We start from the raw sequence: 72,089 nt of genomic DNA on the forward strand, positions 1-72,089 counted from the left end.
TCATCTTTCAAAATTCCATCAATGCATAGCTTGTCATATGTTGCTCTTATTTAAAAATTTCCAATCTCTCACTACAACATTTGGGATCAAATTGTGATGGCCATTCATGACGATAATGTAATTTGTGATGATTTTCATTCTTTTTATGTAATTATTCCCAATGTCATCACAATGATAACATATGTGCCATAATTTCAATGCCTACATGAATATAAAAAAATAAAAATAAAAATAAAAATAAACCTGACGTAAATTATTGCCCATTTTTTTTGATTGTGCAGAGCTACATGTGAAAGAGGGTGGAGAGCTCTGAATGAGGGTGGTGATCTCTAAATTTTTTCATGCCCTTTTCATTGGTGTATTACATCATTGTGTATCTATGCATATCATTTTCGTACCCTTGCTCTATAATTTCTTTGTTGTGTATCTCTACATTTTATTGTCATGCCCTTTCTTTATGATTTGGCTTCTATGCCCTTGTGATCTCTACATTTCATTGTCATGCTCTTGCTCTATATTTTTTTGTCATTCCCTTGCTCTATGGTTTTGTTACATGTCATACCCTTGCTCTACAATTTCATTTTCATCTCATGCCATTGCTCTACAATTTCATTATCATGAGCTAGCTCTATGATTTTCTTCAAGGGAGCTATGTAGATGTTGCTTTCTTTTCCTTCTAAACATGTATATTTAGAGATCTTTTAAAGGTTATTATTACATCTTAGCACAACATAAAAACTCATCCAACTGCATACATATTCCTAACTCCAAATAATAAAACAATAAAACTCACTCAACCTGTGCTAAGTGACTTATTCCAAGATCCTCCACAAAAATAATGTAGATTGGGAAAATGGGTAGAGTTCACAAGAAATTTTACAAAAACATGTCATAGATATATTTTTAGAAAGAAACCAGCCATAACCTAATTAAATGGGTCTATTTTCTGATTAGTTGGGCTGATTAAAAATTCCTATAGAACTATCATCAAATTAGGTCAACACCCTTACTTGCAGACCTCTCATGTCAAGCACTTTCTATACTATTTCAACACCATGTTCTTTCTTTTGCACTAATAGTTGATTTTCTTGTAAAACATTAATTTTGTTGAACAATTATAAACTCTTAGAAAGTGCATCATTGTTTTCATGTATGTATTTATATATAATAATGAATAATAATAATGTTTTCATGTATGTCAAAATAATAACTAACATTACCACTAGATCATATAGTAATGAAGTAATCAACCCAGCTAATCAACAACTAGAACAATTTAACTGGTGTTTCCAATGTCATAGTACCTACCACAAAAATTTCATCAATTCTATCTAGTGGTTCCCATAATATTCTCTATGTTGTCAAGCTTTTTTTTCCTATCATGCAATATCTTTCTAAAGTTGCTCCTTCTACTTCTCTTTCTAAAGCCACTTCTTCTCCTTTGCTCTCCTAACTTAAATTTTGATTATCAAACTTATGAATATCTACCTCTTGTTAAGTCAACCAAATTTTGTATTATTTCAACACCATGTTCTTGCTTCTGAGCTAACAATTTTTCACATGCAGTATCTTGTAAAACATTAATTATGTTAAACAACTATAAACTCTTATAAAGTGCATTGTTGTTTTCATGTATGTATGTAAGTATGTATGTATGCACATATATGTATGTATATGTTTGCAATATGGTTAGTTAGATGTCTTGATGGTTGTCATTTATGGAAACATAGATTCTACATTTCATTTTTGCATTTAGATAAGTATTAGATAGTTTGCAACAACACAGAGTATAGATCTTAAGAGTTTTAATGATGCATAGAGAGTTAGCTTATGCACAATTGAGGAAAAATTTGTGACATTGCCATGATGAAATGTACTAGTATGCATGTGTGTATGAATAGTACAATGCAAGTTATACTAAGATTAATAGTGTGAGTATTTAACAGTGCTGAACAGAGCATGATAGTAAATAGAGTTGTACGGCTTTAGGAATTATTTTGGTTACAAAATAATTACTAAGTATGTTGAGATGACTATCTAGATATTATTCTATAAGTTATTTTATATTATGGCAAGTATTTGAAGATATGAAGGCCAACAATCCATTGTTTTATGATAGTGCAAGCTATATGTAAAGATCTTATCTTGTACAGATAATGTGGAAGTTGCATGATTAGATGTGACATGTGAACTATTGTGAGAACTATCTATGAGCCTTATGTGATGTAAAATTTGATGTAAGATTAGGGCAAGTGTGAGTTCCAATAGAAAATCAAGTATTGTATGTATACCTATCTTGTGAAGGAATTGAATTGTATCATTGCATTTTAGGGCAGTGGGCTCTTCTTGCATACATCATAATTATTCTACCACCTAATAGGGTTGTAGAAACTCTTAAGAGGGTTGACGCTTCTAACAAGACCTAGTCCTCTAACAAGAACTCCGAAAACTATATGTACTTTAGATACTCCTAATAAGGCCAATATCCTTAATAGGGTCCTATTGTTTAGTGAATCATCTAGTGGGTATCATCCCCACCAGGGTTTTCCCTTGGCTAGGGTTTCCTAGTTAAAAAAATAATGGTTTTATGAGTTCTCTATGTGCATGGTTATATTTACTATTTAGCTTTGTTAGTTTACTTTCGTATGCATGTTATCAAGTAATTAACATTATTTAGTTGTGGGAAAAAGTTTGTAATATACTAATTCACCCCCTCTTAGTATTGTCTATTTCTAATAGTATATTTATTTATTTATGTACATATATACATAGAGATCTTGTGGATTGTGGATTGTGGATTATAAACAAAAAAGAAAAGAAAATATGACATTAATCACACCCCATTTTTTTTATTGATTGTGGATATTTGTGTGTGAAAGAGGATGGAGAGCTTAGAACAAGGGTGGAGAGCTTTGAATGTTGGTGGAGATCAATGGAGATATAGGATTTTGTTTCCATTATCTTTTGATTGTTGTATTTCATTTTCATGTTATGCCCTTGTGATCTCTTTGTCCTTCCTCTATGATTTTCTTCAAGGGGATAAGAGGTAGCTATGTAGATGTTCTCTTTTTGTCCCTTCTAAACAAGTATCTCTTGTTCATATATAATAGATTTGGTTAGATTCAAGAATAACTGATTATGATGATTGTATGCATATGTGCATGTATGTATGTATGTATATCTAATCATTATGTGAACTACTTTACATGCATACATACACACTTCCATAGTACTAGTGCTAAATTATATTAATCATTCATGTCTTGAATTCACACAAGAAATTATCCTTGCATTAAATCAAAATTATTCATACCAAACTAAGTATGTAGAAATCTATACTATAGATTATATTGTCTCTTGGTGATTGAGTAAAGATCTCATGCATAATATCATCCAGGTAATGATAGGATGCATTCACATTAAGTCATAATAGGATCAAGAAAATGATCCATTTAAGTTACTTCATCATTTTTTTATTCAAAATTTTGTTTAACATAATTAGTAATACTAGAATTATATAGCTACAACTAGTACTCTTGTTTTTTTTTTTAATCATATTCATTTAAGACTGTTATTTTTCTTTAAATTGATTATATATTTTTTTATCACTAAAACACAAATATAGATCTCTGATAGTTATCTTTTTTAATTTCAAGATCTTCATATTTAACATGAAGAGTTTCCACTACAGATCAATGGAATAGCTACAATGTTGAGCCATATAGCTCATGGATTTTTCCACCAAAATATTTTTTTATTAAATTTTTGTCCTTCAAAAATATTATAGGTGAATGTTCTTCTAATTCTCCATACATTTAATAATTTGTCACTTGTCATTTGTCATTTTAGGTATTTTTCTATTCTAAAATAGAGACATATATCATAAGGATGGACATGGTAATTTTGATCATCACACTTTCAAAGTTGATTCCCTTATCAAATTAATAAAACTACTTGCAATTGACACTGTAATTTTATGCAACTTGCCATATCAACCATTCACACAACCATCTTCCTCCTACCCCACCTGTTGGAAATAATCAAGACTAACAAGGTTACTGAGAGGGGAGGGGTGAATTAGTAACTCTAAAACTTTAAATCAATTCTACATAATAACATATTACGCATTCATCCATCTAATCTACTGTATGCATGAAAAGATAAACATGTGTAACACATGAACCCACTGATTTGGTGACCCAGAAACCTTCCAATTAGAAAGTAAAATTGGGGTGGGGATGATGCCCACAAATCTTCAATACTGCAATATAAAGTTGGCCTGTTAAGGCTTACAATGATCACTTCTGATGATCTGCCCTGTTAGGAGCAAGTAGGATTGCTAGATCCACTTTGTTAGAGGATTTACAAACATACAATGAAGTATGCACTCTATTAAGAGATTTACAAAAGACTGTTAAGTCTACCCTGTTAAAGGATTTACAAGTTGATTCACCTATTAGAATGAAGCGGTGGATCTGGTTACAACTGATTGCTGATAAGATCCCTTATGCATCGATCACCTGATGTGATAGATATGACTTTTTTGTATCAATGTTGACCTTGTTGTATTCCTCTATTCTGCTAGTGATTCACTTTCCCTCTTCTCAAAATATTGCAACACACCACCAATAATGATATTCAATATCTCATCATTTCAAATGATATATACCATTCCAATATTTACACTGGCAAGGTTGGCCAAACACAAGTGATCAAAACATTACTGAGTCGGCCAAATGGTAGAAAACTCAAGTTCCTCAAACTGACTCGATGACCTTCTGATACTTGGCATCCACTACAATACATTGCATCATCATGCACTCAGTAAGAGTAGAGGCACGGTCCATACTAATCATTCTAAGTAGCTTGGAACTCAGTAACCATTGGTGACTTGGTGAATATTGTGCCACTCGGTAAAAATTGAATCCATTGATAACCTTCTTCACTTGGTAAACACTAATTCCTTCATTTACCTTGTTTACTCGATAAACACTAAGTTCTTTGTTTACCTTGATCACTTGGTAAACACTAAGTTTCTTTGTTTACCTTGATCACTTGGTAAACACTAAGTTTCTTCATTTACCTTGATCACTCGATAAACACTAAGTTTCTTCATTTACCTTGATCACTCAGTAGATAGTAATTTCAACTAATGACTCGGTGAGCATTGAGAACTTGGTAAACACTGCGAAGCTCGGTAACCACTATGAACTTGGTAAATACTGCTGAACTGCCCATATGCTTAGTTTCCAAAGGAATGCTCAGTATCAACTGTAGACTGAGTGATGAGCTCAATAAGAATTCAAAATTGAATAAGTGTTGTAACTAATGACAAATATATCATAATTCCAACAATCTCCCCCTTTGGCATTAGTGACAAAAACACTTATAAGCCAAAACTTATATACAATATCTGACATACTAACGACTAATTCTACTGAATATACATGGATTCCTTACGTATAACTCCCCCATACAATATACATAAGATATTTACATGAGTTATATGACTTTTATTTACAGTATCTCTTTGTCCCTTTTGTACATTTATCTCACCAATATCTCTTTCTCCCTCTTTTTGACAATAATGCCAAAGAATAAAATAATGTATTTACATAGAGACACCAAAATGTGAGATAAACTCATAATGTACTTGGAGAATGAGTTGCAGAGTTTTATCCCAATTTTCTTGCAGGATTTTGCATGTGGATAGAGCTACTTGAACTTCTGCAAAGAGTTCAATCACATGGTCTGTAACAAAGAAATTGTTGTCATGGATCAATGTTTTTGAATGTGCAATGTGCTTTTGCATTGTATCCATGATGGGAAGGATCATATTTTGAATATCTAACAATGTAGATCGGATCCTTGCCTCTTCTCTCAACAATTCTACCTACTTCTCTGACAAAAATTTGATCCTGAGGTGATGGGATGAGCTTGAACTGGGGTCAAGCTTCAAGTTTTGTGCGCTTGCCTTCAAATCCTCGTCTATCTTATTCAATTTCTCTCTTATCTCCTTAGTATACTCAGTAACATCACAAAGCTTAGCAAAAAGAGATGTTACATTATTAAAACAGTTTTCAATGTTGGCCAAAAATGTGGTTAATTCAACCTGTTTTATTGCTATATGCTAAGCAATGTGCTCAAGCACCTTATCATCAAACTTCTTTTCTGCCTTCTCCATCAACTTTTCTTGATCGGAGATATCCTCATTGAATTTATTGACTGCCTCTTCTAATTGTAGAAAAATGTGTTGAGAAGCATCAACATCAACACCTATAGCCTCAGTAATTATATTTTTTGCTTCATCAATAATTTTAAACTCTCTATCTCTCTCATTCCTTAGTTGTTTCTGCTTTGCCTTCAGTTCTATGCACTAACTGAGCAGTCTTAGTTCATCAACTAAAGCAATATCTGTATCTATCTTGGGAATGACAATTTTAGTATCCAAGTCTACATCCTCATCTATTGTCTTGCCTGTAAGAAAAAGTTTTAATGGAGTCTTTGGTTTTTCTATTGTTCTAACATCTTTTCCTTTGAAAACAGAGACAATGGTTGATGAGGTTGGACAGGCTATCAAAATTGGAATAGGACCAACTAAAGGAAGATTGAGAGAGGGGCTAAATGTATCCAAAATTGATATACTTCCCAAAATTGATGTGCATACCAGAATATTCAAAATTGAAGAACTCACTGGTGCAAAAATTGATGCTAATGTAGCTGAAGTTGACAAAATTGGAGAGCAAATTGGAAAACTTACTGTACATACTGTAGGAGGAATTGATACTTCTGATGTAGTGACTACTATAGTGGATGACTCAGTAACTAAAGAAGTTTCTTGCAGCTCAGTAGATGAAGTGTTTGGCACTTGCATTGGGAATACCTAGAGCTGGGAGGAGATTGGTGAAGATTGAGCAATTGATGTGGCAGTAGTGCTCACAATCTCACTAGTGGAAGCTATCTTTATGGTAACAAATTTTGGTGGAGTGTGAGGAAGAGATGCAATGACTACTACTGGAATCTTCATAGGGACATCCTCTTCTTTGTCTTCCTCATCAGCTTCTTCCTCCTTTTCTTCTTCCTCCTTCTCCTTTATCAGATCCTGAAGATCTTCATTAGTTACATCCATGGAGATGGAATCATTACCTTTCTCATCATCACTGTCATCATCCTTGATTTCAATAGGTTCATCACTTGGCTTATGCAGTTTATAAGTATCATTCCAAACATCAGTTGCATTCTTAACAACTGGTTCAATATTCTTTAATTATATGAGACATGTATTGAATCTCATATTCATTCTTCCTTTTTGATCCTTCATTGCCTTTTTTATTTCTGCATCTATCAGGCTAGGTACCAATTCTCTCAATTTTTTTTCAAAAATGTCTTTAACAATTTTCTTAGTGATCTTCCATCTTACTTTTATTTTATCAAACAATATTGCAGGAATTTGGGAGACAAATTGGTTTGGGGAGAATTTCCAAGTTCCCAACTTCTCCATTACCAGATCTTCAATTTCTTTTTGTTCAGCAGTAGTCCTGGTTTCATACTTTAATGCTTTAAAGTTACTGATTCCTACACCAATCCTGAGTTGTTTTAGCCTATCTTCAAATGTGAGAGGGGGCTTGCTAAACACAACTTCACTTTCCTTTTTGCCTATCCTCGTTCTCCTTGTGAATACTGCCTAAGGTTTGGTGATAATCACCTTACCTTTCTTCACAAGCCGTTCTTCTGTAGATTCTTCTTTTCCTTCTTCTTCTCCTCCTTCTTCTTCACCTTCTTCATCTTAACCTTTTCCTTCAGTGAGCATAAGAGGACCGGTTGTAATTTTCACTTTGGCTATTTTCCTCTTACCCTTGCTTATGGCTTGTGGTAGCTTGATTTCAATCTCAATTCTGGCCTTAGCTTCTTCATAGGTTGCAAAAATTTGTTGCCTTGGGTCTACTGGCTCATTTACCAGTGCCTCTATGATATCTCAGGCTTCATCAATATTTACCTCATAAGGAAGAGGTTTCACCCATACAACTCGGGGTCTGACTGCTTGAATGTATACCTTGTCATAGTCAACCATGAAGCATACATCATCCTTATAATCTTCAACAAGTTGGGAAGAAATTCTGAATCTATTATTCATCCTCTCTTTTAAGTCTTCAAAATAGTTATCCATTACCTTATCAAAATTTATACCCATTTTTGCAATAAACTCATTTATTTGATACAAAAATGGAATATCTTTTCTCCATACAACTATACCTTTAGAAGGGAAAAACTTTTGTACATAGAAAAATAAACAAACTAACAAAGAACCAAATTTACAAGAGTTATTTTTTGAGGTCCTTACACTGTCCATGTTCTTATTTAGTTGTTTCAACAACACATTTGCTAGGTCGAACTTCATGTTCTTCTTCACAACCTTATAGGCTAAGTCTACAGCCTCATAGGACACACTATTCAATCTTTTGGAACTATACATCTTATATGCAATTAAATGAATTCCAAATCTTAGCTCTACATCAGATATATTGTTAATTTTCAATCCTCTACCATCCCATTCAGCTAGGGTTAACTTTTGAAGTTCATCCTGACTTAGGGTTTTAGTGGTTTTGGATTTGCTCAATATTGGTAAACCTATGATCTTATGAATCATCTTCTTCATTATTAGGACAGGTTTCTCTAACCAAAATTGACCATTATGCACACGGCTTAAAATGTATCTTATCCATTTCATTTGAAAGTTCCTTGGCAAGTGCAGAATATGGGTCAAACCTTTGGTTTCCAGATGCTTGTGCTCGGGTTTGAGGGTTCCATCCACACATAACTCGGCTAGGGCATTGTCCATATCTAGTGTCCCTATCTCTTGAATAGTGCATTTGAAATGAGTATGAATGTCATTTATAAGTAGTACCTTTGGTGGAATCTATGATTGAGCTCCATGCGGGTCGAGCAATTCAGCTATGGTAGGAATGAGCTTGAAGCTGGGTTCTTTCCATTCCACTCCCTTCACAAGCATTTTAGAGCCTCTCTTTGCCTTGCGGATGCCATTGCTACTCTATGAGTGAATAATTTCATAAAACAAATTATTTTCTAGAAAATCACTTGAACTCGCTTTCGTGCTCTTGGAAATCTCTTTGCTCTAAATATTCTAAATTCACGATAAAAAATGAGATCAAATTTTGCCTTTTTGATGAAAAATATTCCATTAATGTTCATGTACGAAGGTAGCTGAGATGACCTAGGGTTTGTCAAATAGTCACTGACTTACTTGGTAAACCTTGCAACTTGGTAAACAAACAAAACTTTTCATATTCCCGACCTATCTCAGTTAAGTAGATGCACCATAGTGAACTATGTGTTATATCTGGAATACTGATTTGTCATTTGCACTCCTCCATTCTGGAATTGCTTAGGATATTGCTTGAAGATGCAGTCCCTAGTCTTCCTTGATGAGTCTAATTAGAAATGGTGGAGTCACCCACTTCTTGAGTGACATTGCCATCATTTGAACTTTCTGGCTTGTTAGATTTAGGAATCCACAGTTGTCTCATCTGTTTTTGAATGTTGTCAGCTCTGGCTTTCTTTTCATCTTCAATTCTTCCTATGTTCATGCAATTCTTGGATATATGACCTAGTTTGGTACATGTATAACATCTTATAGTAGTATCTTTCTTCCCTAGGTGATGCCTTACACAGTTTATTCCAATGTTTCCATATTCTCCACAATAGTGACATTTGCACCAAGTATTGTAGTTCCAACCAAATAATGCATTGACAATTTGTTCTTCTGGATTGAATGATTTAAATCTGCACTCAGATGCCTTGTGACCTTGTTTCTTGCATTTGTGACATTTGCCTTCAAATTTTGGTTTCTCTTTGCATTCATTGGCTTTGTGGCCATGCTGATTGCAATTGTAGCATTTACCATTGAATTTTCCTTTACCATTGCTCCAACATCTATTAGATGTATGACCTAACTTAACACAATGATTGCAAGTAGGTCTTTGATTCTTTTGGGTACCCTGTTTGGAAGATTCACCTTCTTCATTGTATCTGAGGCCTGCTTTACCCTTTTGCCTATGAAGATTCTGCTCATTTTGCTGATTCAACTTATCCATATCTGCTTAAGATTTTATCATCCTTTCATTGACTTATTTTTCAACATTTAAGTCATTTTCCAAACTTTTATTGATTTGTCTTTCAGATCTCAGATCACTTTGTAAGCTTGCATTGATTTTTCTTTCAGTGATTAAATCATTTCTCAAACTTTCATTCTCAGATCTTAGATTCATAATTTCTTCATTTGCATTAGATAGTTGACCTACAAGATTTTCATGCTGAAGGGATTGATTATTTCTTACCTCTAAGTCTTCATTTGCCTTGTTTCTCTATTCCAAAACTTCACATAGCCTGATGGATTGGATTTCTTGTTCTCTTCTAAGCTTTCTTACTTCCTGTAGAGAACCATTCTTTGTTAGGAGTTCCTTGATTGCTTCATTGCTTCATTTGAACTGCTTGATGGTAAAAGGTCTTCAATCTTTTCTTCAATATACTTATGATCATTCATTTGTCTTGCAAGTTCCTTCCTTCTTTTCAAAGATTGAGAGAGATGCTCCTTTGCTTCTTTGAGTTGAGCCATGGCTATTTCCAGATCTAGCTTTTCATTCTTAATAGATTTTTCAAGTCTGAATATCTTCATTGTCCTTGATCTTTGCTCAAGCTGTCAAACTTTATCCTGAGAACCACTAAGCTCTGATACCAATTGTTGGAAATAATCAAGACTAACAAGGTTACTAAGAGGGGAGGGGTGAATTAGTAACTCTAAAACTTTAAATCAATTCTGCGTAATAACATATTCACCATTCATCCATCTAATCTACTGTATGCATGAAAAGATAAACATTTATAACACATGAACACACTTATTTGGTGACCCAAAAACCTTCCAATTAGAAAGTAAAATTGGGGTGGGGATGATGCCCACAAAACTTCAATACTGTAGTATAAAGTTGGCTTGTTAAGGCTTACAATGATCACTTCTGATGATCTGTCCTATTAGGAGCAAGTAGGATTTCTAGATCCACCTTGTTAAAGGATTTACAAACATACAATGAAGTATGCACTCTATTAGAAGATTTGCAAAAGACTGTTAAGTCTACCTTGTTAAAGGATTTACAAGTTGATTCACCTATTAGAATGAAGCAGTGGATTTGGTTACAACTAATTGTTGATAAGATCCCTTATGCACCGATCACCTGATGTGATAGATATGACTTTTTTGTATCAATGTTGACCTTGTTGTATTCCTCTGTTCTGCTAGTTATTCACTTTCCCTATTCTCAAAATATTACAACACACCACCAACAATGATATCCAAAATTTCATCATTTCAAATGATATATACCATTCCAATATTTACACTGGCAAGGTCGGCCAAACACAAGTGATCAAAACATTATTGAGTCGACCAGATGGTAGAAAACTCAGGTTCCTCAAACTAACTTGGTGACCTTTTGATACTCGACATCCACTACAATACACTACATCATCATGCACTTGGTAAGAGTAGAGGAACAGTCCATACTAATCATTCTACATAGCTTGGAACTCGGTAATCATTGGTGACTCGATGAATATTGTGTCACTCGGTAAAAATTGAATCCATTGATAACCTTCTTCACTTGGTAAACACTGATTCCTTCATTTACCTTGTTTACTCAATAAACACTAAGTTTCTTCATTTACCTTGATCACTCGGTAAACAATAAGTTTCTTCATTTACCTTGATCACTTGGTAAACACTAAGTTTCTTCATTTACCTTGATCACTTGGTAGACACTGATTTCAACTAATGACTCAGTGAGCACTGAGAACTTGGTAAACACTGTGAAGCTCGGTAACCACTATGAACTTGGTAAATACTACTGAACTGCCCATATGCTTGATTTCTAAAGGAATGCTCAGTATCAACTATAGACTGAGTGATGAGCTCAGTAAGCATTCAGAATAGAATAAGCGTTGTAACTAATAACAAATATATCATAATTCCAACACTACCATAGCACACAACCCTTGTTTGAAGTTTATATCTTAGTCCCTCTTAGGTTTTGAACCTCATTGAACCTATTTCAAAATAGTTCCATTGGTTCAAGAAGGTTCATATGTTTGATAAGTTGAGTGTCCTACATAGTTTAGTGGGTTCAATATGCCGAAGGCTCTTGGCTTGGATTAGTGTACTAAGATTAAAAAACTCTGTAATTTAGATTGAATGGTTCATATCAATTTGTGTAGATGCTTTTAGATGTCTCCAACAACATTTAGGTGTATTTTGGTTCATAATATTCCATCAACCAAAAATCAAAATCAAAGTTCACATTTCAAAGATCAAAGGTTATGAATATGAAACTAGTAATTGAAAGTGTTGGTTCATCAATATGAATGTATAATTTGATGAAGGGTGCTCCTCTTAATACCACAAACCATAACAAAAATAAAGGAACAATAGAAAATGCAAGAACAAAATATGGACTTATTATTTTTGCCACAAATGTAGAATTATACAATTCACAAGTACAACGTGCTAACCTACATGGGTGCCTTCATTATAGTAATCTACAAGAAACCTGCAAACTATCACCCAAAGTTGTCCTAAACAATGTTTGGGGTTTTCTTAAATAGGAAATTTTATGAGAGTTCTGGTTTCTGGGTTAGATTGTGTGCAGTTTTTTAATCATCAACGTTTCGGATCATACTACATGATCCATCATCAGGATGCCAGAGAACAACGTTTTGGTTCTTCTTGTTCTCTGGCATCCTGATGATGGATCATGTAGTATGATCCGAAATGTTGATGATTAAAAAACTGCACACAATCTAACCCAGAAACCAGAACTCTTATGCATGGATTGTGGAAATCTCATTGATCTGGAGGAAATTTTATGCCACTCAGGAAGGTTCTAGATGCTCAAACTTAACACCTAGGGCTGACAGACCCTGACAGTACATATAGAGTTGGCTAAATACATTTTTGACAAATTATTTTAGAAATTTTGACAGCCCAACTTCTGAAGGCCATAACTCTCAAACCATTTTTTTGATTGGCTATTATAACCACTTTTTGGAAATGCCAACTCTTGATCTATAGGCTCAAATTTGAGAAAATGCCCTTTTGTTGAGTTTTTGGACCTCATCTGGGCACTCTAAAGCCTCCAACCATGAGCCTAAAAAAAATTTCAACTAATTTTTCCACTGAAAATCCACAATAACTTCTCTGATACTTAAGCTAGAGCAATGAGATTTTTATGGTAGGCTATTCATTCCAAAATGAACCCTCATGTAGAAAATGAGAACATTCCAAACTCGTATGAAAAACTTACTTAAAATAGCAAGTTCCCATAAATAATAACCACCCTATCTGCTAGTCCTTATTCAAATAGAAAAGACTAAAAAAAAAATATTTTTGGGTGATGCAAGATTTCTCTCACACCTAGGATGCTCCTGCAACAGACACCTAGGTAATTTGAGAAGTGACTTTGTCATGTCTCGGATGTTTAGAGGAAAACCATGATGATTAACCTCCTCCCTCGCTAGCCATAATGAATCCTCTATTGGCCTCCCTTTCCATTTGACCAAGTATTCCTCACAAGTTTTGTTCCTTGTGCTTTTTCCAACATGACTGTCTAGTATCTCTACAATCTCCTTTGTAGCTAAACTAGCTACTAGAATACTCCACTGCACTTCTCCAACTTCACCTCCATCACCTCCTTCATAATACTTTATCAAATCTGAAATGTTAAACATTGGTGAAATATTCAATTCAGTAGGCAACTCCACTTTATAAGAATTTCTAAAATCATGCCTTTTTACTACCTTGCACAGTCCAAATTTCTTCATCTTTAGCTTATTTTATGTACCCACTAGTAAATGCTCCTTTCTCAAATGAACCATGATTTTATCACCAATCTAAAATTCCTTATACCTCCTTTTCACATTTTTCTTATCTTTATACTGTGTATTCATCTTTATGATGTGCTTTTTCACCTCCTCATGGATGTTCTTCAAATGTTCAACAAACTCTTCTACTTTAGCACTACTTATCTCTCCTTTATCCAACTGCCTCAATTCAAAATTAGTTTTGGGACTACTCCCATATACAATCTAAAATGGTGATTTACCAATACTCATGTTGATAGAATTATTGTATGCAAATTCTGCCTATGGTAAAATCATATCCCATCTTTTTGGTTTATCTCCAAATAAGAATCTTAGCAATTTTCCCAAACTGTGATTCACAACTTTTGTTTGTCCATCAATTTGTGGATGATGTGATATATTGAACTTCAAATTTTTCTTCAACTTCCACAATATATTCTAGAAATACCCAAAAAATTTGGTATCTCAATCTGAAACTATAATCTTTGGTAGACCATGTAGTCTCACCACTTCTTTAAAAAATAACTCTACCACATGAACAACACCACTAGTATTCTTGCAAGGAATAAAATGTGTCATCTTTGAAAACCTATCAACCACCACTAAAATAGAATCATACCCACACTAAGTCCTCAATAATCCAAGAACAAAATCCATGCTAACATCCTCTTATGGATTTTGTAGTATAGGTAATGGCATATACAACCTTGTATTCTACTTTACTCCTTCTGCCATCTGACATATTATGCAACTCTATACTAAGGGCCCTTCCCTAGTACCTTATTATAAACCCTAAATGTTATGGATATGAATAGGATTTAGAAAGAGTAAGGACATTATATGATATTTTTTAGTTCTTGTGAAGAGGACATATATATATATATATATATATATATATGATATTTTTTAGTTCTTGTGAAGAGGACATATATATATATATATATATATATATATATATATAACTATTGGTAATTCTTACAAGGTTGGTATTGATTCATTTTTCTTAAATAATTCATTATACTAATAGATCATAAAATACCATTAATCCATTGACCTAGTTTCTAGGTTATGACACTTCAAACCTTTATTCCATATGGTCTTAACTCATCACCTTAATGCAACTAAATAGGTTATTCAACCTAGCAATAACTAAAATCTATATCCATCTCAAGAAACATCTTGTAGTTCATTATTGATAAGTAAATTATCTCTCATGACAATGAGATACTAGTAGTAATCAAACTATATTTAATTGAATCAAAGGATACTAGTTTTGATGTTTACATTTAAGAGATTTTGATCTAAGACATGTATTTGGAACTAATTTTCATGTTGGTTGATTTAATATTGTAGATTCAACATTTCATCAATATGATTGGAATTGGATTATGATTTGGCCCAAAATGTTAGTTAGATCATCTAATTAGATAGTAATATTGATATACAAATTTTGATATTTTAATGTTTTAGATGATTTATATGAAAATGATTAGAAAATAAAAATTTATTAGAAAATAAAGTTGGTTAGGAAAATTGAGTATGTTAATGTGAATTATTCAAATAGGAAATTTGTCATGCACCTATATACATGCATTTTATATAATTTTTCATTGGGCTACTAATGTTCAAGTTTAGTGTGCAAGAAATTGACCCATGGAATTTTAATTGGGGAAACAAGGTCCAAACTCATGTAAACACTTTTAGCCAAGGTGAATCTTTGGAAGATTCAAAAGCCTCGTTGTGATGTATTTTATTCATAAATGTAAGCTTGAATGTGTGTGAAAATTTTAATCTCAAAGATGCATTAGGGACATGTAATGGTGATGTGTAATGTGCTTTAATGTGTCACTTAACACTTATAGATTGTTGTGTGTTAATGACATGTCACCTAGGGTTTTGGTCACGGTAGCATTTAAACCTTAAACTAAATACCTTTTCAAAGATTAAGTAAACCCACTTGACAAGGGATAGGATGAGTCAATATCAAGGAGAATTTCAAATTCAAACTTGACAAGGATTTTAGAGGGTCAATAGCTGGTCCCAAAGTGTTTTCTTTTTTTTTTTTGTGAAAATAAGCTACCCATATGTTAGCATAACATGTTAGGGGCCTAAATTTGACCTGTTTAGTGCTTAGCTAGCCTACGAGGTCCCTTAACCAATGTATTATTCCACCAATTCAAAAATTGAGTTGTCCCATCAATTCATCCCCATTTTTCCTCTTAGTCAAAAGTAACAAATTTGGTAGGGAAAGAGTTGTAAGAGATAGTGGCTTAATGTTTTTTGTCAAAAAGAGGTCATGGGAGAGTCTTTTTAGTGAACTTTGACAAACTAGTGGGTTGTTCACCCTCTCTCTAAGTTTAGAGAAAACTAGGGTTTTGGAAGGAGAAATGATAAGGATAAGGAAACTCTTCATCAACTGTAATTTCCTTAGCTTGGACCAAGGTTGCTCCCATGCCATGATCTTCTTTTACACTTGAATAATGGTGTTGTAATCTTGGTAAACTATTGTTGGTGAAATCAGCTTTTGTATTGTGTTGAAGTGATTGTAGACTGTGTTGCATTTTTTTCTTTGGACTTCTTTTTTGTTCTTATTTTTGGAGTGTTAATTTTTAGTGGGTGTAAATGCTTCACTCACCCTTAGGAAGGAAGAGATACCTTGGGTGAAGGGGTTAGTTGGGCTCAACATTGAAGTTGAGAGATTTTCCTCTTGGAGAGGGTTGTATTGTTCATGGAGTATGGGCTCCATTAAAGCCATATGCCTGGTTTTTTATCGGAGGTATAAAAATATTTTGATAGCCTTGAAGAGGCATTTGTAATATGGGAGGCATAAGTATATTGATGTGATGAGGAGGATGTATTTGATAGCCTTGAAGAAGCATTATACAATTGTAGATGTATATGTGTATCTAGATATGGCATTCTCCTCTTTGGAGAGCCCACCTTCACCCACTAGTTCATGATTCCAAAGGTGAATCATTGTGTTAAACCTTGGAGGGATTGTAAATTTATTTTGATATTGTGGTTGCATGCATTGTGAAATGTTTGAGTGAAGCCCTGTTTTAACTTTGTTTCCCCAGCTTGGTGGGTGGCTTCTTAGAAGCCTAGGATGGGGAGTTATGTTATTTTTTGTAGGTTTCTAAGAGATGGGATATATGAAGAAATTAGGGTATCCCCATTGCATCATTAAAGAAGACAGAGATATGTTATTTTGTGATGTAGCTGAAGAAATAAATCTCACACATGCTATGTTGTAATCTATTGTGATGGAAAACTATCCATTTTTATTTTATTTAAAGTGAGAAGGATTTATATCCTATTGTATATTGTGAATGTGGAAATTGAGATTTTATGTCATTCATATAGTTGGAATTGTAATAGAAAGATTGTATCATCTTCATTGTTGTATAGGAAGGAAAGAAAGAGTTTCATGTAAGAGAATAATAATCATTTCTTAGAAGTCCATGTAAAAGTTATGTAGATAGGATATTTCTTCTTATGTAGACCTATGAATCAAACAATATATATATTTCATAGGTTCCTTATATGAGAGAAATTTTTTGTAATATTTATTTCTATTCAAATTTAAGTAATTGCATTGCAAGATTTAAAGTTAATTTATTTTGATGCAATGGCAAGAAAACTCCCTTTTCTTGTAATAGCCCTAGTTTGTAAGAGATATATTTCCCTGTGTTTCAAAATCATGAGCAATTCCATATAGGGCTTACCCTTCATTGCTAAAAAAATATTTGATCTTGTAAATATAAATGATCCTATAGTTTAGATGGACTCATAGGATAACATCAAATTTAAAAATTAGAAGGAATCAAAAAGTCAAATTAGGCCACCACCAAACTCATAATTTTGACCCCCTAGAATGAGAAGAGAGAAACAATGCATAAAACCCATAGAGAGAGAGAGAGAGAGAGAGAGAGAGAGAGAGAGAGAGAGAGAGAGAGAGAGAGAGAGAGAGAGAGAGAGAGAGAGAGAGAGAGAGAGAGAGAGAGAGAGAGAGAGAGAGTCTATACATGCATATTTTCTCTCTAAAATTTGTATGGGAGAGGGAAATAATTCCCCTCCCAAATACAGTCCAATATAATAATCCCTACCTAGGTTTACAAGAGTTTAAAATAATCACTAAGATTACTCATGGGAGCTTTCTTTAAAAAAATTTAAAAAAAAATAGGCTAAGTATTAAAGCATGACTTAAGCATCTTACAACCCACGAAGATCATCGAGATCATGTGATTTGATGTGGACCTCTTAATTATTCACAAAAAGAAAAAGAAAAAGAAAAAAATAATTAATTAATAAATTAAACACCTCATGGTACCACATTCCCTCCTTAAAATACACATAATATTTTTTGGGAAATAATATCAATCTCCCATCCTTGATTCACGTGACACATAACTAGCTAGAAAATTGGCATTGTGAGGCTATGATGGCTAACTTAGAAAGGACAAAATAAGGTGGCATGGGTAAACACAAAGAGTACCCTTTTTGACCTTTTTTTTGCCCCTCCTTTAGCACATAGTCCAAGGCTCTTACTAGGCTACCCAAGAACAAGGAAAAGCCCCCCTTTCCCCTCATCCTCACACATGATTCTAGGCATGCCATGGTGGGGGAGGAAAAGGTAGCATGTGGAAAAATAAATAAATAAAGGCATTGGGCTTAGTAATAGGTAAGTAACTATTAATTTGGGTTTAGTAATATAGTAGTTGGGTGTAAGTTTTATTAGTTAATTTTAATTAATTAAGTTAGTTAGAAGTTGGGATATAGAGTTGGCTAGTATGGGTTGGGTGTTATGTTTTGTAGGGTTAGGTAATACATAATAGAAAAGGGTTAGTAATAGGAAATTAATATGATGATATGAAATGTAAATATTATTTTATAGTAATATAATTGGATGATAGTTTAGGGATGTGGTTATAAATTATATCTATTATTTATTTAGTATATTTAATTTGTTTTCAATTAATATTTATAGTTAATGTACTTAGAGTATTTGAAAGTTATTTTAATATATATATTTATGATATATCATATTTTGTAACTAATTCATCTAATAAACTATAATCAAATACTTAGTATATATTAAATAGTCTATAATAGGATTTCTATATTTATATGCTTAGATGCTATTGAGAATTTAAGTAAATTCTCATCATTCAAAACACATTTTTTAATATGTTTTCATATTATGAACTTCACATAAAAAATTTATTGAAGGAAATCTTATGGAGCACCAAACCATATGAGATTCAATAATGTTTCTCCTTATTATTTGAATATCTATCTAGTATTTTCTCTATGTCTTTAAACCACTTTAAAGTTATTTGTCAAATTCAAGATTTTGTGTCAATAGGTCATCTATTGACTTACCTATATAGTTTGAGTAGCATTCATTAGGTCCTACATAGAATGTTGAAAGGAAGTCAAACCCTAATGGAAATAACCTCCATAACTTAGCAAGCCATAAACATGATTACCCTTATTAAATCTAAATGCAATAGTTATATCTTTTTAAGTCATCCTGATGTGCCCTAATAAGTAGAACATTGAACTAGGCTAAGGTATGAATAACCTTGGGATAACATCTATTTATGGGATGGGATCATATCAAGGTTGTGCTACTAAGCATTCTAGTGCTAGCAATATTGTAACAAGGCATGTGTTCGATTGACCACTTGATATGATGTTACCATTATGATCTAAACCTTAAAGTATTACCTTCAATTTGGATAATTAAATTAAGTGTGCTGAGATAGACCAAAACATTAAATTGATATGATCATGAGTAGGTGAATCTTGTTAGTATTCTAATCCTTAAACTCTAACCACAACTTGACTTGTGTGAAATAAAACATTCTCCCAAAAAGAATAATAATAATAAATTGAAATAAAAAAGGAAAAAAATTATAGTTGTGTTTTGCCCTATAAATTTTGGGCATGACATATAAAAAATTCTTTACATCTTGCTACAATTGTGACCAACAATAATTCTCAACAACCAAAGTAGTGGTTTTATCTCTACCAAAATGTCTAGTCAATCCTCCACTATGCTTCTCCTTGATGAGATTCTCTCTCATTGAAATTTAGGAATGCACAACAAGCTTCCTTTGAACAACATATTATCCTAGATCATGAAATCCAACCACTTTATCCTATCAAGTGTAATTGGTTATGTACAAGCCTTCTACACCTCACCAAAATTAGGATGATCTAGAAACAAAGTACTAAGTTCCTTGAACCCAATCACCTCTATCTACATTTTTGTCAGCAAAAGTTAACTTCGATTGAGAGCATCTGCAACTTTGTTACACTTCCCACTCCTATGTTTCAAAACAAACGTATAACTATGCAAAAACTCAACCCACTTCAAATGCCTTTGGTTCAATTTTCCTTGACTATTCAAATATTGCAAATCTTGATGATCTATATATTAAAAAAACTCCTTAGGAAGAAGATACTATCTTTTCTTCTTCAATGCTTGAACTATACCATAAAATTCCTGATCATAAATACAATATTTTTATTTTGCATCATTTAACTTCTTACTAAAATAAGAAATAGGTCTACCTTATTGGCTCATAACATATCTTATCACAGTGCCACTAGCATCACAATCTACTTGAAATACCTTGTTAGCTTAGTAACTTTCTGTTCCAATAGATTAAAACTCTTATGTGCTCCTATAGTCCACTTAAATTCTTTCCTATCCCTTCTCATTATTCTAGTCAAGGGTCCAAAAATACTACTAAATCCTCTTATGAACTTTCTATAAAAACTATCCATTCCATGAAAATATCTTACCTTTGCCGCACTCCTTGGAGTAGACCATTCAAGGATAGCCTTCACTTTCTCTAGGTCCATTTTTAGACCTTCTAGTGAGAATACAAACCCTAGGTACACCAACTCCTTCTTTATAAAACTACACTTCTTCAAGTTTATCAACAACTTTTCTTCCCTCAACTTATCAAACACCTTGTGAATACAGATCAAGTGCTTCTCCAATGTCTTACTAAAGATCAAAATATCATCTAGGTAAACAATGAAAAACTTGCCTAGAAACTCCTTCAGTACCTCATTCATGAGCCTCATGAAATTTCTCAATGCATTGGTTAGCTCAAAAGGCATGACTAACCACTCATACAATCCTTCTTTGGTCGTGAAAGAAGTCTTCCATTCATCACCTTCTCTAATATGAATCTGATGGTACCCACTCTTCAAATCTATCTTTTTGAAATACTCAGCTTCACTCAAACAGTCTATAATATCATCCATTCTTGGTAATGGAAATCTATACTTGATCATGATCTTGTTTACAATGTGGGAATCCATGCACATTCTCCATTCTCCATTCTTCTTTAGTTCTAATATGGCTGGTACAACACATGGACTCAAACTTTCTCAAATTAACCCCTTCTACAACAACTCATGAACTTGACTATTCGACTCTACACTTTCCATTGGTATCATTCTATGCATTACCTTATTTGGAAAACTAGCTCTTGGAACCAAATATATCTAGTGACTAATCTTCCTTATTGAGGGTAATCCATCAAGTACATTATCTGATACAATATTAGAAAACTCTCCCAACATATTTGCAACTTCTACAGGTACCTCCTCTAGTTCTTCTTTACTAGTTTTTGTAATTATAGAAAAAAAAATATGCTCACACTTCATACCTTTGAGAAACTCTTTTCCATCAACAAAACATATTCTAGCAACACTACATACCTTTTCTTCTTTCTCCTTCAACGGCTTCAACTTATGTTTCATTCCATCCTTGGTCAAAGTGTAGGCATTTTCTCACCCATCTTGTACAACATTCTTGTCAAACTGCCACAGCCTACCCAAAAACATATGACATATGTCCATAGGTATGATATCACATAGTACCTCATCGTGGCAGCTTCCAATCTTGAACTTCACTAAGCACTACTGATTAACCATGACCATGTGGTCATCTTGCACCCAAGAAATATAGTATAGACATAGATGTTTCTATCTCTTTAGATTCAACTTTAAGACCATCATTTTTGACACTAGATTTTCAATACTTCCACCATCAATGATCACATAACAACACTTATCTTCACATTCACACCTTGTGCACAACAATCTCCTTCCTTGATCAAGTTCATTTTCACCACTTAGTAGGACTCTTCTGTTAACTAGTACTTCTACTCTTTTAGCATCTTTAGAATGTGATGATCTGGCATCTTCATCAACATGTGCAGCTCTATCTAGCCTTGTGTTATTTGATCTGTCCTTCTTTGGCATTGGGTACATTCAAATGTTTTATGCCCTTCTTCTCCATAGTGAAAACATTTTCCATAAAAGCCTCCTCTTCTAGATCCTTGTCCTTTACCTCTTCCTCTCGGATCTCTATTGTTATAATCATAGAAATGATTGAAATTATTTCTCCTTTGGTTTTGACTACTACTTCAAGCTCCATCCATATTCTTCTAATCATTATTATGGGCACCATATGATCATCCACTAGATCTTCCACTGTGACCTCTTCCACTATTCTTGTTGTCAAACTTCTTGCTTAGTTTTTCCTTAACTCTTAGAGAAAACTTGTATGCCTCGTCAAACTATTTATTCAAACTAGAGTCAACTCATCTTGAATACTTGGCCTTAAACAATTAAGATAATAAGACACTTTCTCCTTATTAGCTTCTACATGGCCAATTCTAATGAGAACTTGGTAGAACTCTTTGGTAGAATCTTGAATAAATTTTCCTGCTTGCTTCATCCCTTGCATTTTCTTCAACAAATCAAGCTCATAATCCAAGGGAATGAATTGTTGCTTTAGTTTAGCTTTCATCTAATCATATCTAGTGATTTTGTCCTTTCCCTTTCTATTTCACTCTAATTGAACCTCTTGCCACTAGTTCTTTGCATATTCCTTCAGTTTTGCCTTCACAAATGTGACCCTATTAGGATCATCAATATCTTCATACTCAGAGTACTCCTCTAGTTCATTGATCCAATCAATCTTCTCCTTTGGGTTAAGATTTCCCAAAAATGTGGAAACCTCAAACTTAGGTCTTTTTCCAATCTTTGAGATGGCCCTAAAAAGCCTCTCTTCCTCTAGGTTTAGAACTACCTTTGCTTTAGTATTTTCTTCTTCTTTGTCCTCATCCTTGCTTTCATCTCATATAGGAAGATTTATTCCTCTACACATTTGTTCTTCTAATACTTGCATTTGTCTTTGGAGGGCTCACAAACCCTTAGGTGTAAGACCTATAATTCTTCTACCATGCTCTCTTTGTGGAGGAATTTTTTTTGCACTTCCATTGAAACCCTAGTACAAACTACCTCATAATTGACAATTTGTATACACATTCAGCCCAAACTATGGTCCTAGTGTGAACTACCTCACAGCCGATGATTTGTTCACACACTCAAGAACTCTAACCGTAATACCACTTGATGAAGGGTGTTCCCTTTAATACCATAAACTATAACAACAACAAAAAACAATAGATAATGTGAGAACAAATATGGACTTCTTATTTGTCCCACAAATGTAGAATTATATAATTTACAAGTACAATATGCTAACCCACATGGGTTCCTTTATTACAATAATCTGCAAGACAAGCTGCAAACTATCACCTAGAGTTGTCTTAGGAAATTTTTGAACTTTTCTTAAATAGGAAATTGTATGCCACCTAGGAAGGTTCTAGATGCTCAACCTTAATACTTAGGGCTAACTGATGTAGGAGCATCCAGAGGTATAAGGGCAATCCTGTGTCACCAAAAAAAATATACTTAGACTTAGTTTCTATTTCATGTGTTTTCATTTTTGGATACCCATTTGAGTCAAATAAAAGTTCCAATTCTCACAGTTTCACTATTAGTGTTCGTGTAAATCTTTAAAAAAATAGGAGTATGTAATTGAGCCATCATTTTGGTGAACTAGGAGGTGTAAATTGGTTAGATGAATGTAATTTTAATTTAGAGCATTCCAAAAAAAGAATCAGGTCAAAAGGCCCCACGGTTTGAAAGTTATTGCAATTTTTTCGAGTTGTGGAGACCTCCTAAGAATGCTTCAAAGTTAGGTTAGGGGCATTAAATGACCTCAAAAAGGGCCATAGATTGGGGGACGACTGAAGCTGGTCCATAAGGCTATAGAGCGCTTCAAGAGCTTTCCAAAAATGTAAACAGTTCATCAATCAAAGCTATGGTTCAAAACTTATGCCTCTCGGAAGTTCGGTTACCATTTTTGGATTCTTCTAGATTTGTGCCAACTTCTAACGCAGCTTCTAGAGCCTTCTATTTGGTTAGTGGATGCCTACTAGCACCTTCTAGAATGTATTCCTAGTCCTTAACCCTCCGGGGTCTATTTAAGGAGATTCCTGGCATTGTAAAAGGCAGTTTGAAGTGGAGTTTGAGAGGAGGTACTGAAAGGAGAAATTATCTCCACATTTATGCTATTGTAAGCCCTTAGGGCATGTTTTGAAGTTTATTTTCTCTGTACTAAATGTATTAGCTTATTTTTCAATTAATACAATTTTCTTTTTTTGTTGTATCCATTCTGTTCTTAGGTTGTGTCCGCATAAAGTGGTATCAGAGCCGATTTTCTTGAGTGTGTAGACAGAGCGCTGACTATGAGGCAGTTTGCACCAGGACTGTGTGGTTGTGGGTTTGAGTTAAGAAGATGTCTCCACAAAGAGAGCATGGTAGAAGGGCTAGAGCTATTAATCTTGATGAGGTTAGAGCCCTCCAAAGGCAAGTACAAGCATTGCAGGAGGAGCTCCGTAGAGGAGCAACTATGGCCATAGGTGATAAAAGTGAAGATGACAATGAAGAAAAAGAAATGGGACCAAAAGGGGAATTTGACGAGAAAGTTCTGAATCATGTGAGGAAAGGCTTTTTAGGGCCATTACTAAGTTTGGGAAAAGACCTACAATTGCAGTGGGTGTATTTTCAAGAAATCTGAAACCAAATGAGTTGACTGATTGGATCAATGAACTGGAAGAATACTTTGAGTATGAAGATATCAGGGACCCAGATAGGGTTAAGTTTGCAAAGGCCATGCAAAAATCTAGTGGCAAGAGGTCCAATTGGAAAGAAACAAAAGAGGAAAGGAGAAGATCACAAGGAGGGATTGCATGGTGGACAAATTAAAGAAGCAGTTCATTCCTGTGGACTATGAGCTTGATTTGTTTAAGAAGATGCAAGGGTTAAAACAAGCAAGAAGATCAATCCAAGAATATACAGAGAAATTTTATCGACTCTTGATTAGAGTGAGGCATGCAGAAGAAAATAAGGAGAAGGTTGCTCGTTATATCAGTGGGCTGCGACCTAGCATCCAGGAAGAATTAAGTCTGGTAAGAATGACTAGCATTGAAGAGGCATACTAGTTTTCCCTACGAGTTGAAGAGAATCTAAATAAAAGGTTTCAAGGAAGACAAAGAGGGTGCGGTCAAGGAGGAAGGGGAAGTGGTAGATCATCTGGAGGCCGCAATAAAACCCAAAAAAAAAATGAAGATGTGAGTACTAGTAGGAACCAAAGGAATGAGGGTTTCAATTGCTCCCATGATCAAGACTTTGGAAATTAGAGAGGAAGAGGTAGAGGACGTCGACAAGGAAGAGGAGGCTTCCGTGGTACCTATTTCCATTGTAATGAAGAAGGTCATCGTGCCTTTGAATGCCCTCAATGACAAGGAAGGACAGATATGAGAGCTGAGGGCCAAGCTAGGGTTGCTCATGTGGATGAAGATGCACAATCATCACATTCAGAGGATGCAGAAAGAGGAGAGATCTTGGTAAATGAAAGAGTCCTACTAAGTGGTGAGATTGAACTAGGACAACGGAGGAGTTTGTTCTGTACCATATGCAAGTGTGAGGATAAATGTTGTGACATGATCATTGATGGTGGTAGCACTGATAACTTGGTATCAGAAGAGATGGTCTCTAAGCTGAAGCTCAAGAGGGAGAAACATCCCCAGCCCAGTCAAATTGCTTGGGTAAAAGATGATCATAAGGTCCTAGTAAGTGAACAATGTTTAGTGAAATTCAAAATTGGGAGTTACAATGATGAAGTTCTCTATGATGTTATTTCGATGGATGTTTTCCATCTATTGTTGGGTAGACCATGGCAGTTTGATAGACATGCAGTCATGGTGCACTTACGAAAAGAAAGATTTCCAGCCGATACTTACAACAAGCTGAAAATGAAGAAATTTGGCCCCTGCAAAATTTGAAGAAACATGAATCAGGAAATGCATATGAGGTGGAGTTGCTAGATGGTATTCACATTTCTCTCATTTTCAACATTGCAGATTTAATAGAGTATCATGATGATGGTGCAGATGAGGAGCTGGTGTTAGAGCCATGTCCAATTCCTGCTTCTAAGAAGGAGGAGATACAAGATATTCTAGATCATTGTGTGGGTAGGAGTACTAGAAATAGGTAGTATGAAGAGTATTTGGTCAAATGGAAAAGATGACCGATCAAGGACTCAACTTGGATTTCAACAGCTGAGGTTTCCCATTTGGAATTTCCTCTACCCTTCATAAAGTGACAGGGTCACTTTTCAATCTACCCTGGGTGTCTGATGCAGGAGCATCTAAAGGTATAAGGGCAATCCTATGTCACCCAAAAAAATATACTTAGACTTAGTTTCTGTTTCATGTGTTTTCATTTTTGGATACCCATTTGTGTCAAATAAAGGTTCCAACTCTCACAGTTCCACTATCAGTGTTCATGTAAATCCTAAAAAAAATAGGAGTATGTAATTGAACCATCATTTTGGTGAACTAGGAGGTGTAAATTGGCTAGATGAATTTAATTGTAATTTAGAGCATTCCAAAAAAAGAATCAAGTCAAAAGGCCCCACGGTTTGAAAGTTATTGCAATTTCTTTGGGTTGTGGAGACCTCCTAAAAATGCTTCAAAGTGAAGTTATGGGCATTAAATGACTCCAAAAAGGGCCAAAAAATGGGGATGAGTTAAGCTGGTCCATAGAGCTATAGAGTGCTTTGAGAGCTTTTCAAAAATGTAAACGATTTGTCAATCGGAGCTACGGTTCAAAAGTTGTGCCTCTTGAAAATTCGGTTACCATTTCTGGATTCTTCTAGATTTGCATCAACTTCTAATGCAGCTTCTGGAGCCTTCTATTTGGTTAGTGGATGCCTACTAGCACCTTCTAGAATGTATTCTTAGTCCTTAACCCTTCGAGGTCTAGTTAAGGAGATTCCTAGCATTGTAAAAGGTAGTTCGGAGTGGAGTTTGAGAGGAGGTACTGAAAGGAGAAATTATCTCCACATTTATGCTATTGTAAGCCCTTAGAGCATGTTTTGAAGTTTATTTTCTCTGTACTAAATGTACTAGCTTATTTTTTAGTTAATAGAATTTCCTTTTTTTATTGTATCCATTATGTTCTTGGGTTGTCTCCCCATCAAGTGGTATCAGAGCCAATTTTCCTGAGTGTGTAGACAGAGCACCGACTGTGAGGCACTTTGCACCAGGATTGTGTGGTTGTGGGTTTGAGTTAAGAAGATTCCTCCATGAAGAGAGCATGGCAGAAGGGCCAGAGCTATTAATCTTGATGAGGTTAGAGCCCTCCAAAGGTAGGTACAAGCATTGCAAGAGGAGCTCCATAAAGGAGCAACTATGGTCGTAGGTGATGAAAGTGAAGATGACAACGAAGAAGAAGAAATAGGACCAGAAGGGTAATTTTATGGGGAAGTTCTAAATCATGCAGAGGAAAGGCATTTTAGGGCCATTACTAAGTTTGGGAAAAGACCTACAATTGAAGTGGGTATATTTTCAGAAAATCTGAAACAAGATGAGTTGATCGATTGGATTAATGAACTGGAAGAATACTTTGAGTATGAAGATATCAGGGACCCAGATAGGGTTAACTTTGCAAAGGCCATGCAAAAATCTAGTGGCAAGAGGTCCAATTGGAAAGAAATAGAAGAGGAAAGGAGAAGATCACAAGGTGGGATTGCATGGTGGACAAATTGAAGAAGGAGTTCATTCCTGTGGACTATGAGCTTGATTTGTTTAAGAAGAAATGGGTTAAAGAAAGCAGAAAGATCAGTCGAAGAATATATAGAGGAATTTTACCGACTCTTGATTTGTGTAGGGCATGCAGAAGAAAATAAGGGGAAGGTTTCTTGTTATATCAGTGGGTTGCGACCTAGCATCCGGGAGGAATTAAGTCTAGTAAGAATGACTAGCGTTGAAGAGGCATACTAGTTTGCCCTATGAGTTGAAAAGAAGCTGAATAAAAGGTTTGAAGGAAGATAAAGAGGGCACAGTCAAGGAGGAAGGGGAAGGAGTAGATCATCTAGAGGCCACAATGAAACCCAAAAAAAAATGAAGATGCGGGTACTAGCAGGAACCAGAGGAATGAGGGTTTCAACCACTCCCATTATCAAGACTTTGGAAATCAAAGAGGAAGAGGTAGAGGACATGGACAATGAAGAGGAGGCTTCCATGGTACCTGTTTCCATTGCAATGAAGAAGGTCATCGTACCTTTGAATGCCCTCAATGACAAGGAAGGACAGATAGGAGAGCTGAGGCCCAAGCTAGGGTTGCTCATGTGGATGAGGATGCACAATCATCACATACAGAGGATGCAAAAAGAGGAGAGACCTTGGTAAATGAAAGAGTCCTACTAAGTGGTGAGATTGAACTAGGACAACGAAGGAATTTTTTCCATACCAAATGCAAGTGTGAGGATAAATGTTGTGATGTGATCATTGATGTTGGTAGCACTGATAACTTGGTATCAGAAGAGATGGTCTCTCAGCTGAAGCTTAAGAGGGAGAAACATCCCCAGCCCTATCGAATTTCTTGGGTAAAAGATGATCATAAGGTCCTGGTAAGTGAACAATGTTTAGTGAAATTCAAAATTGGGAGTTACCATGATGAAGTTCTCTGTGATGTTATTTCAATGGATGTTTTCCATCTATTGTTGGGTAGACCATGGTAGTTTGATAGACATGCAGTACATGATGGGCATGAAAACACATACTCTCTAACAAATGATGGAGTTCATCACAAATTGAAGCCCATGAAAAAGGAAGGTGAAAAGGTATGTAGCAGTGCTAGGATTTGTCTTGTTGATAGAAGGATGTTTTTAGATGGCATGAAACATCAGCATATGTGCTATGCTTTGATTCCTAAGAAAGATAAAGAAGGTAGTAGTGAAATACCACTTGAAGTTTCAGATTTACTAGGGGAATTTGGAGATATTATCTCTGATAATGTTTCTGATAGATTAACACTAGTAAGGCAAATCAATCATTAGATAGATCTAATTCCAAGAGCTAGTTTGCCTAACAAGGCTGCTCATAGGATGAATGCTACTGAAACAGAGGAGCTAAATAGACAGGTTCAGGAGCTATTGAGAAAGGGCTTGATTCAAGAGAGCCTGAGTCTAGGTGTAGTACTTGCAGTACTCGCACCAAAGAAGGATGGAGAGTGGAGGATGTGTATAGATTCTCAAGCTATAAATAGGATAACCATCAAGTACGGGTTTCCTTTGGCAAGGATGGATGATCTTATGGACTGCTTGAGTGGAGCTCAGTACTTCACAAAGATAGATCTAAAGAGTGGCTATCACCAGATACAGATTCGAGAAGGAGATGAGTGGAAAATAGCTGTCAAGACCAACGAAGGTCTTTATGAGTGGTTATTCATGCCTTTTGGATTGACAAATGCCCCAAGCACCTTCATGCAGCTCATGAATGAGGTACTTAAGAAGTTCTTTGGAAAATTTGTTATTGTTTATTTGGATGATATTTTAATTTCAGCAAGACTTTGGAAGAACATTTATTGCATATTCGTAGTGTCCTTGAAAGGCTAAGGGAACATAAACTATTAATTAATCTCAAGAAGTGTATCTTTGCAAAAAGGGAGTTAGTCTATTTGGGGTTTGTTATATCACCTGAAGGTCTCAAAATAGATCTAGAGAAGGTAAAAGCCATCATGGAATGGCCTACTCCAAGGTCTACTAATGAGGTAAGATCATTGCATGATCTAGTTAGTTTTTATAGGAAGTTTATTAAGAATTTCAGTGGCATATGTCCACCCCTAACTGATAAAATAAGAGGGGATAGAAAAGAGTTCAAATGGACTGCAGCAACTATGAGAAGTTTTGAATTGCTAAAGAAGAAGGTGACAGAACAACCTGTGTTGGCAATTCCAGATTTTAGAAATTTTTGCTAGGTGGATTGTGATGCTAGTGGCAGCACTATTGGGGTTGTATTAAGCCAAGAAGGTAAGCCTATTGCATATTTCAGTGAAAAATTGAATGATGCAAAGAAGAAGTATTCTGTTTATGATCAAGAGTTTTATGCAATAGTTCAGGCCTTAAAGAAATGGAGGCATTATTTATTGCCAAAGGAATTTTTTTTGTATACTGATCATCAGGCATTATAGTACCTAAATAGCCAAGGTAAATTGAATCAGAGGCATATGAAGTGGGTAGAGTTCTTGCAGAGTTATACATTTGTTTTGAAGCATAGAAGTGGAAAATCTAACAGGGTTGCAGATGCACTAAGTAGGAGACAGTTGTTGCTTACAATAATGCAGGTTGAAGTAGTTGTGTTTGATGAACTCAAGAATTTGTAACCTGAGGATCATGATTTTGCTGAAGCATGGAAAGCTTGTAAAGAACTTGTTGTTGTAGATAGAACCAAGTGGTTAGACTATTTGATTCAGGATGGCATGTTGTTCAAAGGTAGTCAATTTTGCATTCCAAGGAGTTCCATGAGGGAAAATTTGATTAAGGAGAAACACAGTGGAGGGATGGCAGGACATTTTGGTCGAGATAAGACCATTGCCATTCTTAGAGAACATTATTTTTGGCCTCAAATTTCACAAGATGTGAAGAAGTTTGTACAGATTTGCCAGGTTTGTCAAGTTGTCAATGGGTTTAATCGCAATATTGCCCTATATCAGCCATTGCCTGTTCCATCAAGGCCATGGGAGGACATAAGTATGGATTTTGTTCTTGGATTGCCAAGGACACAAAAGGGTAATGACTTAGTATTCGTGGTGGTTGACAAGTTCTCTAGAATGGCACATTTCCTTCCATGCCACAAAACTCATGATGTTGTCCATATTGTAGACTTGTTTTTCAAAGATGTGGTAAGACTACATGGTCTTCCAAGGAGGATAGTTTTTGACAGAGACACTAAATTTTTGGGGTATTTCTGGAGGACATTGTGGAAGAAGTTGAGAACAGACCTAAAATTTAGTTCCATGCATCACCCATAGATTGACGGCCAAACAGAAGTGGTAAATAGAAGTCTGAGCAATTTACTAAGATGTTTAGTTGGGGATAAGCCCAAGGGATGGGATTTGATTCTACCTCAAGTAGATTTTTCTTAAAATAACTCTATAAATGGGACTACTGGAAAATCACCATTCCAAATTGTATATGGGAATAGCCAAAGGACTACATCAGAATTGAGGAAGACAAAACAAGGAGAGAGGACAAGTGTTGAAGCTGAGGAATTTGCTAAACATATCAAGCATCTACATGAGGAGGTTCAAGCACACATTACCAAGATAAATCAAGATTATAAAGCTAGGGCTGATCAAAGGAGAAGACATAAGAAATTCCAAGTAGGGGATCTAGTCATGGTGCACTTACAAAAAGAAAGATTTCCAGCTAGTACTTACAACAAGCTAAAAATGAATAAATTTGGTCCCTGCAAAATTTTGAAGAAACATGACTTAGGAAATGTATATGAGGTGGAGCTGCCAAATGGTATTCAATTTCTCCCATTTTTAACATTGCAGATTTAACAGAGTATCATGATGATGGTGTAGATGAGGAGTTGGTGTTAGAGCCATGTCCAATTCCTTCTTCTAAGAAGGAGGGGATAGAAGACATTCTAGATCATCGTGTGGGTAGGAGTACCAGAAACAGGCAGTATGAAGAGTATTTGGTCAAATGGAAAGGATGACCGATCGAGGACTCAACTTGGATTTTAGCAACTAAGGTTTTCCATTTGGGATTTCCTCTACCATTCATAAAGTGATAGGGTCACTTTTCAATCTCCCCTGAGTGTCTGATGCAGGAGCATCCAAAGGTATAAGGGCAATCCTGTCTCACCCAAAAAAATATACTTAGACTTAGTTTCTATTTCATGTATTTTCATTTTTGGATACCCATTTGGGTCAAATAAAGGTTCCAACTCTCATAGTTCCACTATCAGTGTTCATGAAAATCCCAAAAAAAATAGGAGTGTGTAATTGAGCCATCATTTTGGTGAACTAGGAGGTGTAAATTGGATAAATGAATGTAATTGATTTAGAGCATTCCAAAAAAAGAATCAGGTCAAAAGGCCCCATGGTTTGAAAGTTATTACAATTTTTTTGGGTTGTGGAGACCTCCTAAGAATGCTTCAAAGTCAGGTTAGGGGCATTAAATGACCTCAAAAAGGGCCAAAAAATGGGGGACAAGTGAAGCTGGTCCATAGGGCTACAGAGTGCTTTGAGAGCTTTATAAAAATGTAAACAATTCATCAATCGGAGCTACAGTTCAAAAGTTATGCCTCCCAGAAGTTTGGTTACCATTTTTGCATTCTTCTAGATTTGCGCCGACTTCTAACGCAGCTTCTAGAGCCTTCTATTTGGTCAATGGATGCCTACTAGCACTTTCTAGAATGTATTTCTAGTCCTTAACCCTTCAGGGTCTATTTAAGGAGATTCCTGGCATTGTAAAAGGTAGTTCAGAGTGCAGTTTGAGAGCAAGTACTGAAAGGAGAAATTATCTCCACATTTATGCTATTGTCAGCCCTTAGGGCATCTTTTGAAGTTTATTTTCTCTGTACAAAATGTACTAGCTTATTTCTCAGTTAATACAATTTCCATTTTCTGTTGTATCCATTCTATTTTTGGGTTGTGTCCCCATCAAGTGGTATCAGAGCTGGTTTTCCTAAGTGTGTAGACAGAGCGCCGACTGAGAGGCAATTTGCACCAGGACTTTATGGTTGTGGGTTTGAGTTAAGAAGATTCCTCCATGAAGAGAGCATGGCGAAAGGACTAGAGCTATTAATCCTGAAGAGGTTAGAGCCCTCCAAAAGTAGGTACAAGTATTGCAGGAGGAGCTCCGTAGAGGAGAAACTGTGGCCATAGGTGATGAAAGTGAAGATGACAACGAAGAAGAAGAAATGGGACCAAAAGGAGAATTTTATGAGGAAGTTATGAATCATGCAGAGGAAAGGCTTTTTAGGGCCATTACTAAGTTTGGGAAAAGACCTACAATTGAAGTGGGTGTATTGTCAGGAAATCTGAAACCAAATGAGTTGATCGATTGGATCAATGAACTGGAAGAATACTTTGAGTATAAAGATATCAGGGACCCAGATAGGGTTAACTTTGCAAAGGCCATGCAAAAATCTGGTGGCAAGAGGTCCAATTAGAAAGAAACAAAAGAGGAAAGGAGAATATCACAAGGTGGGATTGCATGGTGGACAAATTGAAGAATTAGTTCATTCATGTGGACTATGAGCTTGATTTTTTTAAGAAGATGCATGGGTTAAAGAAAGCAAGAAGATCAGTCCAAGAATATAGAGAGGAATTTTAATGACTCTTGATTAGAGTAGGGCATGCATAAGAAAATAAGGAGAAGGTTGCTCGTTATATCAGTGGGTTGTGACCTAGCATCCAGGAGGAATTAAGTCTAGTAAGAATGACTAGCATTGAAGAGGCATACCAGTTTGCCCTACGAGTTAAAGAGAAGCTAAATAAAAGGTTTAAAGGAAGACAAAGAGGGCACGGTCAAGGAGGAAGGGGAAGTAGTAGGTCATCGATAGGCCACAATGAAACCCAGAAGAAAAATGAAGATGTGGGTACTAGCAAGAACTAGAGGAATGAGAGTTTCAACCGCTCCCATGATCAAGACTTTGGAAATCAGAGAGGAAGAGGTAGAGGATGTGGATAAGGAAGAGGAGGCTTCTATGTTACCTATTTCCATTGCAATAAAGAAGGTCATCGTGCCTTTGAATTCCCTCAACAACAAGGAAGGATAGATAGGAGAGATGAGGACCAAGCTAGGGTTGTTCATGTGGATGAGGAGGCATAATCATCACATTTAGAGGATGCAAAAAGAGGAGAGACCTTGGTAAATGAAAGAGTCCTACTAAGTGGTGAGATTGAACCAAGACAATGGACGAGTTTGTTTTGTACCAGATGCAAGTGTGAGGATAAATGTTGTGACATGATCATTGATGGTGGTAGCACTGATAACTTGGTATTAGAAGAGATGGTCTCTAAGCTAAAGCTCAAGAAGGAGAAACATCCCAAGCCCTATTGGATTGCTTGGGTAAAAGATGATCATAAGGTCCTGGTAAGTGAAAAATGTTTAGTGAAATTCAAAATTGGGAGTTACCATGATGAAGTTCTCTGTGATGTTATTTCAATGGATGTTTGCCATCTATTGTTGGGTAGACCATGGCAGTTTGATAGACATGTAGTACATGATGGGCATGCAAACACATACTCTCTGACAAAGGATGGAGTTTTCCACAAAATGAAGCCCATGAAAAAGGAAGTTGAAAAGGTATGTAGCAGTGCTAGGATTTGTCTTGTTGATAGAAGGATGTTTTTAGATGGCATGAAACATCAGCATATGTGCTATGCTTTGATTCCTAGGAAAGATAAAGAAGGTAGTAGTGAAATACCACTTGAAGTTTCAGATTTACTATTGGAATTTGGAGATATTATCTCTGATAATGTTCCAGATGGATTAACACCAGTAAGGCAAATCAGTCATCAAATAGATCTGATTCCAGGAGCTAGTTTTCCTAACAAGGCTGCTCACAGGATGACTCGTACTGAAATAGAGGAGCTAAATAGACAGGTTCAGGAGCTGTTGAGGAAGGGCTTGATTCAAGAGAGCCTGAGTCCATGTGTAGTACCTGTAGTACTTGTAGACACCTAAATTTGATTACACTATTTTAGTAATCCTATTTAGTTATCTAAAAAGGTATTATTAATTAAATTTCTATTTAATTAATCCTTTGTCATCCCCTAGTTGATTAATTTAATTAATCATCTATAGTCCTAATTGATAAATCAAATAATCTATTATTTATCAATTAAATCCTATTCTTCTATCTAATTCCAAAAATCCCCATTTATTAAATAAATCTATTTGATAAATGAAATCCTCAAATTCAAAAACCCCTAACCTATCTCTAATCCTCCATTTAGCCTAATCCACCCCATCCACCCATACTAACCAAGCTTAGCCACTAACTCACCCACCCTCATTAATGCCACCACTTGCACATCTCTAACATCCCTAATCTAATCCTAAACCCAAGCCTAATCCACCCCCTAATGTTGTCACATTCCTTAAACAAGTTTAAGACTTTCCTAATCCAAACCAAAGTCTCCCCTCAAAAAAACCCAACCACTAAGTCATGAGTGCTCTTACAAAACATAAAGACTCTTACAAGCCCACTCATGACTCTTACACCCATCTTCCACACTCTTCCCTCTTCCACACTCATTCCTCTTACATCCCTCTTACATACTCAACCCCACTCATCATGCCCTTAACCAACCCTTAACCCTACCCTCTCACACTCATCCTCCTTGTGACAAGTGTCACCTTCCCATTGGTGCTAAACAAGCACAATCCATGTGCTCCCCTTTGAGTGCATCTTAGCCCTCCTTAAGCCTTCATCCATCCTTGCATCTAATCCCTCCATCCCTCTACCCCTTAGCCTATAAATTGAATCCCATCCCAAGCCATTTCATCAACAATCTTTGAGCTAAAGTTACCATGATATTTTGAGAACCAAAGCCATCAACCATACCCTTATAATGCCAAATTGAGAGCTCACAAAGCTACCAATTTTTCATTACCCATCTCCATTGAAGCAGCTTTTGAGCATCTTGAGCATACATCCATAGCAAAAGGACACATCTACAGAATCAAGAAAGCATGGAGTGTTTTCTCTTGTGAGGTTTGCACTTCTTGTTTGCTTTCTTTGTCTAAGCATATATGTGAATTTAGTTTTTGGTTTGTGAATTTTTACTTTATTTGTTAATGTTCTTTACACACTGATTCTGGTTCTACATTTTGGCACGCCCGGTGGGACCCCACTATGGGTCATTTAATCATCTATTTTCATCTATATGTCATTTTTCTAACCATCTAATGTTTGTTGTTGTTTGAGTGTGTTGTGAGGGTGTTTTGCTTGTTTTTGCAGGTTAAAGAATGCACTTAGGAAGAAGAAATACCATCTTAAAAAAAAAACGCATTTTTCAGCTTTTTTTGGGCGCAGTTTTGGCGTCTGCAACCTGTTCTATCTGCGAAAATCGACGTCTGCGAAAATCCGCGTCTGTGAAAATCGACATCTCTGCTTGTCACCTGTGTTCTGTGCTACAAATATGTTTTGTCCTCTTTGTATTTTGGCGTCTCTGTAGTTCAGCGTCTTCGTATTTTGACAGACTGCTTGCTTATGTTCCATTTCTGCTTTATAATTTTTGCACTTTGTAGCTAAAAAAAAAAAAAAAAAAAAGTGTATAAATCAAAATTTGACTTTTAGTGGTTCCGTAGGATTTAGACCATTTTAAGCATTTTTACACGTAGAAAAAACAACAAAAAAAGTTTTAAAAAAATTTTCCATAGTTAAGCTCTCATTTTTGAAGATTTTGGCTAACTAACTAAATTGCTTTTTTTTTGTCTCATTGCAGGTTGGAGCACATATGGAACCACTAACCATGCTTCTTGCAAGTTTTCATGTTGCTAAAAAATGAACTTGAATGTTTAACCATTTGTCTTTGAATGCATGTTGCTAAAAAAAAAATGAACTTGAATGGTTAAACACATTTTCCATTGAATGAATGTTGCTCAAAACACACTCTTGAATGTCATGGATTAAAATCAACTTTCTTTGGAATGCATGCTTAAAACAAAAAATCCAATCTTGAATGCCAAGGATCAATTAACCCTTACAATATCAAACACTTCATTTGGAGCTTCTAAAATTGAACAAAACAAATCTCTTTTTCACATGCAATCTAGGTAAAGTTTGATTTTTGGACATTTAAGAAACTTTGTTAAGTTAAAATACAAATTTACAAAAATCAATTTGAGTAGTTCCTTGGACTCACCTCTTTTCTAATCACCCATCAAATATTAACCATTGGTTGCAATCTCAGTACCATTTATGGGGATGGGTCTACTTGAAAAAGGTGTTAAATGTTCCACAATCTAACTCACTCACTTGGTCTTTGAACGTTTGCTTTAACTTTATCAAAATTCTTAAATGGCCAAAACTCTAGATTAAATCGATCACACTTCAAGTTTGGGCAGTAAATTGAACAACAACTGACGTGGAGAGTCTCCGGGCGTGCGCTTGAAATCGAATCTCACAAACTTTTGTTTTGGACTTAAAACAAACTCACACTCAATCTTGAATGCCTTAAAGAAAATTAATCGATACTTGACGTGGAGGGCCTCCAGGCGTGTGAGTTTGCTTTTGTTGACCCTAACTCTTCTTATTTTTTGCATTCTTCGATCGATTTACTTTTGTTGGCGCTTCAAGTTGGAATTGAACATTGTCTCTTAAACATGAGTGCTTGAAAAGTCTAGATTAGCACACATAAGAGTCAGTTGGTAAAAGAACAAGCGTGTTTTTTAGCCCAAGGTCATTCGAGTCTTCTCTCCCCTTGTCATCTTTCGAGGCCATCTTGGGTGCATAAGATTAGGATCCAAAACCTTGTTTCTTTTTAGGAGGCCTGCTTGGGGATTTCATCACCCCTTGGACGACCTCAACTCCAGCGCTCCGGCGGAGTGTAAGAATCAGGAGGTGAATCGAAAGACACCTCTCCTGGGATCAAGATTTTGTCATTCAACCTAAGCCTCAAGGAACTTTATACCCTTGAGAAGTGAAAGAGGAGAAGTGGGTTACCGCTCCTCTCGGCTGTGTGACATCCTTTTGGTCTCATCTACGGATTTGGGCCTCACGTACCTTGCATATATCGAGGACTCCCTAGCTAAACCAATTGTCAGCCTTGCAGAAAACCATCTAGGATGTTAATGTGTTTGGAGTGACTGATCAAAACATTTGTAGAACATCGCACTCCTTGGCGCAAGTATCACATTCTGAGAACCACAAACTTCTATCTGGGTGTTCCTATCTATTGGTTGTTTTTATTTTACTTGTTGAATGAATGTTTGCCAAACTTGGTCAATCCTAGCTTAGGGCACACTTAGCGTAGTCACTGCCTATTTTGGAAGTTGAACAAGTTGAAGCAAAACAACTGAGTTTTTTCCCAAAGCCAAGCAAATTCAGGAATTTATGTCAGAACAACCCAAACCCAAACAGAAGTTTCACAAGGTCAAACTCAAGCCATCTCTAGCATACCAAGAACTTTCAGCCAAGAGAAAAGAAATAACACCAAGCCCACGAATTTCCAAACTCCACAAAGTAGAGGACAAAGCTACCGACGAAGCATTTCAAGAGGCCTAGTTAGAGCACACCATCAAATTTAGCCAACATCCAGGAGTTAATCCTGCTTATGCCTTACCAACTAGGCATGATTTCTATGATTAGACACCCTTCTTTCTCCACATCTTCTTGGATAAGCTTCACTCTAGAGTCATCTTTGTAGAAAAGCCAGCCATCTTAGGTTATCCCCTTAAGCATTATTAGCTCATCCATCTCATTTAGAATCATACCATCTAGCCAGTAATCGAAAATCTGCACATCTAAGCTTTCAAAATTGTTGTCACCTTGCTAAAAGTTTGCCATTCCTAAAATCTTCCAAATCCACCAATCTCACCAAGGTTATCCCTTTGACAGAGCTTTGTCTAGGGTAATCTAGCTTTGTCACTTGTTATCCCTCATCACCTTGAGCTAAAGGTTGGGATCCACAAGTGGTCAATCTCATGTTCTTCCTAAAGGATCATCAATCTATCCTTAAGTTGACACAATCAGCACCAAGGTTGCACATAGGAAATCAGACCTTTTGTGCTTTGACAACATATCTTTGAAGTTAGAATCCCCAACCCAATCCTCCTTAGGTTTTGTCATATAGCTTTGCCTCAACCTAGGAAATCATTTGCATAGAAAAGCCTTCCCCCTTTTGCATCCATCAGCATTATTGCATCTCATCCCTAGGAGTATTTTTCATGCCACCCGTCACTCGCTTAGCCAAGAAGAAAGAAACAATGGAGCCCTATCATTTGGATCGAACAGCCTCACCCCCCTTGAGCACTCAGCCATCCTTCAGCCCAGAGCAAGCTATGCCATCACCTACTGACATATAAGCTTTCATGAACCAACCAAGAAATGCAGTATTGGTAAATGCCATTATAGACAAAAACAAAGAGACAATCATGGCTAATTTTTGAAGGGACAATGTAGGAACCTTTGAATTTGGAAGACCCCCTCCATTATCAGATCCATCTCACCCATTGTTTGGGCAGCTGCCACCACCCATAGGCTCTTATGATCCAAATTATCCTCAATATATTCCAAAAGAAGAGCCTCCAGCCAATCCATATGACCCAACAAACCCAAACATACCATCATCCACCCAAGTTGAAATCTCCATGCCGCAAGCCAACCCAGCCACCACCACTCCATCCTTGGTTCATACCTCTCCGCTCCAAACCCCCTTTACTCAAAATACCTCACTGTTCACCCCCTTCACTATTGTTGTTGCTCCCCAACCCAGCCTTCCAAATCCACCCATCTCCCAAACCAGTGCTAGCATCTTTGGCCAACCTCAACAATATACAACAGGGATGTCACCCATGGGGCCAAGTAATCAACCTTTCATCGCCCCCAGCTTGTTCACCACAGCCCAAAGCACAATCGCATCATTTCCATTAGGTCTCGGGAGCTCAATACCACCAGCCACAAATCCACAAGCTACTACCTTCACTCCACAAAGCTATCAAAACCCACAAGCTACTGCCAATCTTCTACCAAGCTCCCAAGTGACCCTAGCTCCCACCACCACTCTACCAAGCTTCCAAATCCAGCCACAAAGCTATCAAACCCCATCAGTTCCATTCCCAAGCTTTCAATTCCCACCACCTCAACCACCAACTAATCCATTACCTCCAATTACCAACTACTTTTCAATGCCACTTCTAGGAGGTAATCCACCGCCCTAGCCAACCACCAATTATTTGCAGATACCATCCCAAATGGGGGCACAACCCACATATATTGGTCAAACCCCACAAGCCCTCCGATCCTTTCCCCAAGCCTCACAACCATCTTATACCTTACCTCCACAAAGCAATCCATTTACCCCACAGCCAGCTTATGTTCCTCAATCCCAACCTCAAATCCCATATCAACAGCAAGCCTCACAGCACATGCAGCAATATGCGCCACCTCCCCCTCAACAACCCGTCATCCACCATGTAGCTACCCAAACAATGTACAATCCATATCAGCAAATCCCTCATAACCATCCATATTCAATGGCCCCATCCAGCACATACCTACCTCAAGGCACTCCTACATTGGGGGCACCCCAACCATCACCTATCAATTCAGAGTCGGAGCAAATGAAGACAGCTCTGAAAGCCATCCAAGAAGGGAATGATCCAAAGACATTCAAGTTTGAGAATGTGTGTCCTTACCCATTTGACAAAGCCATTACCACGACACCATTTCCCAAACACTTTGAGGTACCTAAATTTGACAAATTCAGAGGAAAAGGAGACCCTGTCACACATATCAAAGAATTTTACATGCATTGCCAAGACATGGCATACAATGATGTCTTCCTCTTGCGCCTTTTTCCCAAAAGCTTGGCTGGACCAGCTCTTGAATGGTTTTATAGAATCCCCTATGGCACAATTAAAAACTTTGCTGAATTATCTGAGGCATTTGTAGCCCAATATGCCCATCTTGTTGAAACAGAGCTATCAATAGTTGATCTTGTCCACACCAAGCAAAAAGGTGGAGAAAGCCTTGCCGAATACCTGCAAAGATGGCAAACCCTTACCACCCGCATATCCTGCACCTTGGCAGAACGCCATGTGGTGAAAATGTTTATTAATAATGCACATCCCAGCTTGACTCACCACATGACCATGAACTGTTTGCAGACCTATAAGGATATCAAAGAGAAAGGAATTATCCTCGAGCAAGGACTCATCAAAGATGGTGTGGTAAAGATTTACAAAGAGGCCAACCAAAATCAATCACATTCCAATGACAAGTCTAGGTATTGGAACAAAAACAAGCATGTTGCAACAGATGGGGTTACTGACACCAGACATGTGAATATCGTTGGTCCTTCTCAAAACTAGTCTAACCCACCATATCAAACAAACAACCAACAAGCTACCAATTACCAACAACGAAATAACCAAAGCTATCAAAACCACAATACAAGACCAACCTTTCAAGGGTCTAACAATCAAGCTAATGCCATCAATGTAGCTGCAGGGCAAAAGCCCAGATTCCAACCTGCACCTAGAAACTATACACCCCTTGGTGAGCCATTGGATGTTATTTTTGAGAAATTGGCTAAGGAAAACCTCATCAAATTTCCTCCTACCCAGCAAATTGATCCAAGCCAATCCAAAGCTGCATGGTACAAGGACAATGAGTATTGCAAGTTCCATAGGGTAAACGGTCACACCACCCTCAGATGCATGAAACTGAAAGACTATGTGCAAGACCTCATTGATCGGAAGGAAATCACTGTTGGTGCCCAAACCTCTCCCAATGCAAGCTTACAGATTTATCAAAATGGTTTTCCTCCACACAACAACCAAAATCCTGGAAAAGCACCTGTCCAAAACAACACCAACAACCGCCAACCAAACCAACAGCATGGGAAGAACAATGACCACACTTCATCCTATATAGACTATGGTAGCCTTATAGGTTGTATATCTGAGAAAGAGCCTTCTATCAATGTTATCAATATCCGAGGACTAGACAATGAGTGTGCGGTCACCACTCGAAGAGTGCAATTTAACATCGCAGGCCCACCAGTTTCATCAAGACCATCAGCTCCATCAAAAAGTCGGTACAATATCTTGGAACACCTTGGGAACATGCGAGCCCAAATATCCATTTTAGACCTTCTTCGCACTAGTCCTGTGTACAAAGACATCCTTGACAATGCTCTCATAGAATCTTGTGTCCCTTCTGATATCAATGCTACTGATTTTTGTAATCTTATTGGACACCTTTCATCCTCATGTGCCCTATCTTTCAAACCCACCAACATACCCGCAGTTGAGCCAGATCACACCCTTTCGCTTCGCATAGCCATCATGGTATCCAATTTTTCCGTGAAAAGAGTAATGATAGATAATGGATCAGCCTTGAACATTTGCACCCAAAAATTCATAAAACAAGCTAGGTATAGTGAGGCAAATATGATCAATGAGGTTATCACCATAAAAGCTTATGACAACTTGGAAAGGACCACAGAAAGGACTATTTTTCTACCAATCAAGGTTGGGCCAGTCATTCAAGAGATATTTTGCCATGTTGTTGATCTAAACCTACCATTTAACATCCTCCTCGATCACCCATGGATTCATTCTATGAAGGCCGTTCCATCCACCTACCATCAGTGCATCAAATTTCTGCATCAAGGCACTGAGGTAACCATCCATGCCGATCCAGAACCCTTTGCTTACTGCAATGCGGTTGAAGCTTCATATACAAACCATTGCCCTGGAATAGACATTGGCACAGCCATCGCCAGCTCATCCCACACTTTTAATGACGCAAAAACCATCCTTGCCTCCACCCTATCTATTGTAAAGATCAACAACAAAGGATGTGGAGAATATAGTCTATCAGATGCATTTGCTGTCGGAGCAATCCCACTTGATCCACATACCCATGGACGGCAAACATATCACAAAGCTAAGGAGATTCCACCTCCTCGATACAAACAGTTTGGCCCAACCACCTTTGTGTCCTCAAAAACCCCTCTTCATGAGGAGCTCACTCCAGATATCAACAATTGGCTACATAAGGATGCACCTCCAAGAAATCAAGCATGCCTTGATCACTTCAACCAAAAGTATCCCAAACAACATAAGCTTGTCACTGAAAAATGGAACTATCAAGGAGGTGGACTAGGACCAGAAGAAAGGGGTATGCAATGTCCCATCGAAGCACATGATTGGGAAATAAAGTCAGGTCTTGGCTTTGGCATACCCACAACTGGGGGCACCAACGAGAATGGTCACACTTTTTCGAACATCCACCGCGACCTTGTCAAAATTGAAGACATTCCTGAGGAAGTTGAAAAGAGAGCCTACGACGATATCCCAGACCAAATCTTCCTAGGAGACTATGTTCTCTGAGAACTATCCATCCATCTCATTGACCTACCACTTGCTCATCCACAACTCATAGATTGGGACCAACCAAGTGTCATACATATTGATGAGTTTGCATCAGAGCAAGCACTTCTAAGATTCATGGGAGCCAAAACTCCTCATAAGAAGACAAAGCCAGATTCTACCTACATCTACAAGCTAGATCCCAAGGGGTATTTTGGAGAAAATCCCCAACCTAGTTTCGATACACCCAAAACTGAAACTAAGGTAACTCTAGGACTAGCTAAGGCAGTGAAGAGAACCCCTCAGCAAGAAAATCCAGAGCCATAAGCAGAACATGAGGACTTAGTATTGCCTCCTCAAGATAATCGACCAGAGGTGTCTTCTATTCTAATAGAGGATACTAGAGAAGTCAACATTGGTTCTTCAGAGATCCCTAGAATTGTTCACATTGCTGCATCCCTATCACAAGACCAAGCTGACCTCCTCTTTGAGGTTTTACGAGAGAACATTGGCCGATTTGCATGGTCATATCAGGACATGCCAGGACTTGATCCAAAGCTTGTAGTTCATCATCTTGCAGTCAATCCAAAGATCAAGCCCGTCAGACAAAAGCTTAGAAAAATGCACCCCAAGGTGGCATTACTAGTCAAAGCTGAACTAGAAAGAATGTTAGCTACTAAGGTTATCCGACCTATTGACTACTCAGAATGGATCTCCAACATGGTCCCTGTCACTAAGCCTTTCAGTGACATCAGAATCTGCATTGATTTTAGAGATCTTAACAAAGCTTGTCCAAAGGATGATTTTCCCTTGCCCAACATAGATATGATTGGAGATCTTACAGCTGGACATGAAATTCTGTCCCTTATGGATGGATTTTTTGGGTATAATCAGATCAAGATTGCAGAAGAGGACCAACATAAGATAGCATTCACTACCCCTTGGGGAACCTTTTGCTACACCATGATGCCTTTTGGCCTAAAGAATGCTGGGGCTACCTATCAAAGAGCTATGATAGCCATTTTCCATGATCCTATCCATAGCATTTTGGAGGATTATGTGGATGATATCCTAGTCAAATCTCACACCTTCATGGATCATCTTGCTGACCTGGAGAAAGTCTTTGATAGGTTGGCCCAATATCATCTCATGCTAAATCCCAAGAAGTGTGTCTTTGGGGTCACATCTGGCAAGCTTCTAGGCTTCATAGTTTCTAAACGAGGTATAGAGATCGACCCCAAAATGGTCAAGGCTATCTTAAACATGCCTCCTCCCCAGACACTGCGACAGCTTTGCTCTCTTCAGGGGAAACTTCAATCTGTTCGGTGCTTCATCTCCCAACTTGCAGATAAGTGTACACCATTTTCACACTTGCTAAAGAAGAATGAGAACTTCAAGTGGGATCTTTTATGTCAGCGCAGCTTCGATCAGCTCAAGCAGTATCTCACCAATCCCCCTATCTTGGTTCCACCAGTTCCTGGTCGTCCCTTGATCTTGTATATATCAGCAACACCTACTGCTCTAGGGGCACTTCTAGCACAACATGATGATTATAGCAGAGAGAGAGCCATCTACTATATCAGTAGAACCCTAGTTGGTTATGAAATCAATTACACTCCTATGGAAAAATCTTGTTTGGCAGTTGTTTTCTCAACTCAAAAGCTGCGCCACTACATGCTAAGTCATACCATCCAACTAGTCTCCAAGATTGACCCTCTCAAGTATATGCTCTCTAGAACAGCACTTACAGGCCATTTGGCCAAATGGGTTATGCTACTAAGTGAGTTTGACATCCAGTATGTGGACAGAAAGGCAATCAAAGGGCAAGCTATAGCAGATCACCTAGCTGATGCACCTCTAGTAGATGCATATCCTTTGCTCACAGAATTTCTAGATGAGCATATCTGCCTAATTGAAGAACAGCCCCCATGGAAGCTTTATTTTGATGGCTCATACACCTCTCATGGATCAAGGGCAGGAATATTATTAGTTACACCTCAAGGAGATTACATTCCAAAAGCCTTCAAGCTACAATTCCCAAGCACCAACAATATAGCAGAATATGAAGCTCTTGTAGCAGGATTAAAGATAGCTGCAGAATGGAATATCACTGAGTTACAAGTCTTTGGTGATTCCCAACTCATCATCAAACAAGTCTTAAATGAATATCAAACCAAAGATGAAAAGTTATTACCCTACAAAGAGCTAGTTGATCAGCTGACCCAGCATTTTACAAAGCTTCAGTTTACACAAGTGCCTCGAATGCAGAACAAGGCAGTAGATGCCATGGCCACTATCGGCTCGCTCTTGGAAATTCCCCAAGAAGCTACGCAGTATGAGTTTTTAGTTGAGCAGCTCCTCACACCTGCCTATGCGAATGGGGATTCAAACCGTGTTTGTATCCTTGTTGGTCCCCAATCCCCTTGGTACCATGAAATTCACGCTTACCTTAACGATGGTATCATATCCCCTCACCTCACACGTACCCAACACCAGAACCTCATCCAAAAATCATCCCGCTATGTTATCATAGCCAATACCCTATATCGTCGGGGTTATCACGATACTCTCTCTCGATGTTTAGATGAAAATGAGGCCGCGATGGCATTAAAAGAAGTACATTCTGGACTTTGCAATGCCCACACGAGTGGTATTGTCCTAGCATGACAAATCCTTAGAGCAGGCTACTATTGGCCTACCATTGAAGAAGACTCTTGTGACTTTGTCAAAAAGTGTCTCCCATGTCAGCAGCATGCAAATCTTGTGCACGCTCCAGCACAGGATCTACAACCTATTGCACCACCTTGGCCTTTCTCTTGTTGGGGCCTTGATCTAGTTGGAACTATCACCCCTCTCTCATCTGATGGACATAAATGGATAATAATAGCTACAGACTATTTCACTAAGTGGGTGGAAGCAGTCCCCCTAGTCTCATCTACAGGAGTTCAAGTCTCCAAGTTCATCTTGTACCACATTGTTTGCCACTTCGGCATCCCATCCACCATCTTCACTGACCACGGAGGTAACTTTAAAAATCTCAACATGGAAGAATTATGCACTTCCCTCCGCATCCATCACCGCTTTTCTAGCCCATATTTCCCACAAGGTAATGGCCAGGCAGAGGCAACTAATAAAACCCTCCTCAAAATCTTAAAGAAAGTTGTCAATGATTTCGGTCGTGATTGGCACCTTCAAATAAATCCAGCTCTATGGGCCTATCGAACTTCCTTCCGTACATCCACAGGCACAACTCCATACTCCCTAGTCTATGGTGCCAAAGCGGTATTACCTATAGAAGTTGAACTTCCCTCACTACGCATATCTTTGCGAGGGAAAATCTCAGATGAAGAATACAGAGTAGCTCGACTCACCCAGCTAGATCTCTTAGACGAGAAGAGACAACAAGCCTATGACCATCTCACAGTCTATCAAACTTGTCTCAAAAGGAATTTCAACAAGAAGGTGCTCCCACAACACTTTCAGCCAGGTGACATGGTCCTCAAAGAAAATATGAAAGTCCAAGCAGATCGAGAAAAGAAAGGCAAGTTTGAACCTACATGGCTTGGTCCCTATGTGGTTACTGCCCCCTTTGGCTCCGGAGCCTATCAATTATCTACACCAGAAGGAGAACTCTTGAATGATCCCACTAACATAATTCATCTCAAGAAGTTCTATGCTTGAAGATCCTTGGTATACCTAGCTTTTGAAAAAATACAAAAAAAAAAAATAGTAAAGAGAAATAAGCGTCCAATGGTGAAAACTTGGCAATTCAAGCGCCTTGGATAGGTACCTTGGTGAAAACCTAGTAATTTAGGTGCCTTGTGTGCTAAAGACTAATCCATTATCTATCACTATCCTATCCCTCATCCATCCACCCACCAACCCATAAAACACCTGCTTGTTCCCTTGGTGTTCCAATCAAATATCCAAAATCTGATGGAGCTTGTCAATACCTCTTGTACAGCTTGTAAATCTTGTACCAAAGCTTGTATTATACCTTGTAAATCTTGTACCATACCTTGTATATATTTGAATCTTGTCCAAAGCTTGTACCATATTCCATCTTGTAAATGATCTTGTATCCTAGCTTGTATCCTATCACTTGCACACACAGAATCCCATTTTCCTTAAACTTTTCACAAACCATCTACCTATCCACTATCAACTATTATAGACACCCCATCCTTCACAAACATTTCCATCTCACAAAAAACCAAAACATGAACAAACTTGTACATTTGTAACATATCTTGGTCTGTCAGCTTGTACATCCTCTTTAGCTTAGTATCATTGTATCTATCCGGCTTTCGTGTTAGTTCATCCTTGGTCAACATCTTGCACACATCGCACACCTTGGTTAGATATTCCAATGCATCCTTTAGCTAGATCTCCTGTCACCAAAGTGTTATCCTTCTTAGTTTAGCTTGCCAGACGCATCACTCATCCTAATCCATCAGCTTAGGTGCTCTCCGAAAGGTCCTTGCAGGATATAGCTTTCCTCATGTCTAATCTTGGTCTGTTAGTACCTCGTCCTACCCATCTCGTTGGCAAATAGTTCTTTTTTGGATTTTCACTTTCTTTTGATTTGGGATCTTCCCTTTTGGGTCTTGAAATATCTTTTCCAAGCAATCTCCTTGTTCCCTCCTCAAGGTTGCCATGATCTTCCATATCATGGTATGCTGCGAATGGGGCAATTAGAGCGTAAGGTCTTGATCAGGTCTTTTGCTTGTTTTCTTTTTCTGCTTGTGGGTTACCTAGTGTCGTTTCCACGCTGCTTCCTCTGGGATTCATGTGTGATACTGGGGCAATCCTTGTGTGTTTGTTTTAAGTCAGTTCGTTAGTCCTCTGGATGGTTGGTAAAAAGGCCTTGATGTTCTTGGTAACCTTGGCAATTAACCAACAGTCCTATAGAAAATCTAGTGCTCAACTACATGGTGGTACTTCTCTTTGAAGTATCTCCCCACTCAAAAAGCTTCAATGGATTCCTTTTATAGCGCTCCGCTCCTCCATCTCCCCCCCCCAATCTTGGAAAGTCTTAAGCTTGCTTTACTATTGTGCCTCTGATTTCCCTTTATCATTCTCCCATAGTGAGAGTTTGAGCTAATTCAGCCCCTTCTCTTTGCCAACCTATGTCTTAGCTCGCCTCAAATTCTTGTACTTTTCAAGAAGTCGTCGAGCCTCATTTCTCTCCCCGTCGCCTTCTTGAGGGGGCATCATCTAAGTCTAGTCTCTCCTCTTCTTATCCGATACTGGGGCAACCTTGTTGCTAAAACATCTTCCTCATGTCGTCTTCATTCAAACTTCTTTGAAATAGTGTTGTCTCAACACTATGTCAAAGAGGGGCAAAATGTAGACACCTAAATTTGATTACACTATTTTAGTAATCCTATTTAGTTATCTAAAAAGGCATTATTAATTAAATTTCTATTTAATTAATCCTTTGTCATCCCCTAGTTGATTAATTTAATTAATCATCTATAGTCCTAATTGATAAATCAAATAATCTATTATTTATCAATTAAATCCTATTCTTCTATCTAATTCCAAAAATCCCCATTTATTAAATAAATCTATTTGATAAATAAAATCCTCAAATTCAAAAACCCCTAACCTATCTCTAATCCTCCATTTAGCCTAATCCACCCCATCCACCCATACTAACCAAGCTTAGCCACTAACTCACCCACCCTCATTAATGCCATCCACTTGCACATCTCTAACATCCCTAATCTAATCCTAAACCCAAGCCTAATCCACCCCCTAATGTTGTCACATTCCTTAAACAAGTTTAAGACTTTCCTAATCCAAACCAAAGTCTCCCCTCAAAAAAACCCAACCACTAAGTCATGAGTGCTCTTACAAAACATAAAGACTCTTACAAGCCCACTCATGACTCTTACACCCATCTTCCACACTCTTCCCTCTTCCACACTCATTCCTCTTACATCCCTCTTACATACTCAACCCCACTCATCATGCCCTTAACCAACCCTTAACCCTACCCTCTCACACTCATCCTCCTTGTGACAAGTGTCACCTTCCCATTGGTGCTAAACAAGCACAATCCATGTGCTCCCCTTTGAGTGCATCTTAGCCCTCCTTAAGCCTTCATCCATCCTTGCATCTAAGCCCTCCATCCCTCTACCCCTTAGCCTATAAATTGAATCCCATCCCAAGCCATTTCATCAACAATCTTTGAGCTAAAGTTACCATGCTATTTTGAGAACCAAAGCCATCAACCATACCCTTATAATGCCAAATTGAGAGCTCACAAAGCTACCAATTTTCCATTACCCATCTCCATTGAAGCAGCTTTTGAGCATCTTGAGCATACATCCATAGCAAAAGGACACATCTATAGAATCAAGAAAGCATGGAGTGTTTTCTCTTGTGAGGTTTGCACTTCTTGTTTGCTTTCTTTGTCTAAGCATATATGTGAATTTAGTTTTTGGTTTGTGAATGTTTACTTTATTTGTTAATGTTCTTTGCACACTGATTATGGTTCTACAGTACTCACACCAAAGAAGGATGGAGAGTGGAGGATGTGTAAAGATTCTCGATCTATAAATAGGATAACCATCAAGTACCAATTTCCTTTGCCAAGGATGGATGATCTTATGGACTGCTTGAGTGGAGCTCAGTACTTCACAAAGATAGATGTAAAGAGTGGCTATCACCAGATATGGATTCGAGAAGGAGATGAGTCGAAAATAGCCTTCAAGACCAAGGAGGGTCTTTGTGAGTGGTTAGTCATGCCCTTTGGGTTAACGAATGCCCCAAGCACCTTCATGCGGCTAATGAATGAGGTACTTAAGAAGTTCTTGGGAAAATTTGTTATTTTTTATTTGGATCATATTTTAATTTTCAGCAAGACTTTGGAAGAACATTTATTGCACATTCGTAGTGTCCTTGAAAGGCTAAGGGAAGAGAAACTGTTAATTAATCTGAAGAAGTGTATCTTTGCAAAAAGGGAGTTAGTCTATTTAGGTTTTGTTATATCACCTAAAGGTCTCAAAATGGATCCAAAGAAGGTAAAAGCCATCATGGAAGGGCCTACTACAAGGTCTTCTACTGAGGTAAGATCATTTCATGGTCTAGTTAGTTTTTATAGGAATTTTATTAAGAATTTCAGTGGCATATGTGCACCCCTAACTGATACAATAAGAGCGGATAGAAAAGAGTTCAAATGGACTGCAGTAGCTACGAGAAGTTTTGAATTGCTAAAGAAGAAGGTGATAGAACAACCTGTGTTGGCACTTTTAGATTTTAGAAAGTGTTTCCGGGTGGATTGTGATGCCAGTGGTAGTACTATTTGGGTTGCATTAAGCCAAGAAGGTAAGCCTATTGCATATTTCAGTGAAAAATTGATTGATGCAAAGAAGAAGTATTCTGTTTATGATCAAGAGTTCTATGCAATAGTTTAGGCCTTAAAGAAATGGAGGCATTATTTATTGCCAAAGGAATTTTTTTTGTATACTGATCATCAGGCATTATAGTGCCTAAATAGCCAAGGTAAATTGAATTAGAGGCATATGAAGTGGGTAGAGTTCTTGCAGAGTTATACATTTGTGTTGAAGCATAGAAGTGGAAAATCTAACAGGGTTGCAGATGCACTAAGTAGGAGACAGTTGTTGCTTACAGTAATGCAGGTTGAAGTAGTTGGGCTTGATGAACTCAAGAATTTGTACCCCAAGGATCCTAATTTTGCTGAAGCATGGAAAGCTTATAAAGAACCTGTTGCTGTAGATAGAGCCAAGTGGTTAGACTATTTAATTCAGGATGGCATGTTGTTCAAAGGTAGTCAATTGTGCATTCCAAGGAGTTCCATGAGGGAAAATTTGATTAAGGAGAATAGCCCAAGGACTGCACTAGAATTGAGGAAGATAGAACACGGGGAGAGGACAAGTGCTTAAGCTGAGGAATTTTCTAAACATATCAAGTGTCTACATGAGGAGGTTCAAGCACACATTACCAAGATGAATCAAGAGTATAAAGCTAGGGCTAATCAAAGGAGAAGACATAAGGAATTCCAAGTAGCGGATCTAGTCATGGCGCACTTACAAAAAAAAAGATTTCTAGCCGGTACTTACAACAAGCTGAAAATGAAGAAATTTGGCCCCTGCAAAATTTTGAAGAAACGTGACTCAGGAAATGCATATGAGGTGGAGCTGCCAGATGGTATTCACATTTCTACCATTTTCAACATTACAGATTTAATAGAGTATCATGATGATGGTGCAGATGAGGAGCTGGTGTTAGAGGCATGTCCAATTCCTGCTTCTAAGAAGGAGGAGATAGAAGACATTCTAGATCATCATGTGGGTAGGAGTACCAGAAATAGGCAGTATGAAGAGTATTTTGTCAAATGGAAAGGATGACCGATCGAGGACTCGACTTGGATTTCAGCAGCTAAGGTTTCCCATTTGGGATTTCCTCTACCATTCATAAAGTGACAGGGTCACATTTCAATCTGCCCTAGGTGTCTGATGCAGGAGCATTAAGAGGTATAACGGCAATCCTATGTCACCCAAAAAAATATACTTAGACTTAGTTTTGGTTTCATGTGTTTTCATTTTTGGATACCCATTTGGGTCAAATAAAGGTTCCAACTCTCATAGTTCCACTATCAGTGTTCGTGTAAATCTCAAAAAAAATAGGAGTATGTAATTGAGCCATTATTTTGGTGAACTAGGAGGTGTAAATAGGCTAGATGAATGTAATTGTAATTTAAAGCATTCTAGAAAGAGAATTAGGTCAAAAGGCCCCATGGTTTGAAAGTTATTGCAATTTTTTCGGGTTGTGGAGACCTCCTAAGAATGCTTCAAAGTCACATTAGGGTCATTAAATGACCTCAAAAAGGGCTAAAAAATGGGGGATGAGTGAAGATGGGCCATAGGGCTATAGAGCGCTTTGAGAGCTTTCCAAAAATGTAAACAGTTCGTCAATCGGAGCTATGGTTCAAAAGTTATGCCTCCTGAAAGTTCGGTTACCATTTTTGAATTATTCTAGATTTGCGCCGACTTCTAACGTAGCTTCTAGAGCCTTCTATTTAGTCAGTGGATGCCTACTAGAACCTTCTAGAATGTATTCCTAGTCCTTAACCCTCTGGGGTCTATTTAAGGAGATTCCTAGTATTGTAAAAGGCAGTTCGGAGTGGAGTTTGGGAGGAGGTACTGAAAGGAGAAATTATCTCCACATTTATGGTATTGTAAGCCCTTAGGGCATGTTTTGAAGTTTATTTTCTCTGTACTAAATGTACTAGCTTATTTTTTAGTTAATAAAATTTCCCTTTTCTGTTGTATCCATTCTGTTCTTGAGTTGTGTCCCCATCAAGTGGTATTAGAGGCAATTTTCCTGAGTGCGTAGACAGAGCACCGACTGTGAGGCAGTTTGCACCAGGACTGTGTGGTTGTGGGTTTGAGTTAAGAAGATGCCTCCACAAAGAGAGCATGGTGTAAGGGCCAAAGCTATTAATCCTAAGGAGGTTAGAGCCCTCCAAAGGCAGGTACAAGCATTGCAGGAGGAGCTCTATAGAGGAGCAACTGTGGCCGTAGGTGATGAAAGTGAAGATGACAATGAAGAAGAAGAAATGGGACCAGAAGGGGAATTTGATGGGGAAGTTTTGAATCATGCAGAGGAAAGGCTTTTTAGGGCCATTACTAAGTTTGATAAATGACCTACAATTGAAGTGGGTGTATTTTTGGTAAATCTGAAACCAGATGAGTTGATCGATTAGATCAATGAACTGGAAGAATACTTTGAGTATGAAGATATCAGAGACCCAGATAGGGTTAAGTTTGCAAAGGCCATGCAAAAATCTTGTGGCAAGAGGTCCAATTGGAAAGAAATAGAAGAGGAAAGGAGAAGATCACAAGGTGGGATCGCATGGTTGGCTAGGAGGTGTAAATTGGCTAGATGAATGTAATTGTAATTTAGAGCATTCCAAAAAAAGAATCAGGTCAAAAGGCCCCATGGTTTGAAAGTTATTGCAATTTTTTCAGGTTGTGGAGACCTCCTAAGAATTTTTTTAAGTCAGGTTAGGGGCATTAAATGACCTCGAAAATGGCCAAAAAATGGAGGACGAGGGAAGCTGGTCCAAAGGGCTATAGAGCGCTTCGAGAGCTTTTTGCAAATGTAAATGGTTCGTCAATTGGAGCTACGGTGTCCTAAACAAAACATCACATATCCATAAACAATATCTGATATTTTCTATGTTTCTCTCCTCTAAAGACCCAGTATATGGAGCCATTATCATCATAAATAGACTCACTCTCCTCACATGAATTCAATCAAAACTATTCATACCAAACTAAATATGCATAAATATGTACTTAAATATATTTTATTATCTCTTGGTGATTGATTAAAGATCAAATATAGATTTCCAAGGTGATAAAATTGCATATGTAAATGTATGTATGTATGTATGTATGTATCACTACATCTTGTTGTCATGCCCTTGTGATCTTTGTATATATATGTGTGTGTGTGTGTTTGTGTGTGTATACATACATACACACATGTGTTTGTCTATGTAGGTATGTATATAAACAAAGAGATCTCTATATATACATACATACATACATATAAACACACATGTGTGCATGTATGTATATATACACATAAATATACAAAAAGAGAAGATTTTCTAATCACTAGTTGGGGGAAATATAAAGAGATACATGTTTAGAAGGAAAAAAACTAACATTTACATAGGTATATCTTCTCCCCTTGAAGAAAGTCACAAAGCACTACTACAAGATCATAGATCACAAGGGCATGACACTATTAGAAATAGGGATTACTAAGAGGGGGTGGGTGAATTAGTAATCTATAGACTTTAGTCACCAACTGAATATTATTACTTATTTAAACCATGCATAATAAAGAAATAAAATAATGTTGAATAGTAACAATAACAATGCACAAAGATAACTCATAACACCATATTTTGTTAACTAGGGAAACCCTGGCCAAGGGTAAACCCAAGTGGGCATGATACCCACTAGATAATATACTAATATATATGTCCCTTGTTAGAGGGTGGACCTTGTTATGAATTAATGAGAAAATTTAGTATAAGGAGTTTCTATTAGGAGACTTTGAATCCCCATTAGGATATTCCAACCCTATTAGGAGTTGTAGTATAATGTATATAAGAAGAGCCCACTGCCCAGACATGCAATTTTAACTACAAGAAGAGCTCACTGCTTAAACAAGTAATTTACTTTTATTTTCCTTCCTTGTTTGATCTTTGATCTTTTGCTCAATCTTAGATCACTAGATAGCTCATATAAAACTTTGCATGTATCACTTTCACAAAAGTTTGCTCACTCCTCAATCTTACAAGATAGTACTTGCAAAACATAACTTGCACACCTCTTATCACAAGAAGTCCATTGTATAAATACCATGCCTTTACATAAAATATTGTTGTGTTGGTTAAAACCACAGTTCAATTTTCCAAGTTAGAGAAAACATCTAGGATTTTGACCCTAATTGGACAAGTAATTGTTTTGTAAACAAAATAATTCTTTCCTTCAATTCTGCTGTCCTACTTCACCAAAACATGGTTATCTCTATTCCATATAATCTGTAAAAACATTAAAGGTTATACACATCATCACCAACATGTATATTATATCCACAAAAATTTTCTTGTCATATTATGATGTTAGTACTATGCTATAAACAAAGAAATACACTATTGTAAACCAAATTCTATACTTAGAGACAATTTTCTAATTATCAAACACTAAGTATCTTTATTTTTGAAGTTTCCTCTCAACATGTACATCATGTGTTATCATTAATGACAACAATTACACATCATTATTAGCCAATTTTCAACAATCTCCCCTTTTGGCATTGATGGCAAAAAAATAGGAAAAATTGGCTAAGTGACAAAAACAAAAGTAAATAACACCTTACATCTATTAGTTAAGTTTTTACATATGCTCCCCCTTACAATATACTCTACACTTTTTAAAAACCTCCCCTTACAATATAATTTACACTTTTTACAATTTCCACATGTATCTCCCCATTGTATCTCTCTCTCTCCCAACAATCTCATGTATACAATTTTCACATGAATCTCTCCCCTTTTGACATCAATGACAAAGGTCAGAATGTCAAGATTCAGTCAAAAATTATTGTCCTTCCTTATGCTGAAATAATCTTCATACAATCATCAAAAGTATTCTTCAAATTGTCCATATCTTTGGTCCATGTCTCTTTGGTGGACTTAGCTAATGTGAGAATTGCACATTATGCATATGATGCAATCTCAACTGCATTGATATCTAAATATAAAAATTTTGAATGTGTGTCCTTGGCCTTGACAAATTCCTCTAGCTACTTCTCAAGAAAAGATAGTTTTAGAGCAATGGATTCTCTAAAATCATATGTTCTCTTCAATATCTTCTCTTTTTGAAGTTTTAGTTTCCTAATATCGCTGTGAACATTGGCAACTTGACCCTCAAAATCATCAAATTTGCTAGATGGATGTTGGATCTAGCTGGATAAACCCTCTAACTGATTCATCTTTGTCTCTATCTAATTGTCCAAGTGTTTAGTTAGTTTTTATTATAAGTTACACTTAACATACAAAGCTTTCCCTTCTTGCTGGCATTTTTGAAGTTCTTTTATACATCTATCAAGATTGACTAAGTCATTTTTGATGTTTTGGTAGATGGTGTTAAATAGATTAGCATCATAGGAAATTTCAGCTTTCACCTCTACAACATTCAATAAGTTTTTGAATTCTTTATTAAATGACTTTTGCACTACTTGTGCTCTCTATTCTAGATCTAGATCAGTATGCTAAACTAGTAATGTTCATTGTAGTCTTTCTATCACTTTCATTAAAGTTTTCTACAAAATTTTCATAGTTTTTTTCTTCTATATGGGTTTGGATAGGGATGAGATTAGATCTATTTGATCATCATCATCATATCCAAACTTGCAAGAAAGAGCAGAGTAGATAAACTAGATGGTTTAGTCTCATCCTCCATCTATTTCTTTGCTGCTTCTTTTTTTCTTTTCTCTTCCTCTTCTTTCTTTTCCTTTTCCTCTCTTTCTCTCTTCTATTCTAATATTTTCTTCTCCACTTCCACAATTTTCTTTATTCTCTCTTCTTCTACAATCCTTTTCTTGTCTTCATCTTCCTTTCTTTTCCTATCTTCCTCAAGAAATTATTGCTTGGCTTCTTCTATTTTCTTCTTTTCTACTTATAGTTGTTGGAAATATTCAATACTATGCTAGGTTACTAAGAGGGGAGGGCTAAATACATAACCTCAAAAACTTTACCAAAATCAGATCTTAATTGCAATAATCCAATAAACATTAAATCATTAAATCAGATCTAACTACATGCATAAGAAATTGAAAACATAAACATTCATGGCACATGAACTCAATGATTTGGTGATCTAGAAACCTTCCAAATAGAAAGTAAAACTAAGGTGGGGATGATACCCACAAAACTTTAATACTACAGCATAAAGTTGGCTTGTTAAGGATTATAATGATCACTTTTGATGATCTTCCTTATTAGGAGCAATTAGGACTGCTAGCTCCACTTTGTTAGAGGTTTTGCAAACATACAACAAAGTATGCACTTGGCAAAGAGATTTGACAAAAGACTGTTAAGTCTACCTTGTTAGAGGGTTTAAATTGGTTCACCTATTAGAATGAAATAGTATATATCTAACTTACAACTGATTTGTTGATAGAGATTCTTTGAAGTATTGATCACCTTTATGTGATAGATATGACTTTGTTGCTCCTTTGCTAATATGACCTTACAATATACTTTGCTACTAATTAGAATTCGCATGCATACATACATTCATCTATAATTCCTTCGTATATATTAGATATGATACAATACATGGGTATGTGCAGGATCATGGTGTACCAAACTATGGCCTTAAGTGGTAGTGAAAATTCAGCAAATCAAGGTTATGTCGACTTGACACATAATTTTAAATTGGTTATAGACTTTATATCAAAAAGTTGTTAGAAAATAATTTGTAGGCAATTAAATGTAGTTTCTAAACTACTATGCCTTATCAGGAGATAATAATAATTTATTGGTCAAAAGTTTGGATTTTAATGCAGTACTACAAAAATTTCAGGGCAAAAATAAAAAGTAGGTGTATGTCTAACCTTCTTAATCAAAATCAAATGATAATATTTTTTTAATATAATTATAGATATAAAAATTAGACTCGTGCCCAGATGTGATGCATATTTTTTGGTATTTTTATTCCAAATAAATAACTAAATATGAATTTTCTAACAAAACTTTTTAGGAAAAAAAACTCTTGTGTCTAACCACCTTAACTAATAGAAAATTTTACCAAATTTTTTATTTTTTTTATTTTTCTTATACTAGGTGAAGTATAGAATGTGAAGCAACTTTTATATTTAAAAAATATTATACCGTTTGAAAGTTATAGTTATTTTTCAATCAGTATGTCAATCAACACTTTACAATAATCTTCATTGATAATTAACTAATAAATACTTATTAAACTTAGAATTTGACAGAAATTATATCAATGGAATCTCGAGAGCAATATTAAAAAACCCTTTTTGTTGCATTCAATTTTGATCAAAATAACATTATCAGATGGCTACCCAAAGTCTAAGTGTCACTAAAACCCTCCTCAAACACGTTTCTTGGGTTGACTGGGCAAACTTGGTAAATACTAGGCCTAATTAGATATCTGATCTCAAATTGGACTTTTGATATCAAATCGAATATATGATTTGGCTAGGTGAATGCCTATCTACTTTTGGAGGGAAATTTCAAATCCCAAGACATTTTAGAGGGAAAATCGAGTTTGTAATTTATAGTTTATAACTTACCAATTATTTGAGTTATATTACTATGTAAAAATATTATATATATATAACATAACATAACATAACATAAAGATATAACATATAATTTATTAATATATAATAATATATTATATTATTCTTATTGTAACCTATAAATATAATATATATATATTATTATATTCTATTATTATTATTTTTCCTATATTTTTATTAAATATAATAATGTAATATATTATATATATATATATATATATATATGTTTGTTATTAATATATATTATTATTATAATCTATAATATTCTATTATTATTATTATGAGCTATGTTATTAATATATAATAATATATTATCTTATTAATATTATAATCTATATATATATGTCCCTAGGGGTCCTAGGACCCCTAGGGACATATTAGAATCATTCTTATGGGTCAAAGGGAGTCATAATGTGACCTATGACCTCCTTCAACCAATTACATGAGGACATATGTCCCTACGACCCCTAGGAACATATTAGAATCATTCAGAATAATTCTTATAGTTCAAAAGGGGTCATAGGTCAACCTATGACCCCCTCCGACCCATTAAATAATGACATATGTCCCTAGGGGTCCTAGGACCCCTAGGGACATATTAGGATCATTATTATGGGTCGGAGGGGGTCATAGGGTGACCTATAACTCCCTTGAACCCATTAAATGATGACATTTGTCGCTAGGGGTCCTAGGACCCCTAGGAACATATTAGAATTGTTCTTATGGGTCGAAGGGGGTCATAGGTTGACCTATGACCCCCTTCGACCCATTACATAATGACATTTGTCCCTAGGGGTCCTAGGACCCCTAGGGACATATTAGAATGCTTCATATGGATCAAATGGAGTCATAGATCATTCGACCTATTAAATGATGACTTATGTCCCTAAGGGTCCTAAGATCCCTAGGGACATATTAGAATGGTTGTTATGGGTCAAAGGGGGTCATAGGTTGATCTATGACCACCTTGGACCTATTATATGATGACATATGTCCCTAGGTGTCCTAGGACCCTTAGGGACATATTAGAATCATTATATGTGTCAAAGGGGGTCATAAGTTAACCTATGACACCCTTTGACCCATTACATGATGACACATGTCCCTAGGGGTCCTAGGACCCCTAAAGACATATTAGAATCATTCTTATGGGTCAAAGGGGGTCATAGGGTGACCTATGACCCCCTTCAACCCATTACATCATGACATATGTCCCTAGGGGTCCTAGAATACCTAGGGACATATTAGAATGTTTCATATGGGTCAAAGGGGGTCATAGGTTGACCTATGACCCCCTTCAACCCACCAAATGATGACATATGTCCCTAGGAGTCCTATGACCCCTAAGGACATAATAGAATCATTCTTATGGGTCAAAGGGTGTCATAGGTTGACCTATGACCCCCTTCAAGCCATTACATGACGATATATGTCTCTAGGGGTCCTAAGACCCCCGAAGACATATTAGAATCATTCAAATGGGTCAAAGGGAGTCACAGGTTGACCTATGACCCCCTTCGACGCATTACATGATAACATATGTTCCTAGGGGTCCTAGGACCTCTAGGGACATATTATAATGCTTCATATGAGTCAAAGGGGGTCATAGGGTGACCTATGACACTCTTCGACCCATCAAATGATGACATATGTCCCTAGGGGTCCTAAGACCCCTAGGGATATATTAGAATACTTCATATGGGTCAAAAGGGGTCATAGGTTGACCTATAACCCCCTTCAGCTCATTAAATGATGACATATGTCCCTAGGGGTCCTAGAACCCCTACGAACATATTAGAATCATTCTTATGGGTCAAAGGGGATCATATGTTGACCTGTGACCCCCTTCAACCCATTACATAATGACATATGTCCCTAATAGTCCTAGGACCCTTAGAGACATATTAGAATGTTTCATATGGCTCAAAAGGGGTAATAAGTTGACCTATGACCTCCTTCAACCTATTACATGATGACATTTGTCCCTAGGGGTCCTAGGACCCCAAAAGACATATTAGAATGTTCCATATGGGTCAAAGGGGGTCATAGGTTGACCTATGACCCCCTTCAACCTATTAAATGATGACATGTGTTCCTAGGGGTCCTAGGACCCCTAAGGACATATTAGAATGCTTCATATGGGTCAAAGGGGGCCATAGGTTGACCTATGACCCCATTCGACCAATTACATGATGGCATATGTCCCTAGGGGTCCTAGGACCCCTAGGGACATATTACAATGCTTCATATGAGTCAAAGGGGGTCATAGGCTAACTTATGACCCCCTTCGACCCATTACATGACGACATATGTCCCTAAGGGTCCTAAGACCCTAGGGACATATTAGAATGCTTCATATAAGTCAAGGGGGTCATAGGTTGACTTATGACCCCCTTTGACCCATTACATGATAACATATGTCCCTAGGGGTCCTAGGACCCCTACAGACATATTATAATCATTCTTATGGGTCGAAGGAGGTCATAGGGTGACCTATTACCCTCTTTGACCCATTAAATGATGACATTTGTCCCTAGGGTTCCTAGGACCCCTAGGGACATATTAGAATCATTCTTATGGGTCGAAGGGACATATGTCATCATGTATAATGATTCAAATACCTTTTTGACCCCTTTGACCCATATGAAGCATTCTAATATGTCCTTAGGACCCCTAGGGACATATGTCGTCATGTAATGGGATCCATATGAAGCATTTTAATATGTCCCTAGGGGTACCTCTAGGGACATGTATCATCATGTAATGGGTTGAAGGGGGTCATAGGTCAAGCTATGACCTCTTTTGACCCATATTAAGCATTCTAATATGTCCCTAGAGGTTCTAGGACCCCTAGGGACAAATATCATCATGTAATGAGTTGAAGGGGATCATAGGTCAACTTATAACCCCCTTCGACCCATAATAACGATTCTAATATGTCCCTAGGTGTCCCAGGACCCCTAGGGACATATGTCATCATGTAATGGGTCAAAGGGGGTCATAGCTCAACCTATGACCCCCTTTGGACCTATGACCCCCTTTGACCCATATGAAGCATTCTAATATGTACCTAGGGGTCATGGGACCTCTAGGGACATATGTCATCATGTAATGGATCGAATGGGGTCATAGGTCAACCTATGACCCCCTTTGATCCATAAGAATGATTATAATATGTCCCTAGGGGTCCTAGGACCCCTAGGACATATGTCATCATGTAATGGGTCGAAGGGGGTCATAAGTCAACCTATGACCCCCTTTGACTAATAAAAATTCTAATATGCCTCTAGGGGTTGCAAGATCCCTAGGGACATATGTCATCATGTAATGGGTCAAAGGGGGTCACAGGTCAAGCTATGACCCCTTTTGACCCATATGAAGCATTTTAATATAAATTTCATTATGTAATGGGTCGAAGAGGGTCATAGGTCAATATATTACCCCCTTCAACTCATAAGAACGATTCTAATATGTCCCTAGGGGTCTTAGGACCCCTAGGGACATATGTCATCATATAATGGATCGAAGGGGATCATAGGTTAACCTATAAATCTATGACCCCCTTGGACCCATATGAAGCATTCTAATATGTAGCTAGGGGTCTTAGAACCCATTGGGACATATGTCATCATTTAATAGGTCAAATAGGGTCATAGGTCACCCTATGACCCCCTTTGACCTATATGAAGCATTCTAATATGTCCCTAGGGGTCCTAGGACCTCTAGGGACATATGTCATCATGTAATGGGTCAAAAGGGGTCATAGGTCATCCTATGACCCCCTTTGACCCTTTTGAATGATTCTAATATGTCCCTAGGGGTCCTAGGACCCATAGGGTCATACATCGTCATGTAATGGGTCGAAGGGGTTCATAGGTCAACCTATGACCCCCTTTGAGCCATAAGAATGATTCTATTATGTCCCTAGGGGTCTTAGGATCCCTAAGGACATATGTTATCATTTAATGGATCGAAGAAGGTCATAGGTCAATCTATGACCCCCTTTGACCCATATGAAGCATTCTAATATGTCTCTAGGGGTCCTAGGACCCGTAGGGACATATATATTAATATATATTATATTTATATATTATAATACTAATAAGATAATAAATTATTATATATTAATAACATAGCTCATAATAATAATAATATATTACAGATTATAATAATAATATATATTAATAACATACATACATATAATATATATATTACATTATTATATTTAATAAAAATATAGGAAAAATTATAATAATATAAATTATATTTATAGATTATAATGAGAATAACATAATATATTATTATATACTAATAGATTATATGTTATATCTTGACATTATATATATATATATATATATATATATATATATATATATATATATATATATATATATATATATATATATATTATAATACATCTTTACATAGTAATATAATTGAAATAATTTATAAATCATAAACTATAACTCCCAAACTCGATTTTCCCTCCAAAAGTCTTTAGGGGGCATATCAGATATCTGGTTTGATATTGGATATCTAATTTCAAATTAGATATCCGATTTGAAATTGGATATCCAATATTACTAGCATCAATTTCCAACATATTCCATGTCCCTGTAGACCCGACAACATCATTTTTTGAGTTTTTTTTTTAAGGGTTTTACAAAAAGTTGCATTTGGGACCCAACCAATCGAAAAAAAGTTTGAAAATATAACATTAGGTGTTCGATAGTGTCATCTAAATAGGGAGTAGCAGTCGTCAAAAGGCTAAAAGCAAAAGGAAGATATCCAATGAAGACATTGCAGTATATAGGGAAAGGAACAAAATGGAACACCAAAGAAAAAGATAAGGTATGATAAATATCAATCAAGTTGACAATGAACTAGTTGAAGGTGAAATCATAGAGTCAACTACTGAATATGTACAGTTGGAGAATGAAAATGTACCTATTGAAAATGATATCACCAAAATTAAAAATTTAGAGAATGAAAATTTTGAAGACAAAATTCTACCAAGTCATAATCCAAATTACATAATTGACCATGTCGAACATGATAATGCATAGGAACCTAATGCACAAGAACCCTACATATCTCCTAATTATAATCAACATGAAGGTTCTAAAACACCAAAATGGATAATTGAAATTAATGAAATGATTATTACTAGTTTGAAAAGGAAAAAAATAGAAATAACCATTCAGTTATGGGCTTCAAGACTATATCAGATATTTTTTGAGAACAAGATAGTGATAGAGCAATGTCATCTTTTCATGCACTTATTAAAGATGCAAAAGATGAGACCTATGATTTCCAAATTGAAGATTCGTGTCAATAAAAAGTTGGAAAGAAATGCCATTATTGTGAAGAATCTTTTCAGTGCTCTTAATAGCATTGGAAAAAATAGCAAGGAGAAGGATAACAGAGCTGCTTGAAGGGTTATTACAACCTCTTTGGTAAGTCATCATTTGAGAAAGAGTAGATATATGAGACAAAATTGTATTGATTTGAATCTAAATCATACTACTTTGAGAAGACCACTTAGTCAATTAGAAAAAATTGATGATCCTCTTCAAAATGAAACATGGGCATTTGGTGAGAGACTTCCACATTTTGATAAGAAGCTATCCAATGATATGAAGGAAGAAATTACACAATTGTGGCACTCTAACTCATGAGTATCACCCAATGCTAAAGACATGTTAAAGTTGAGAATTGGCATCGGAGACCGTATGCCACATCCTAAACACTATTTGGAGGTAAGTCAAACTATGTTGTTCAAACAATTTAGAGAGAGTCATCCAAGTCTTCATATATCACAAAGGAATTTTGAATCTTTGAAGCCATTTTATTGTGTGCCACTCAAAATTTAAAATACATGTTGTTACAAATATCATGTTAAATTTTTTATGCACCATGAACTATTACGCTCCATCTATTCTACTTTGCATAGTAAAGAAATGTTGGAGGATTGTGGGGCTAGTGGGCTTCCAAAATCATCAAGAGACTTGCTAGATCAACTTTTATGTCGTAGAGTTGATGGTTGTTTCTTTTATAAAAATTCTTTCTTAAATGAGAAGTGTTCAAAATGTGGTGACTTATCCAAGTTTGACACATGTTTCCATGAGGGGTGCGAACAAGATCTTGGAAAGACAATAGTGAAAAAAAAGGTATATGAAATCATGAAATACACATTGAAGAGGGGGGGTGAGAGCTCTAGATGTAAATTAGCTGAAAAAGATATCAGTGTGGCTAGTTTTATTTTAGATTTCAAAGAAAATATTTTTTACAAGTATGCAAGACATAGTCACAGGTCTTAGTGGTTGGATCAACAATTTAGAATGTGTAAGGAGACTTTTCCCATTGGAATTATTATATTAGTTGTTGATTTTGCTGAGACCTACACATTGCAACCTCAAGGTGAGACACAATCTCAGTATTACAACTCCATTTAGATTGCTATTTTTATTCACATGATATATAGACATGCCCCTAATAGTACAGAAGATAATCAAAAAATTATTAGAGAGTATCATTTTTATAATATTAATGATAGATCTCACTCTCATGAGTTTGTGCAACATTTTTTCAAGAATTATTTTGATTTCTTACATGAGCATGCAATTTTTATGGATAGACATATCATTTGGTCAGATAACTATACAAGTCAATTCAAGAATGCTTGCATGTTTTATTGGTTGTGTAGGATGCACGTAGAGAGAGGGGTGCCTAATATTTGGAGTTTTTTTGAGTCCGACCATGGAAAAGGAGAACATGATGGAGTAAGGTCATCTATGAAGAGAGCTCTAATTGAGGAGCAATTAAAAAATTTAGTAACAGAGTTTCTTGATGTTTGTAGCATTGTTGATTGGTGTAGTTTAGCATTATCATGAAGGGGACTCTTGATTTAGTGGTACGTACGTTCTTTTGGTTGGTTGAGGAAGGGTCCATAGCTGATAGATTAGATTGTGCTACAATGAGAGACTTATCAAAAATGCATTCATTCTAGAGCTCTGATTCTAGTACATGGACCATTTGGACATGACAACTAGCTTGCTTTTGTCCTAGTTATTTTCAGTGTGATTGGGATCACTATGAGTCAAGTGAGTGGGTGGACACATGGGCTCCACATTATCTTACTCCATTTTCTATCATACCCTCTATTAGAAATGATAATATGAAAAGTTCACTTGAGCATAACCATCTATCAGATCTACTTTAGCCAGGACATGTCTTTGCATTGGTTGCACCACAAGGGAATGATGAGAAATCTAATTATTAGTTAGCATGTTGTGTAAGTGGTAAACAAAATCTTGCACAAGTGATCATAGATGATAATGGATTCACATATCCTACTAGTTCACTGGTTATTGCTGGAACATGGTTGTGGGCATACATGTTTAGAAGGAACAAAATTCCTGCATTCAAAGACTATCAAAGGCACAAAATAATTCTCATATATTCGCATCTTATTATAGAAACAAATGTAAAGTTGTTGAAGCATCAAGGAAGACCAAAAGTAAAATAACTTTTTACTATTGCTAATGATGATCATGAAGCCCTATTGGAGACCCTAAAATAGAGAGAGGGCCCTATTGGAACACTCGACTAAGTATATTTACTTCTTATGTTATTTTCTTCATAATGATTCAATGAACTGATGATTATCTTTTTTAATACAATAAGTTACTAAATTTTTTATGATATTGGAATGTAGGTACATCATGAAGAGTTGGATGGGGATGGTATTGGGGAGAATTCCTAAGATTTATGATGTATTATGATGTAAAATGTGAACTATTTTTGTAAATGGTTTTTGTAATAATGAAAAAGACAAATTAGTTGCACATTCTAATTTGTATTTTGGTAGGTTCTTTGTAAGGAATTATAACAGGGAGATATTGAAAAAGTTCTTGCAAATCATATTTGCATGTGATACAAGGCTATAGGGACAATTTCAAGAGCATTTATAACTATATAAAAGATAATTTCTTGCAGATATCTTATTATAAGTTTGGCTTTTTCCTTATTTGACATAAAGCTAACATTATGATTATTAAAACTATTTTTATCAAACTAATCAAATAAAAAAAAATTAGAAAGTACAGATGAACAATTAGAATACTTGATTTCTTCTATTTTGCAACCAATCATGGCATTTGAAAGCATAAAGAGTCATAATATTGCATAATGTTTTGAAAGACTTTCATATTGAAAAGTTGTAAAGGACCATGAGATTTGAATTTTAGTAATGGCTAGGTTTGCATAGGGTAAGTGAGTCATTAGATAGGTCCTAATAAGGTCTCATAATAATCTCAAGTCAATTCATAAGTTGAAACATTCAATAGTCACTTAAAATTTAGCTTATTGCTTTAGAAAATTCAAATCTCGAATGTAATGGCTACATGAGCATTTTGGAGGGAAACTCAATAGTTTAAATTTTATGAAGGAACAGGAAGTGAAACTGATTGGAGGTGGTTGAGGGGGTTATTAACCATCCCATAAAACTTATAAATAGTGTTTGTACGGATTATAAAGGTAGTGTGTATGGATTGATTCAAAATTTTGAATAAAAAAGCTTGGATTTTAGTAGCAATTTGAAGGCTCTTTGGAGTTTCTGAGTTATTTATGACATTCTAATGCATTGAGGAATCTTCTAAGATCTGTAAGGAAGTTAAGAACCAATTTTTGATTTCACTTTTGAAGGGTTATTCATCTAACTTGCTAATTATTAGCTATAGTAGTCCTTTTCATAAGCATTTTAACAATTTTTTCATCTAATCATGGTCATTCCATGAAATGCTTACCTAATTCTTCATTGAATGCACTTTTCCTAACATTTATAATGTCTTCTAACCCTAAAATGATCAACTAATAAGAATAATTGGTGGCCACCAAACATAAAAGGGTGAAAACAAGGGTTGAAAGTGAGGGGACAGTCCTATAGGAAGAGATTTTCTTTAAAGAGGGTAGTGTTTATGAGTTGATTCATGTTTATAGTGATAAAACATAGATGTCTAAATTTTGAATTAGTCCAAGAAGGCTTGGCACATGTGAGATTGGTGATGCCCTAGGAACAAGGGTTTTGAGAATATGAATTGAAGCTTTTGGGGTTAAGGAATCCATAGACTGAAATTGAGAGTGGGTTTGTCTAATTTAAGTCATTTTAACAGCCTATGCAAAGTTTAGAGGCTAGATCTTAAGTCCTTCTAGTGGTTGGTTGGTAAATGCATCTTTTCTACATTGTTAAAAAATGGGAGAAGTGTGAAAGTTCATTGATATTTTCCAAAGGAAGGGTATATAAGTCTTATATATGTTTTGTAAAAGAATAAATGGTATCCAAAACATCCATTTATTCAAGGATTCTTTTGGAAAAAGAAAAAAAAAAATTATCCACCTATTTGTCTTGTTGTTGTCACAGAATTGTAAAGTTGCATAGACAACATTTTGGCATGTTGTGGATTTTGGCTTGAAAAGTATTGAAACTCAAGGATAAGTATTGGAACATGGTTAATATGTCAAAACAAACTCATTTAAGCCTTAAAACCTCCTAGAGTTGACCATTTGTGGGATTTGACCATCAAGACCTAGAAGGGTCACTTGGCACATTGTTACAAATTTGCTCATTTTAAGTTGTTACTTGGGTCCATCACCTTATCCTCTACATCACTTGTATATTGTCAACATTTGGGACTAAAGAAACATGTTGCATTTGATCCTCTCCATAATCATCTTTATGTTCAAGTGCATCATGGTTCATAGTGTTTCTCCTTTTTGTTGGTTCATCATGGTTACCATGCATTATTACAACCATGCCAACTCTTCCTCCATTGGTTACCGTGCTTAGAATCATTGAAAAAATTGCATATACTTTGAATTTTTAGTAGCAAGGTTCTCACAACAAACTTTTACAATACTATAAAAATAATCTTCTAATCTTTGGTTAGCTACCATCTCCAAATGAGCTATTCATTAATATGGTGATTTAACATCATTCTAATATGTTAAGCTCTTAGGCCCACCACTTGAAACAAGAGTAAAATTGATAATAATTTCTTTGCATGTAGTCTCAAGCCTCCCCAAATGAACTAGTCATTACCAAGGTGGTTCAACATCACCCATTAGTGTTGAACCCTTAGGCCCATCCTTCCAATTGAGAAAAAAATTGGATCTTAGTCCAATAACATTAATGAAATATAGGGAACACTGGTGCAAAGCACCTAATAATTTTACTTTTCTTGATGTAATAAGGTCTAGGGATAAATTTAATGATCTCTCTGTGACCATCCACATTTGTAATGGACACAAGACCCCATGGTGCAACTATAAGCCTTGGCCATCAATTGGTCCAATAAAGTGGATTTTTTGTAAATTCCATGTTCTTTAGGTACGTGTAGATGTTTAGAAAATTATTAGGGTCCCTAGGAGTTTATAGAGTCCATTTTCAATCAAATTTTCAATAAAAATTGTCTTAGCACAAAAATTGCAAAAAATGCAAAAAGTTGCTTAGCAACTTTTGCAATTTTCTTGAGAACTTTTCAAAATCTAACTCCTAATGGCTAGAACTATTCAAATCATTAGTGCCATTAGCTTTTGGTGGGTAGGTGAACCCTAGTGACACCCTTGTTCTTTCCATAGAGACTATCCATCGTCTGTGGCCACCTTGTACCGAGGAGTCCCTAGGGTTTTCTAAGTGCATTTTGAGGTCAATCTCCCGAGGGTCATAACTTGGAGCTCATGAGGGCTATTGATGAACTATTGAATGCTATAGGATGGTTATGTTGAGGCTTAAAATAACCTATCTCATTTTTGAGAGATCACATTCTGTTTGGATTCGGCACAATGATCTTGCTCGATGCCAAAACTCATAGTGTGCCTCAGTTCATAGGTGCACCACAACAAAACTTTGAAACCACTGATCTTGGCATCAAATCTTCAATGCCATTAGCTCTAGGTGGTTGGGTGAGCCCTACTCACACCCTTTTTCTATCCATGAAGACCATCCATCATCCGCGACCACCCCTTACTGAGGAGTCTCCAAGGTGCTCTAAGTACATTTCGAGGTTGATCTTCCAAGGGTCATAACCTAGAGCTTGTGAAGACTATCAATGAACTATTGAATGCTACAAGATGGTGATGTTGAGACCTAAAATTACCTATCTCCTTTTTTAGAGATCACATTCTATTTGGATTCGGCACAATGATCTCACTCGATGCCAAAACTCGTAGTGTGCCTCAGTTTATAGGTGCACCACAGCGCAACTTTGAAACTATTGATCTTGGTATGAATCATCAGTCCCATTAGCTCTAGGTGGGGAAGTGAAACCTAGTGACACCCTTTTTCTAGCCATGGAGACCATCCATCATCTGTGGCCACCCCGTACCAAGGAGTCCCCAAGGTTCTCTAAGTGTGTTTTGAGGTCGATCTTTTGAGAGTCATAACTCAAAGCTCGTGAGGGCTATAATGAATTGTCAAATGCTACAAGATTTTTATGTTGAGGCCTAAAATAACCTATCTCATTTTTGAGAGATTGCATTCCATTTGGATTCAGCACAGCAATCTTACTCGATGCCAAAACTCGTAGTGTGCCTCAATTCATAGGTGCACCATAGTGTAACTTTGAAATCGTTGATCTTGGCATCGAATCGTCAGTTCCATTAGCTTTGGGTGGGTGGGTGAACACTAGTCACACCCTTTTTCTAGCCATGAATACCATTCATCATCCACAGCCACCCTATACTGAGGAGTCTCCAAGGTGCTCTAAGTGCATTTTGAGGTTGATATTCTGAGGGTCATAACTTGGAACTTGTGAGGACTATCGATGAACTATCAAATGCTATAGGATGGTGATGCTAAGACCTAAAATGACCTATCTCATTTTTGAGAGATCACATTCCATTTGGATTCAGCACAATGATCTCGCTTGATGCCAAAACTTGCAATGTGCCTCAGTTCATAGGTGCACCACAGCACAACTTTGAAATCGCTAATCTTAGCATTGAATCGTCAGTGCCATTAGCTCTAGGTGGGTGGGTGAACTCTAGTGACACCCTTTTTTTGTCCATGGAGACCATCCATCATCCACATCCACCCCATACTAAGGAGTCCCCAAGGTTCTCTAAGTGCATTTAAGGTCGATCTTTTGAGGGTCATAACTCAAAGTTCATGAGGGCTATCAATGAACTATCAAATGCTATAGGGTAGTGATGTTGAGGCCTAAAATAACCTATCTCATTTTTGAGAGATCACATTCCATTTGGATTTAGCACAGTGATCTCGCTCGATGCCAAAACTCGTAGTGTACCTCATTTCATAGTTGCAATATAGCGTAACTTTGAAATTGTTGATCTTGGCATCAAATCATCAGTGCCATTAGCTTCAGTTGGGTGGGTGAACCCTATTCACACCCTTTTTCTAACCACAAAGACCATCCATCATCCACGAGCACCCTGTACTGAGGTGTCTCCAAGGTGCTCTAAGTGCATTTTAAGGTCAATCTTCTGAAGGTCATAACTTGGAGCTCGTGAGGACTATCGATGAATTATCAAATGCTATAGGACAGTGATGCTAAGACCTAAAATAACCTATCTCATTTTTCAGGGATCACATTTTTTTTGGATTCGGCACAATGATCTCGCTTGATGCCAAAACTCGTAGTGTGCCTTAGTTCATAGGTGCACCACAGCTCAACTTTGAAACTATTGATCTTGGCATCGAATCGTCAATGCCATTAGCTTTAGGTAGGCAGGTGAACCCTAGTGACACCCTTGTTCTATCCATGAAGACCATCCATTATCTGTAGCCACCCCGTACTAAGGAGTCCCCAAGGTTCTCTAAGTGTGTTTTGAGGTTGATCTTTCGAGGGTCATAACTTGGAGCTTGTGAGGGCTATCAATGAACTATCAAATTCTACAGGATGGTGATGTTGAGGCCTAAAATAACCTCTTATTTTCAAGATATCATATTTCATTTGGATTTAGCACAGTGATCTAGAACACTGAAGGAGGAGGCATTATTAATCGACAAATATGAGCTATTTGCTTTGCCAGATGTAAAGAAATCTTCCTGATTCCATCTGAATATTAGTAGTTGATACCATTTGTATGAACATAACTATCAAGAATTAGGGAAAATTCATGATCTCAAACATTTAATATTTACCTCGAAGAGTTAGATGGTTGCCCAATTTTCATGGCATGTATCGTTGAATCATTTTTACAGTGGAAATCTCCCATCCATTTTTCGATAGACTCAACAGTAACTTTGTCATTTGAAGCAAACATCTAGACTGAATTTTCCCTCAATTGATTGGCCAAGAAGCCAAGGAATTCAAATCTTTTGTTGCCTATTGTAATACCTTCCTTCAAAATTGACAATATTTTATCGTATACTTGTGATCTTTGTGGTCTTGCATGAAAACCATATTCAGTTTTTGCAATCAAAGCAATTGAATAAAGCTTATTAAAGTCCTCCTCCACAAAAGAGACTTTGAGGAAATCATCAACATAATTTGAAAAATTCCTTGTCACTTGACTTGAAATATTCAAGTCAGGGCCCAAAAAGTAGACCCTAGTTGGAGTAACTAGGGCACGATGAGATTTCAATGTGCCATTATGTCTAGAAATTGTCAGAGACTTCAACTAATTTTGACTAGTTTGCAACTTCTTTACTTGATTTTGAAGCCATGTTTCTGGGTTGAAACATGTCAACTTCAATTTATGTGGTTCTATTAAGGCCAGACATATGTGCAAAACTGATTTCTTCTCATTATTTAGTAAATCAAAAAAGTGACAATTCAGTGTTGGGTCACTGAGTATCCCATGATAAATAAGAGAGTTGATTTGAAACAGTATCTCATAAGGTAGAATAACACCCTCTGGAACATTAATAGTTGGAACCATACATGGAAAGGGAGAAAATGAATTGTCATTTTCTAGAATAAGTTGCTTTGTCATTGCTCTATGTAGAAGCAAGCTTTCA

This window comes from Cupressus sempervirens, chromosome 9 (genome assembly GCF_028749045.1).
Source record: "Cupressus sempervirens isolate cs-2001-9-10 chromosome 9, ASM2874904v1, whole genome shotgun sequence".
Classification (NCBI taxonomy): Eukaryota; Viridiplantae; Streptophyta; class Pinopsida; order Cupressales; family Cupressaceae; genus Cupressus; species Cupressus sempervirens.